We start from the raw sequence: 72,089 nt of genomic DNA on the forward strand, positions 1-72,089 counted from the left end.
TAATTCCAAATTGCCTTCCAGAATATTTGTACCTGTTCACCAGGATGAATGGGCCTGTTTTTCCAAAACCCCTCCAATATATGTCATTTTTCTTTCTCGTCATCTTTGCCACTCTGACAGGTAGAATCTCAAAATTATTTTATTTGCATTTCTTCAGTTATATGACTATAGATAGCCTGGAGAACTATCTTATCCTTATACAATGTGTCACTCAAAGAAGAACTTTTACATAAATTATAAAATTACATTTTATTAAAAAAATTTAACTCCAGGACCAGATACATTCATAAGTGAATATTATCAAACACTCAAAATAATTCATTTCAATATTATATAGATTTGGGGAGGAAGCAAAAGAAGAGATCCCATCCTTCAATGATATAGATATGGTCTCAATGCAAACAGTTGAAAGAATCAAAATAGAAAAAGAAAATTATAGGCCAACATTGCTAATGAATTTATATGCAAAAAATGTGAAATAAAATATTAGCAGAGATTAGAACAATATATCCCAAAAGTTATACATTATGGCCATGTTCGATTTATATCAGAAAATGCAGAGGTAATTTAATATTAGGAAAACCATACATTTCATTAATAAAAAATTAACAAAAATCATATAACTTTATCAATAATGTAGAAAAACTTTTGATAAAATGCAATGTTCATTTCTGTCAAAAACCGGAAGCACAGTAATAAATGAACTTTTCCTTAAGATGATGAATAATATATTTTCAAAATTAAAAGCTACCATTATTTGTAACAGAGATAAACTAGAATCCATTCCTATGAATTCAGGAATGTAATAAGAAGTTCACTGTTACTTTTTGATTTAGTACTGGAAATGCTTGCTTTATGGCAATAAGACACTAAAAATAAATCAAAGGAATAACTGGAGGGAAAGAAGAAACTAAACTATCACTTTTTGCAAATGACATGATAGTATACTTAAAGAATCCTAAACAGTTAAGTTGAAAATTAGTAAAAAATAATTAAAACGGCAGACTTACAAAACATTTAAAAAATTAACAAAAATCCTCAGCATTTCTTTGTGCCCATTTGTAATACTTTACATTCATGTCTATTGAACTCCATCTAATTAGATTCAGCCCAGTGAACTAACCTATCAAGATCTCTCCCAGATTTTTGTCATCTACAAATTAATTGAGCATCTCCTCTATGCCTCAGAGCCACTATCCAAGTCATTGAAAATAGTCCAAAGCAAAACATAAATCTCTGGGGCCCACCTCAGGAGATCCACAAACATGTTGACATGCTACATCTTGAATTTGGACATCAAAGTAGTATCTAATCCATATCTCTCCATATTTTCTGCAAGAGTGGTATGATAAACTTTATCAAAAGCTTTGCTAAAAATATGGACAAATTATATCCAAAGCATTTTCTTCATCCAGTATTTAATATTCCTTTAATGAATGGAAATGAAGTTGATCTGGCATGACCTATTCTTGATGAAATCATGAAATCACCATTTCCCATTCTAGGTGTCTTAACAACCAATACTGAAATGATCAGTTCTAGTTATTGCCACCCCCTACCCCCTGCACCTGATGTCTGAATAGACATCAGATCAACTAGTCTGTGGCTTCCAGACTATGTTTTCTTCCTTTTCTTTTCAATCAGAGTGACATTTGCCATACTCTAAACTTGTGGTACCTCTCTGATTTTCCATGGTCTTTAAATATCACCAAGAAATCGAACCTACCAGTTCTTTGGGAACCAGATGATATAATTCATCTGGGCTGGGTCATTCAATCAACTAGTATTTATTAAATATCTACTATGTTCCAAGCACTGAGCTAAGCTCTAGATGATCACAATTTCCTTATTTATCTTGGTTATCAACTCTGTGTTGGTAAGTTTTATTCTGTTAATTCCAATACAAACATCATTTTTTTTTTGGCAGAGAAAATAAAAGCAATAAAGGAATTAAGGAGCACTGCCTTCTCTCTCTTATCAGTTATCTCCATCCCATCCACTCCAAGAAGAAAAGTCCTGCACCTTCTTCGATACTCCCTTACTCTAAATATAGTTTATAAAAAACATAATAAAACAAAGGAAAATTATTTGTGGTCATTAGCTTCCCTTACCAGTCTCAACTCACTCTGAGCTCCTGACACTTTTTATAGGGTTTTCTGTGCTCTTTTATAAAGACACAAAGAAAAACAAATCCAGTGAAAAAGAAGAGAGCTGTGAAGAAAATTTATGAACTAACTTGGATTTCTAAAAGAAATGTACAAAAAATGAGAGTGAGGGAAACAAAAGATTTTATTTAAGCTGTGTTATGGGGAAAAGTGGAAGATCAAGGAAAGGATAGGATGATAGCATGAGATGAAATGGGATGATGATATTAACTAGCAATAAAAAGAAAGTAGAGCTCCTCTTCTCATTCTGTTTTTTCTACCAGGGAAAATGATCTTTTAACAGAATAAAATGGTCATTTGTTAATTGATACCTAACCTTGCATTTAATAGGAATTTAATAAATATTATTGAATTGAAATTAAAAGTTCCTCTTAGACATAACTTAAGTTGGCCAAGAGAGAGACAACTCTACTACCTCATATCAAAATAGCAGGAAATGTCAAATAAAATAAAATAAGGCCCACAACCCCCCCCAAAAAAAACAACAATTATCATGAGGAAAAGTTCATAGGAAAACCAATTGAGAAAAAGACAAATTTCATAAAAGATAAAAACATAGACCAATTAAAAGTTAATAATAATAGCTAGCTTTTATATAGCACTCTAAGGGTTGCAGAGCACTTCACATATGTAAACACATTTTATCTCTACAACAACCTTGTGAGGTAGACACTATTATTATCCCCATTTTACAGATAAGGAAAATAAAGCAGAAAGTCACTTAATTTCTTCCTGTATCACTCTGAGCAAGTAATTTGCTGAAAAATTAAGAAGCATTTGAGGCAAGATTTGAATTCATATCTTCCTGACTCCTGTCCCAAGACTCTATCCACTATACAATTCAGCTGGATGAATATAGAATAAATATATATATATATATATATATATATATATATATATATATATATATATAAATTACTATGATCATCAAATTACCAAAAGAATGCTTTGGAGAATTAGACAAAGTAATAAAAATCTCTACAATAGATCAATAAAACAAAGATGTCAATGGAAATATTTTAAAAGTATGAATGAAGGGTGGAGTCAAGATGGTGGCTTAAAATCAGCAGCAGTTCAGACGTCTGAAAACCCTTCCTTACCAATCACAAACTAAATGCTCCTAGGGGACTGAAAATCAAACCTAACAACAGGACAGAGCCAAGGAACCCTCCTGCTAGATTCAATCCAAAAGGCACGCCCCCCAAAATCCAGAATCTGAGAACACTTGGGTTTAAGGGGAAGATAGAAGGAAGGTCTCAAAACACCTGCCCTCTCCCACCTAGAGCTATAAGCTTCCAGTGGCAGTGGGAACCTCTGGACAGGCAAAGGCGCTGGTCTGGAGGGAGTACCTTGCAATCAGAGCTGTGCCAGTCTCAGAGTGTCAAACACAGATGGCAGGGAAGGAGCTGGAGAGGGAGCAAAAAGCAGGCAACCTGGTCACAGCGGCTGAGACCCTCCATGTTGCTCCAGCCTTCCAAGAGGTTTTGGCCTCAGGGCACACCCAGCCCAACCCAGTTGAATTTAATCACACCAAAAGTCTTCAGAGGTCAGGGAAGCCCAAACTCCAACACCCCTCCCTCACAGACTGCTGGACTTTAATTTAATCCAATCAAAAGCCTCCAGAGGACAGGGAAGCTCAAACTCTAACACCCCTCCCCCACAGACTGCAGGGAGAGATCTTATGTCAAAGCTCCAAGAGGGGAGACTGACAGAAACCCCCCAAAACCAAAACAATTAGAGGAGTAAGAGCACAGACAAATACGGTAAGCAATGAAGGGGTAAATATGAGAAAACAACAGAAAAATAAGAAAGAAATTATAATAGACAGTTCCTGTACAGGCAACGAGCAAAGATCAAATGGAACAGAGGGGGAGGGATCAGCAAACGATAAATCAGAAATCCCAGCAAATTGGATACAGGCTTTGAAAGAACTCAAAATACAATTCAAAACCCAATTGAGAGAGTCTGAAGACAATTGGGAAAAGAACTTAAAAACTAAGATAAGTCTTCTGGAAACAGAAAATGATGTCTTGAAAGCCAAAATCAACCAGCTGGAAAATGAGGCAAGGAGATGAAAGATGAGGCAAAAAAGATGAAAGATGAGGCAAAGGAGATGAGAGAAGAGGCAAAGAGGATGAAAGATGACCTCCAAAGAAAATCAGACCAGAAGGAGAAGGATGACCAAAAAGTCATAGATGAAATTCAGTCTTTAAAAACCAGAATACAACAACTAGAATTAAGTTACTTCACAAGGCAGCAGGACACTATAAAAGAAAACCAAAAGAATGAAAAAATTGAGGAAACTATGAAGCATCTCATTCACAAAACAGAAGATTTAGAAAATCGTTAGAGGAGAGATAATTTAAGAATCATTAGTCTACCAGAAGACCATGACAAAAGAAAAAGCCTGGACATAATACTACAGGAAATTATTCAAGATAACTGCCCTGATATTCTAGAACAAGAGGAAAAAGTGGAGATTGAAAGAATCCACAGATCACCTCCTGTACTTAATCCCCAACTGAAAACACCCAGGAATGTGATAGCCAAGTTCAAGAACTATCAGACCAAAGAAAAAATATTACAAGCTGCCAAGAAAAAGTCATTCAGATACCATGGAACCACAGTGAGGATAACATATGATCTGGCTGCATCTTCACTGAGTGACAGAAAGGCATAGGATATGATATTCCGGAAAGCAAGGAAACTACGTCTACAATCAAGAATCAACTACCCAGCAAAATCGACTATATTCTTACAGGGGAAAATATGGTCATTCAACAAAATAGAAGAATTCCAAGAATTTGTAAAGAAAAGACCAGACCTGAACAGAAAATTTGATGCCCAAGCACAGAATGCAAGAGACTCATCAAAAGGGGGGAAAAGAAAACAAACAAAAATATATCCCTATAATAAAAGAGGTCATTGGTAACTCTGAAAAATTGTTATCACCTGGGCAGTTAGAAGAATTACATTTAGAGGGAATAGTGACAAATTGTATAGTATGAAATAACAAGACATAAATAGGAATATAGATATATGTATGCATATATACATGTGTATATATATACACAACTAGAGCTAAAAAAAGAGGTGAATACTAAAAGAAATGGGAAAAGAAACAAAAGGGGGTAAATTTATATGTCACAAAGATCATGGCAGGAGGGGGGAGAACATCAGTACACTGGAAGGGTAAAGAGGTTGGAGATAGGAAATACTCAACTCTTACATGCATTGAAATTGACCCAAAGAGGGAAGAACAAGACAATCCATTGGGGCAGAGAATAGACTTGCACCTTATAGAGGAGTAGAAGGGTAAGAAACAGACTGGTGGGGAGGGAAGCAGCACAAGTGAGGGAGAGGGTGAGCAGTAGTTTTAGAAAGACTGCAAGGCAAATAAGGGGGGAATTAAAAGGGAGGGGGTAGAAAGGGAAGTAAAACAAGGGTGGGAATTAGGGGGATTGACTAAAAACAAACATTGTTGTAGAAGGTAATAGTGAAAGAAGAAAAGGTAGGACAAGGAGTAGAAAACAAAATGCTGGGAAATACACAGCTGGTAATCATAACTCTGAATGTGAATGGAATGAACTCACCCATAAAACACAAGCAAATAGCAGAGTAGATTAGAATCCCAAACCCTACCATATCCCATCTACAAGAAACACACATGAGGAAGGTAGACACACATCGGGTGAAAGTAAGAGGATGGAGCCAAATCCATTGGGCATCAACTGATAAAAAGAAGTTGGGAGTCACAGTCATGATAACTGACAAAGCCAAAGTAAAAATAAATCTAGTTAAAAGAGATAGGGAAGGTAATTACGTCCTGATAAAAGGCAGTATAGACAATGAAGAAATATCAGTACTCAACATGTATGCACCAAATGGCATAGCATCCAAATTTCTAAAAGATGAAATAGATAGCAAAACTATACTAGTGGGAGACCTGAACCTTCCTCGATCAGAACTAGATAAATCAAATCAAAAAACAAATAATAAAGAGGTAAGAGAAATGAATGAAATCTTAGAAAAATTAGAGTTAGTAGATATGTAGAGAAAACGAAATAGGGATAAAAAAGGAATACACCTTCTTTTCAGCAGCACATGGTACATTCACAAAAATTTACCATGTATTAGGGCATAAAAACATTGCAAACAAGTGCAAAAGAGCAGAAATAATAAATGCAACTTAGATCACAATGCAATGAAAATGATAATTAGTAAGGATACATGGAGAGGTAAATAAAAAATTAATTGGAAATTAAACAATACAATTCTCCAAAACCAGTTAGTTAAAGAACAAATCATAGAAACAATTAATAACTTCATTGAAGAAAATGACAATGATGAGACATCCTTTCAAAACCTATGGGATGCAGCCAAAGCAGTACTCGGGGGAATTTATATCCTTGAATTCATCTATTAACAAATTAGGGAGAGCACAGGTCAATGAATTGGGCATACAAATTGAAAAAACTAAAAAGTGAACAAATTAAAAATCCTCATATGAAGACTAAATTAGAGATCCTAAAAATCAAAGGAGAAATTAATAAAATTGAAAGCCAAAGAACTATTGATTTAATAAATAAGACTAGAAGCTGGTACTTTGGAAAAAAAACAAATAAAATAGACAAAAAACTGGTCAGTCTAATTTAAAAAAGGAACGAAGAAAACCAAATTGGCAGTATCCAAGATGAAAAGGGAAACCTCATCTCTAATGAAAAGGAAATTAAGGCAATCATTAAAACCTATTATGCCCAATTATATGGCAAAAAATATGGCAGTCTAGGTGATATGGATGAATACTTACAAAAATATAAATTGCCTAGACTAACAGAGGAAGAAATAGATTACCTAAACAATCCCATATCAGAAAAAGAAATTGAATGAGCCATCAAAGAACTCCCTAAGAAAAAATCCCCAGGTCCAGATGGATTCACAAATGAATTCTATCAAACATTCAAAGAACAACTAATTCCAATATTATACAAACTTTTTGACAGAATAAGCAAAGAAGGAGTTCTATCAAATTCATTTTATGATACAAATATGGTACTGATCCCAAAATCAGGCAGGTCAAAAACAGAGAAAGAAAACTATAGACCAATCTCTTCAATGAACATAGATGCAAAAATCTTAAATAGGATACTAGCAAAAAGACTCCAGCAAGAAAGGGCCACAAGGCCAGTTATTCTCTTATCCTCTGAAAAGAGGTAGTGAACCAGAATTATATCCATCTGAGTCTATAAATATTGTTGACTATGGGGCACAATTTCTAGGCTTAAAAGCAACAAGCTGTCCTGTTTGCTATCCTTTAAAGGAGGAAAGCAAGCAATTCTAATACATCCTTAGATTCTGCTTTCCAAATGGTCACAAAAGACCACCACAGATAATATATAGTGACTAAACCCATCATAAAGCAGGTACCAAATAGAAATTGAAGAAATTTTGCAAATTTGAGTTTATGGGACAGTACTTAAGAGTGAATGACATGGGGTGAGGGAGGTGCTGTTAGAAGGGAGTAAGCTAAGATCACTCTAAACCAAAAAATATGCCTTAATCTCTTCCATGAGAAATTCTCTTATAATTTCTAGGTAAACAAAAATGGAAATCATAGACATATTAATGCATTAGTTTTCCCTACATATCTTTCTCAGAGGCAATCTCTTTATATATATGTATATATATACATATATATATTAGCATTCTTTGTAAAAAAGTGGAGTTCCTAATTCACTTTCTCCCACTAGCCCCTTCTACCCCAAGTGAGAAGCCAAGCAATATATAAATTATACATGTGAAGTCATGCGAACTATTTCTGTATTAGTCATTTTGTCAATAAAAAGTAAGAAAAATAAAGAGAGTGAAAAAGCATGCTTCAATATGTACTCAGAGTTCATGAGTTCTTTTTCTGGAAATGGATAGCATTTTCCTAATGAATCCTTTGGAATTTTCTTGCATCATTATGTTGATTACAATAGTTAAATCTTTCACTGTTGATCATCTTTACAATATTTCTGTTATTGTACAAAATGTACTCCTGGTTCTACTCACTTCACTTTGCATCAGTTCATATAAGATTTCCTAGATTTTTCTGAAATTGTACTGCTCATCACTTCTTACAACACTATTGTATCCCATCACAATCACATACCACAACTTGTTCAGTCATTCCCTAATTGATGGTCATCTTCGCAATTTCCAAGTCTTTGCCACTACAAAGAGAACTGTTACAAATATTTTTGTACACAGAAGTCCATTTTCTTTTATCTCTTTAGGATACCGACTTGGTAGAGGTATTGCATGGTCAAAGAGTATGCCATTGGGCATAGTTCCAAGTTGTTCTCCAGAATGGTTGGAGCAGTTCATAACTCCATCAACAATGCATTAATGTCCTTATTTTTTCCATTTGCCCTCCAGCATTTGCCATTCACTTTTTTTCTGTCTTGTTTGCCAATCGGAATAGGTTTGAGTGGTCTCTCAGAATTGTTTTGATTTTTGTTTTTCTAATAAATAGTGATTTTTGGCATTTTTTTCTTATGGCCATTGAAAGCTTTGATTTCTTCTTCTGAAAACTCCCTATTTATATCCTGTGACTCTTATCAGTTAAGGAATGACTTTTCCTATAAATTTGACTCAGTTATCTATATTTGAAAAATGAGGCTTTTATAAGAGAAACTTGTAAAAAACTGTTTTCCAGTTGTTTGGAGTCAATCTCAAAGAGAACCTGGAGTCACATCTGTCACTCACAAAGCGGGAATAAAGAATCCTTCTCATCTTCCAAGCTTTCACACTAATTCTGATCCTTACTCTCACAGTGTTAAGTCATTACTTTGGCCACCAATCTAGAATCATACCTAAGTTTTAACACCCAACATGACTCATGTATGAAAAAATGGGTTACACAACTAAATTTTTAAAAATCATAGCATCAAAAAATTAGAAAAATACAGTTACACATATCAAAACTATTAATAAAATTAGAATTCCTAGCCAGACAAAAGTTAGAGGGCTTTGTAAAAAACAAAATAGGTTCTTTCCAACTCTAATTTTTTTCCTTAAACAATGTTAATTTTGGTTTGAAAAAGTTTTAAAATTTTTTGTCATTCAAATAATTTATTGCTTTAACTAGAGAGCTTTCCTTGATGACTTCAAGTCATAATGAACTACATCCTAGGGTACTACTGAGTGAATGGACAACTGTTCTTTCTGTTCTTCCTGTTATCAATGATCTTTTGGAAGATTATACAGAAAAGAAGAGGTATCATAGGATTGTAGAAAGAAAAATAATGTCCTGATTTTAACAAAAAAGGAAGTGAATAGTCTAACCATTGGCCAGTGATGTTCACCTCAGATCTGCAGGGAAAAATCTAGAATGTATTACTGAGAAAATCACAGAGACCTATCATGACTTCTTCAAGGAAAGGTCATAGCAAATTACCTTTTCTTTTTTTTTTTTGCAAAGTAACTAAAATGTTAAACTGGAGATTGTTATAGGTAGTTTGCCTTGATTTTAACAAGGCTTTTGACAAATTCTCTCATGCTGTTCTTGTGTAAAGGATGAAAGAGATATAGAATAGACAATATGACATACAGATAAATTGGAACTGAAAGACTGGGCCCAATGAATGGTTATCAGTGATTCAATGACAGCTGAAAAACTCTAGTGTAGTTCCCCAAGTACCTTTGCTTAACCTTTTGCATTTAACCCCCTTAATCTGTGAATTAAAAAGGCATAGATAATGCACAAAGGGCTTTAAAAGACTGCCTGCCCTTTGATCCAGCCAAACCACTGCTGGTTTTATACCCTCAAAGAGATAATAAGGAAAAAGATTAGAACAAGAATATTTATAGCTACACTTTTGTGGTAGCAAAAAAAAAATGGAAAATGAGGGGATGCCCCCTGATTGGGGAATGGCTGAACAAGTTGTGGTATCTGTTGATGATGGAATACTATTGCACTAGAAGGAATAATGAACTGGACGAATTCCATGAGAACTGGATCGACCTCCAGGAATTGATGCAGAGTGAAAGGAGAAGAACCAGGAGAACGTTGTACACAGAGACTGATACACTGTGGCACAATTGAATGTAGCAACTAGCAACTATGCAATGATCCAGGACATTTCTGAGGGATTTATATGAAAGAACATTATCTACATCCAAAGAAAGAACTGTGGGAACAGAAACACAGAAGAAAAACAATTGCTTGATCACATGGATTGATGTTGATATGATTGGGGATGTAGACTCTAAAGGATCACCCTAGTGCAAACATCAACAATATGGAAATAGGTTTTGATCAAGGATACATGTAAAACCCAGTGGAATTGTGCGTCGCTACGGGGTGAGGGGAGGGAAAGAACATGAATCATGTAACCATGGGAAAATATTCTAAATTAATTAAATAAAATTTAAAAAATGAAAAGGCATAGATAGAACAATTATGAAGTTTGCCCAGATTACAGAGCTGGGAAATGTCTAATACATTTTCATAAGCATTTCTTTAAAGACCTACTGTGCTGAGTGCTTTATAAATATTATCTCATTTAATCCTCATAACTTCCCTGAGATAGGTGCTATTATTATCTCCATTTTATAGATGAGGAAAATGAAACAGATAGATTAAGTGCATTGCCCAGGATTCTACAGTGAGTAAGTGATTGAGACTAGATTTCAACTCAGGTCTTTCTGACTCTTACATCCAGCATTCTATCCTCTAAACCAATTAGCTGCCTCTTTTTTTTTTAAACAGGAAATAAAAGAAGCAGGAATTTTAAAAAGTTCTTTACAAGTTAGAAGGTTAGGTAGCATTGAATCTGATGAAATTTAATTGAACAATTAAGGGATATGCGCGTTCAAAAATTCAAATACAAAAGTATGATATTAGAAAGATTTGCTGGTTAACTTTTTGTACTTTCTTCCTGATCCATTTCATATGTGCAAAATACCTAAGTATGTAAAGCATTAAAATAAGCTTTGGACAATTTGATCTGTATGGCTTTAAGTTCTCAGTTCTGCAAAGAGCTTGGAGCATAGTTTCAAGTTCACAAACTTAGAACTCAAGGTAATATTAAAGAAAATTATCCATCTCAGTTTAATCTTTTTCATCCAGCTGTAAGTTATTATATCTTCTCTCAATATGACCCTCTCCCCTCACATTCCAGACTGTCTGCTGCTACCTATTACTGTCATCCCTTTTCTTTAAAAGCAATAGTGAAAAGCATATGTTGTGACTTTTCTCTCATATTAAATTTTCAGTTGCTTTCAGTTGTCTAAGAAAGTTATCTGAGGAACTAAAGCTCCTGACCTAAGAAAATCATTCAAGGGAGAACACTTTCAGCTGCCCTTTCTTCTCTTTAAAACATTGGATTGAGACAGAGACAGAGACAAAGAGAGAGACAGAGACACCAAGAGAAAGAGAGAGACACACACACAGAGGGACAGAAAGAGAGAGAGGGTGGAGGGAGAAAGAAAGGGAGAGATAGAGAAAGAGGGAAAACAACAGGGAGAAAGAGAGGGAGGGAAGAAGGGAAGAGAGAGAGAAAGAGACAAAGACAGAGACAGAGAGAATAGCTCATCATTTAGAAGTCTTTAGTAAGGTATAAACTAGAGTATTGTAAGTGATACCAATTATATTTATACACATATATGCATATACATATATATGTGTATATAAATATATAACTACATCGTCCATTCATTATCCTGACTTTTTTGTGTACCTTTTGATCAAATTGTTCTTTTTTTCTCCTACCCTTGCTGATCAATACGAGAACAATTTTCTACCCAGTATAAGATGATTCTCCCTCAGATTTTTACCTAATTATCACTCTGTGTTCTTGTTTTTTGTTGCTGTTAAAAAGATATGCTCTTCAAAAGCCCTTCTTCTCCCCTCAAAATAGCCTCTTCCAAAGCATGGGGAAAATAAATAGGTAAATACTTCTTATGTAGAGACATGATTTACTAGCAGTTACCAAAAGTAAGCAAATACATTTACTGGTAAGTGGCATGCCTATTAATTGATTATATGTTTACTTTATATATATATGTAAACTTTACTAGTTGTATGACTTGAGTTAGTCATTTATTGTAGTATAAGGAAATGTATACATGATCTAATCTTGTTCATCAGTAACCACGACTCTCTAGAGATGATCTTGTCTTCATTTACCATCATACTGAGAGCATAAGCCTTAGCACCCTTAGCTCAGGCACCCATCTAAAAATGCCTCTTTTCCTCCTGGGCTTATAGTGTAATAAGAAAGTCCCTTCATAAACCCAGATCAAAAACTGTGAATACAAAGAATTTCTAGAACTAATCTTTAATTGCATACACTGACTCCATGAATTCCACATGATATGGATCTTGGAAATAGGAAAATCTGATATGAATGTCATAACATTCATGCATAAGGAAGGAAGGAAATAAGTATTTATTAAGTACGCAGGCACTGTGCTAAGCTTTTTACAAATATCATCCTATTTGATTCTTACAAAAATCCTGAAAGGTAGGTACTATTATTATCCCAATTTTGTAAGTGGGGAAATTGAAGTGGACAGAGGTTGAGTGACTTGCTCACAGTAACGTAGCTAATTAAGTGTTTCTGAGGCTGGATGTGAATTCAAATTCTCCTAACCTGAGGCACTGTACCACCTGCTTACCTCTTTAAGAGATCTAGACCCTTGTCTGTATGTAAAGAAGGACCACAAGCACTATATCTTAGATTGCTGTGATCTTCATGGACCTATGATTTAGGTATTAGTAATTTCTTATGATCCTGGGGTAGGCAAATCCCTCCTGAAAAGTCTCAAAGGCCCACAGCATCCATGTTTCTGATCATATCAGACCAAAGTTCAACCAATAATTTTTCAAAATTTTATCCAATGCATTTGTCTTGAGAAACATACATTTTGCATGCAACCTACCTTTCATTTCTCAGCTGTGCTTGCTAACTTATGTGCAAAAGTAGCAGTGGTAGAATAAGAATTATTCAACTATATTTGACACTACCCTATTACTGTCTTATTTTTTCAGTTTGATTTCCTTCTAAAATATATACTTTCGGGGGCAGCTGGGTAGCTCAGTGGATTGAGAACCAGGCCTAGAGACGGGAGGTCCTAGGTTCAAATCTGGCCTCAGACACTTCCCAGTTGTGTGACCCTGGGCAAGTCACTTGACCCCCATTGCCTAGCCCTGACCACTCTTCTGCCTTGGAGTCAATAACACACTGTATTGACTCCAAGACAGAAGAAGGTAAGGGTTTAAAAAAAATTTTTTTAGTAAAAAATATACTTTCTCCTCTCTGGGATATAGTAATAAAGCACTGGTTCTTCACTTGGATTCTATTAAATTTATACACTCATATGTATATATGTATTTCAATAACTGTTTCAATATAATTGGTTTCCTTTATAATTCTAAATATTTATTTTATACTTTTTTGAAATATTCTGAGTAACGGTTCACAAACTTTAGAAGACTTCTGAACAGATACATGACACATACATACAAAATAACAGGGACCCAAGAAGCCAATTCTCTCTCTTCTTTAGCTCTGAGCCCCCCAATCAGAGATGGAGGTCTGACAAAGTTCCATGTGTGTCTCTCTTCTCTGAAGATGCTCTCCTTCATTTGCCTCTTCCCAACTGCATTCTCAATAAGTATTCCCAATCTAGTGAATGAATATCTTTAATTAATATTGCATAAATACAAAGTAAATATTTAAAACAAAGTAAAGACTTCATCAGGGCCAGAAGAAAAAGTCTTCAGACGCCCGTGAGTATGTTCAAGGAAATTAATGATTTCCAACTTAGAATCTGTAATACAGAAGTGGTTCGATGACACAACATCTATCATGAGGATCCTGTTCTCCAGTTGCCTTTCCCTACACAGCTTTCTCTCAGTGTCTTAGCCTCCAGTCCCTTGGAAGGTGCCTCTGATGGACTCTCTCAGGTCCAGGAGGTCTGCCCCATAACTTTTTCTCTATATGCCCATTAGATGGATGCATCACACTGGCTTTGCCATTTGTCCCTTCTTCAGCTACATCATCTCCCCAGAAGCTGGATTCCTTCTCAAGCCTGGCTCCTGTCGGAACCATTCAAACCCAGCTTAACTAGAAGCTATTATCGACCATCTCCAACTTCAAGATTAGTTACAATCCTTGGCTGGGGGCATTGCTACCCCCTTTCAGAAAAAGTGGGATCCCTTAGTATTCTATCCTATTTCCACTTGTTGGACATCTCAAATTGGATGACATCTTGAACTCTGCATGTTCAGAACTGAACTTGGTAGCTTTCTCCCAGGCCTTCCTTTCTTCTTAATTTTCCCATGACTAGAGAGCATGTTCATCTTTGCAAGTCATTCTTTGACTCACAAACTGTGTTATCCTCTCCTCTCACTATATCTCACCTCCTGTGACCTTGTCTTGTCCAAGCCCTCATCACTTCGTGCTTGGATTATTACAATAATCTGCTAGTGGGTCTCCCTACCTTAACTATCTCCCCACTCCTGTCCATTCTCCTCTTGGCTGTCAAATTGATCTGCCTAAAACTTAGGGTCCGATCCTGTTATGTCCATTCAATAAACTCCAGCCACTCCCTAGGAGCTCCATCATCAAATGTAAAAATCTCGATTTAACATTTAAAGCCCTTTGTAACCTGACCCCTTCCCATTTTGCCATTCTTCTTATAATTTGTTTTCTTCCGTGTACTCTATGATTCAATGATTTTGTACTCTTTGCCTCAATACCCCTCAGCATCATGCATTCACTGGCTATCTCCCATGTCAGGAATTCCATCCTTCCTCCTGCATTACCTGATGGCACAGAGTAGAGAACACTGGGCCTGCAATTAGAAAGACCTGAGTTCAAATCACTTACCAGATATGTGACTGTGGGCAAGTCACAACTTCTGTTTCTCTCAGTTTCCTCAACTATAAAATGGGGCTAATAGTACTTACTTTGCAGTGTTATAGTAAAGTGAGAATGAAAGAATATTTCTAAAAGTGTTTGGCTCATAATAGGTGCTTTGTTAGGGTTTATTCCCTTCCCCTTCCTTTCCTCCTTAGTTTCCTTTCCTAGTTTCTCTGGCCAAAATCCCATTTTCTAAATGATGTCTTTTCTAATACCTTTAATTTCCTATTTATCCTATCTACCTTGTTTGCGCATAATTGTTTGCATACTGTCCCCAGTCCCAATGGACTGTGAGCTCCTCAATAGTATTGATTATCCCCCCCCTTCTTTTTAACCCCAAGCACTTAGCCCAAAGCCTGACACAGTAAGTACTTAAGAAATGTCCAATGACTGTATGATTATTGATTGATTTAGGAAAAGGGATGTTCTCTGTTCTTCCTTAGTAGCTCTGCTTGGATTCCATTCCAAGGAATAACATAATCTCCCCATCCTGAAAAGATGACAAACTGAAAACTCATCACCATGAAAAATACCCAGATTTGAATACTCTACACCTTCTCGAGGGCAGTGGCTCAAGTGTCAGGCCTGGAATCAGGAAGACTCATCTTCCTGAGTGTCTGCATGAACCTAGGCTAGTCACCTAGAATTTGTTAACCTCAGTTTCTTCATCTGTTAAATGGGACAGCACCTACTTCCAAGATTTATTGTGATGTCAAAAATGAGGCAACAGTCAAGTTCTTTGCAAACCTTAAAATAGTATATAAATTCTAGTTTAATAATAACTAATGAGTGAGACTGAGTGGGCACCATTGCAAGTGCCTTCTCACTGGGATTTTATGATTCCATATGTCCCAGCTCGGACTTCCATGGACTCATTCCTGAAATCTTCGTCTCCACTTCTTGGAACCCCTAACCTCCTCTGGCCTCCCAAGGGTCAGCTTAAGTGTCATCTGCCATGAAAAGCCTTCATTCCATCTCCTTCCCCAATTGCTCATTCCTCCTCTCATCCCAGCAAATACTGTGTACCAGTTTAATTGCCTACGTGTTGTTTGTTCTCAAGAGAGTCCCCGGGTACAAGAAAGGTTTTGCTTTTGTCTTTGTTTCTCCAGGAACTAATACTGGACCTTTCCCAGAGGTGCTTGTTGAATTAATTAAGGAATGGTTGAATGAATGGAATAGTATATGATCAGACTGGCAGCTAGGTGGTTCAGAGAATACTGAACTCAGAAAGACCTGAATTCAAATCCTTCTGCAAATACTGTTGTTAATAATTATTACTAGGTTTAAAACGGAAGGGGCAAAGTGGGGTGGGCATTGCAATTAGGTGGCCCAGTGGATAGAGAACCAGTCCTGGAGAAAGGAGCTCCTGGGTTCAAATTCGGCCTCAGACATTTCCTAGCTGATTGAACCTGGGCTAGCCAGTACTACTCTTCTGCCTTGGAACCAATCCTTAGTATTGATTCACAGACAGAGAGTAAAGGTTTGTTTGTTTGTTGTTGTTGTTAATGTTGCTCCTTTGTTCCACCCAGGATAGAGTTACTAGATATAATAGGTTACAAGATAACATACTTAAAGAGATTTGCAAAACTGAGGGAGGGGACAGAGGAGAAGCTAGGACTTAAAGCCAAAAGGCTTCAATGTTACTTAGTAAATGTGTTTAAAGTTAAAGCAGAAAATGCACAGTATAGGGGCAGCTGGGTAGCTCAATGGATTGAGAGCCAGCCCTAGAGATGGGAGGTCCTGGGTACAAATCTGGCCTCAGACACTTCCCAGCTGTGTGACCCTGGGCAAGTCACTTAACCCCCATTGCCTAGCCCTTACCACTCTTCTGCCTTGGAGCCAATACTCTGTATTGGCTTCAAGATGGAAGTCAAGATGGAAGATAAGGGTTTAAAGGGGGGAAAAAAAAAGAAACTGCATAGTGTGACTTGACTGTCCACAGAGTGCTAGGGAATAGGTCTGTGATGATCTCAGCCCACTAGTCCCAGGTCTTGGAGCCAATACAGAGTATTGACTTCAAGATGGAAGAGAAGGGTTTAAGGGGGGGGGGGGGGGAAGAAACCGCATAGTGTGACTTGTTTCAAGACTTTCCACAGAGTGCTAGGGAATAGGTCCGTGATGATCTCAGCCCACTAGTCCCAGGTCCTTCGTAGGAACTCAAAATGAGTCAAGATGATTTGTCTTCGGGTTAGTTTCCATGGAATTCAGGTTCTAATGGGGGCAGGGGAAACAAGCCTGGGAGATCAGGGGAGAGCCTGCTTCTTTTCTCCCTTTGGCACCTAACAAAAGCATCCGCCACAGCATTTTCGGAATGTTTGGGGATCAGGGAAAGCCTCGACACGAGTGTCAGGTCGTTGCCCTCTGAGATGAAAAATTGGAGTTGGGAAATGGCCCTTCCACGGCATCGGGTTTCAGTCTTGCAAAACAATCAACAGCATCCCACTGACGCCACTGACTTTTTTTTCAGCAGTCCAAGAACGTATAGTAAGGTTTCATGCGGAGTTTCTACAGCTCTCCAAAAAGCCCCAATCCCAGTGGGCTTCGGTGGCCAACGTCAAAGATGGAGGACGCTGCTCCATTTTCAGCCTCTGTCCTGGGGCTCTGAGCGAGCACAAACTCGGCTGCTCTTTGGCCTAGAAGGAGTTATTGATTTACAAGGATGCTGTGATGGATTACCTGAAAGCTCACCCTTCAGGCAAACGGTGATTAACTTGACCAAAGACATCTGGGAGAACCATCTATGGCCTAAAATTATGACCTTAGCATTCTGGGCTGAAACTAGACACCGCTGAAATTGCCTCTCGGCACTACTCAAGCACTGGGGCCATTGTTTAGTATTCCAACAGGTTTGGGAGTTGGAACAGTTTAGCAGAAACACCTCTTGGGAAGTTGGGAGGCAGGAGGGGGGGAAGGGGGGCTTCGGTGGGGGATGGGAACAAGGCTACTTCCCAGTTTTGAAAATGTTGCTTTTCTAAAAACAAACTGAACTCTGCTCATCGCGTCCCCATTGAGGGAGGGGGTGAAAGAAACCAATGAATGCCTTCATCATTAGCAACCGCTGCAGAAATAGGCTTGAATCCTACCGGGTCACATACTTGGAGCTAAATGGAAAAGTTGCACTCCTAAAAGCCATGTGCTTGCAATTAACTCTGGCTTTACCCCTGTCTACTGTAAAATCACAACATGCTGTCAAAGCCCATTTTCTGGTCCTGTTATCAACCCTGAGTGAAGGGTTAAATGAAATGCAAAACAGATTTACAGGTGCTAAAACAACTCATTTATCAGTGGGAAACAGACTACCTTTTGTCTTCTGGAACTTGGGACTTGCTTGTCACCGAAATTTTACCAATCCCAGCAACAACAAAGCCAGATTTGGAAAGAACCTGAAAAAAGCAGGAACATATTTAAAATTAAAATATATTTAAAAACACACATGTATTCTATAACAATAACAAAATGCCTCGGTGGAGAGGTTAAGAAAATAAGGATTGTGCTCTTGTCAATTATTTGCTTCATTCCCTTTTATTTCTATTTAATGTGCAAAAAGGGCGGATGAAATGCCACGTTGATTTTTTTTTTAATTTCCACAAAGGACAAAATTAATAAGAATGAAAGTTGTAGTGGAAATTGTTAGGGAATGAGTGCTAACAAATACATTTATTACCACCTTGGCACCTCAGATTTCCCCTAACGCTGAAATGGGTCACCTTTCATACATTTTTATAAACCTGATACCTTTTCCAAGTCAAAATCAAGCAAGGAGCTAAAGAAATGGAGAAGTCATCATATGAGAGGAAAGAACACTTGAGTTTTTCAACTGGAAGACCTAGGTTCAAATCCCAACTTTGCCACTTCACAGTAACTTCATTTCCCTTTTTGTTGGAGGAAAGGGAAATTGATTAGTAAAGATAAGTTATACTTAGAATATTGTGGGATTGGGGATAGCTAAGTGGTTCAGGAGATTGAGGACCAGGTCTGGAGATGGCAGGTCCTGAGTTCAAATAAAGCCTCAGACACTTGCTAATTATATAACACTGAGAAAGTAACTTCACCCCCCTTGCCTAGACCCATGTTGGAAGATGTGGCATGTATGCCCCAGTGGCAAGGAGGGAGCTGCTCCGTTTCCCCTCTCCACTGCCCCTGATGATATTTTTTGTATGCCCCACCCCTCTGTCCAACAGACCAATGCATTCAGGGTCATGCAGGTAGGGGGCAGCTTGAAGGTGCAGTTTGAGCACCAGAACTCTAAAAGGTTTGCCAACACTGTCTTAGACCTTACAATTCTTCTGCCTTGGAACAAAGACAGTATTAATTCTAAGACAGAAAGTAAGAGTCAAAAAAAAAGATTTGTGAGGCAGGGGAAATGCCTTTCGTCTCAGACTGCACAGACTAAAACAGCTGGGCAGAGCAGACTGTGAAATGTTCAGTGTTAAGTAGTTACGTCTTAAAAACTGGCAAATGGTACAAGTCACCACTTTTCTTTTTTGTCTAGATTTAAGAGAACGATGAAGAAAATATCAATAATGCACATTAAATTTGAGGGCCTCATTTTCCTCTACTGTAAAAAGAGGATGTTGGCAGAGATTTTTAAAGGCTTCCTTCAGCTCTGAAATCCTGTGATCCTAAATGAAACAAAATGTCATCTGGATTCGCAAATCTTTATAGCAAATCTTCAAGGTATCCATGGTATTCAGAGATTCAACCTTCCACCAAAGGTCCAGCTTCTTTGGAAATTAGCAAATATTAATGAATTCATAAAACTAACTTTAATTCGCTCTGAAACCCTTTCTTTTAATGATTATGTATGACTTCTGAAATACATTACAATGAATAATAGCATCCCCTCTCAAAAACTTTCATTAGCATTTAATTTATCCTCTTTTGAAAAATTAAAGTTTTTGTATTTTTAATGAGGGTCCACAAATGAAGATAATTATTAGTTGACTCTTTGGGAAGAAAATCGTTGCCATGTGAGCCCTTGCCCAGACTCCTTAAGACACACAGCCTTTAGCACACTTAAGCCTTGCCCCAAGCAATTGAGTTCTAAACAGTTCTTTCCTACCCATCAAGCACTAGCATTACCAAGTAGCATCTGTTGTTTTCAAACTTCAATTTTTCAAAATACGCTTATTTTCCCATGACGTTCGGAAGATTTTTGTACAGGCTACAAAGGAATTGTTTTAGTGAATTTGTTTCGGATCCCTAAAGGAGTTAACAATTTACATGGTCTGACCATTAGAGATAGGCCGTAACAACAATCAAAAGCTTGGATTCTTTTTCTCCTAGTTTAGGGTTGCCTGGCCCTAAGAAGCTTTGAAGCAGGGAAAATGCTCAAGAAATGTTGGCTTTGTCATGAAGCCTCTCACTGGCTTTAGAGAATTTTGAAAAAATGTGTGTGCCTAATCTTTATTTCCTGTGGGTTGCTTTAGGAGCCAAGAGTCATTTCATTATTGAATTATTCTGAGCTCCTCTTAGAATTGCATGTGTCAAAAATCCATTGCTTTTCCCCAACATTCATATTTTTATTTTTTTAAAAAACTTCTTAAAGAGCACGCCAATATGAAAACGTTCTATTTTTCTTTGCATTGGGAAGGAGAAGGAAAAAAGCAAAAATATAACATGGAGAGAAAAAAAGCCCATAAGAAGGCAATCGAAAAACAACTAGGTTTAGGTTCTTTTAATGGAAGGGAAACAGACTCTATCCAAAGGGAAATAGCTTCTATAGGCTAGCAATTTTGGGATTTGTTATACACTAGCATTTCCCTGATAGATAGAAAATTAGAGCTCATTCAGGCCAATCTATTCATTTTAGAGATAAGGAAACTAGACCCATACAGATTAAATGACTTGCCCAAGGTCATATTGGTTGTTCCAATAGCAGAACCAAGGATTAGAACTCAAGTAAGCTAGTCCTATTTGCATACCGATAAATGTTTAATATCCAGCTATCCTAGGGGAAAAATACAACTCAAAACACACTTTCAAGATTAATTTGCATTATAGACAAAGGAAGGAAGGAAGGAAGGAAGGAAGGAAGGAAGGAAGGAAGGAAGGAAGGAAGGAAGGAAGGAAGGAAGGAAGGAAGGAAGGAAGGAAGGAAGGAAGGAACAAAGAAAAGTCATCACTGGCAATTTGGAATTATGCCCAGAGAGTGAGAAGACCATGGATACCCTGAGACCCAGCAAAAGCATTAGCGGAGCTATTTCTCAGGGAGATCAGGCAAAGGAAAAGAAGCCATATGTTCCAAAATATAGTGGTTTTCTTTGTGGTGGCAAAGAATGAGAAATTGAGGGGATGCCCATCCGACTGGTGAATGACTAAACAAATTGTGGAATAAGATTGTGATAGACCACTACTGCACCATAAAAAATGATGAGCAGGCTAATTTAAAAAAAAACACCTTGGAAAGAACTACCTGGGATAATAAACAGCAAAAGGAGCAGAACCAAAAAAAGCAATATATGCAGCCACAGATTTAATACTTGAAGAATAATTTGTGAATGTCACTTTCAGAGAATGAACTAAAAACTGGAAGACATAATCCCTCTACACAGATCTGTTTGCCAGATGATACCTTCTATGATAAGGGGAAGGAAGGAAGGCCTGAAATACTTAAAAATAAATTCTATTTTTTTTTTTTTTTAAGAAAATGCAGGGGGCAGCTAGGCAGCTCAGTGAATTGAGAGTCAGGCTCAGAAATGGGACATCCTAGGTTCAAGTCTGGCCTCAGACACTTCTATGTGACCCAGGGAGTCACTTAACCCCCATTGCCTAGCCCTTACCACTCTTCTGCCTTAGAACCTATACAGAGTATTGATTCTAAGATGGAAGGTAAGTGTTTAAAAAAAAAAAACTTAAAAAGAAATAAAAAGAAAATGCAGGGAGAAGGGAATATATATTTAAATAGCTCCTACTGTGTCCTAGGCCCTGTACTAAATATTTTTATAAATATCTTATTTGATCCTCACAACAACCCTAGAAGGTAGGTTCTGTATTATCCCCATTATACAATTGAAGAAACTGAGGCAAACGGATTAAGTGACTTGTCCAAGGTCCTGCAGCTAGTATCTAAGACTGATTTTGAATCTTCTAAATCATCTTGATTCTAATATCAGCACTCGATCCACTGTGCCACATTAATTTTACTAAGGAGATAGCATCAACTCCTACCTTCACTGGCTGACCACTCCCCTGTCATTTTCCTGTTTTTTACATTAGACTGTAGGTCCACCTATGTTCTAGGAAAGATTCCTACTCCAACCAGAAGTTTATGAGCGCTATCTAGTCAACTAGGAGCCTTGTCATAGAATTAGATTCATCTCAAGATATCTTGACTATAGGTATCTTTTTTTAATGTTTTTGATGAATTTCTGGCCTAGGATCTATTCTACCCTTTTCAGAACTTTGTTCTCTTTAACTTATGTCATGCTTGCTTGTATCCATGTCCCTTTACTGATGCTAAGTGATCCTTGATCTGCTAGCCCCTGTGATCCTGATGTGCAAAAAATATCCAGAAAAAATGCTTCACTTCCTCAATAATCAGCAATATAAACTGCATGAGCATAGTGCCTGATAGCAGTCATGCCTCCTATACATTTTAGTAGCTGGTTGTTGCTGTTCATCCTTCATTTTGGAAGAGGACCAATGATGTCAGAGAGTGATGTCTTTACTTGCCCATAAATTGGATTGAAGTGAAGCAGTTACACAAAGTCATCCGTGTCATTCTCTCTTCCAGAGTCATCAAAGACCAATGGCAAAGCAAAGTCCACGTGACTGGCACTGGCCTGGGATGCAATGAATGACTTTGTCATCTTCAGTGTCTGACCAGGCTCTAACCACTCTACAAGACCTGCTTCAGTTGCTTTCATGCCTGTTGAAATTGTTAATTGCCCATTCCACTTCACATACTTCGAATGTCTATCCCCCTAACTCACTGACAGGTCTAAGTCCTATCAATTACCCTCAACCTGGTCCAGTCCATCTGCTGAGGACTAGGGAGGGAATCATTCAGCAGAGATGTTGCTAAGTGATGAACCTAATTCTCTCTTACTTCCCCTCTTCGTTTGACTGAAATGATTATGGAGGAGGGGGTGACCATGTCTCTGAGGTGTTGGAGAAAATATTTGTGTGCTTATTCTTGCTATATTTTTGAAGTGAATGTACATTAATAAAAGCCACTCAATTTTAAGTGAATAAATGGCTTGATGCTAATCATTGGCTCCCTAACAAATGACAATGGAGGGATCTGAACCAACAGCAGCAAAAGAGGCAACCCCAGACCCTTTAGGGAACATGATCATTCTGACAGGTGTAACAAGCCTGTATTAGTATTAATAACTATTAATAGTAGTAATATCCACTGAGAAAGTAACCAAAACATACTTGTTGCATATATAGTATTTTATTGATCCTTGAAACAACTTTATAAGGCAGCTGCTATTTTAATCCCCATTTTAGAAATAAGGAAATTGAGGTTGAGAGGTGTTAAATGACTTGGCTTCAGTCACACAGCTAGTAAGGGTCTGAGGCAAGATTTGAACTCTTGTCTTTCTGACTCTAAGGGCTGTATTCTATCCACCAAGTTGTCAAGGGAAGGAAATAATTATTTCCTTTTTTTCTTTATTTTTTTTTTCAGTTACAGGTAGAAACAACTTTTAATAATTGTATTCTGACATTTTAGAATTCAGATGTTCTCCCTTTCCTCTCACCACTGTAGTAAATAGCTATGCTCATACTTTCATGCAATGTATATTTATATATTGCTCAGGTTGTGATAGAAAACACATATCACACAAAAAAATTTCACAAAGGGAATAAAGTTATTCTCTTCTTGAATTGACATAAGGAGAGAGATTGAACTTCTGATGTCTTTAGTCCTAAAAACCCCAAGATGAGGAAATTCCCTCAAGTTCTCCACTCCATCACCTTTGCTGAAACTTTCTGACAGTCTTAAAACATTTTTGAGAGCCCTGAAAAGCTAACTGACTTGCCTAGATTCACCCAGTCAGAAGCAAATGTGTGAGATGCAAATCTTGAACCAAGATCTTCTTAGCTTTGAGGCCAACTTTTTGTGTACTGTGCATACCATACTGCCTCTCACAAATAGAAATGTTCCCAAGTTGGGCTCTGGTGCCTTTGCAACAGATTGAGACCTGAACATTCTTTTGGTGAAGCCTCACCCAGTGGGTACTCTGAATGACAATCCATTGGTAATTGGCCATTTCCCCCCAGGAACCGACCCACAGAAATCTTCATTCTTCCTTAACCATGATTCCCCAAGAACATCTCTCCCACAACAGTATATACTTTATTCTCTTTCCCCATATTCCATCTTGATGTTGAAACCATATTCTTGGTTATCTCGAATCTTTATGACATCTTTTGGTGTACTTTATGGCCCAAGACAATAAGAAACACAACCGTAAGTGATACTTGGTCATCACATCTTGCCCTGCATGTTATGAACAAAAAAAGGGATATCTCTATGAAGATATTTATAGATTGATACCAATATTATGCACAGAGGGTGAAGAAACAGACCAATTCAATGAGGATCTTGACAAGACTCTCTAAACCAAGTCAATATTTATATTCCATTAATATCTGATGTCCAGGCAGAGTGGTCACAGAGGAAAATGACAAAAGCCCTGTTTGAACACATGGCTCAAGTTTGAGAAACAGGAAAGGCCTAAGGCTTGCGGTCCACTTTGAAACCACATGCCTATAAATCAAGAAAACTGCCTTCCATTATATAATTAGAAGACCGTGAACATGGTGAGCAGTAAACAGCATCATTTCCTCCCCCCAAGGAATTCTATTAGATAGATTATATATTGGTATATAGCAAGTAGCTACTTAATGGTGTGAAATTCATTATCAAAATCAACTAGGTGTAGTCAGACCCCTTAATAGTTGAGGTCAAAATCAATATCCTATGTTTGAAAAGATAAAAGAAAAGATTACAATTACTATAACTTCAACTGAACCTCTTAAAATGATCTCTTGAAGACCCCCCAAAAATGGCAAATGAAAAAGGCAAAGATATTTACTTTATCACTTTTTTAAAGAATAAAAAATGTATATCCTGACTGGGTCTGACTATGATTAGAGTTTTTTATTCAATTTTGAGAGACATATTTTTCAAAAGGTATAAACTGGACAAATAAAGGACAATGACCAGGATTTGAAGGATTCTAAATAACCTTGGGGCAGCTTGGGGGTACAGTGAATAGAAGCACCAGGCCTGGAGTTAGGAAGGCTCATTTTCCTGAGTTCAAATCTGACATCAGACACTAATTAGCTGTGTGACCCTGGGCAGGTCATTTAGCCCTGTTTGCCTCAATTTTCTCATCTGTAAAATGAGCTGGAGAAGGAAATGCCAAACCACTCCAGTATCTTTGCCAAGAAAATCCCAAATGGAGTCATGAAGATTCAGACATGACTGAATAATAACCGTAACAGATCACCTTGACAGATCAAATAAAGAAATTGAGGTAGAGAAGACTTAAGGGAGAAATTATAACATTCTTCAAGTATTTGAATAACTTTCATAAGGAAGAAGGATTAAACTTGTTCTGCTTGAAGCATCCTGATTCAACTTATGTAGTTGTGTGTCCTGTCATGGCCAAACATACACATTAGATGGGTTCCTGTCCTTTAAGAGCTTACAACCTATATAGAGACACAAGATATAAATATATAAAAAGATCATTAAAACAATTGAATGTTAGAGTTTAAAAAGAACCTAAGATATTGTGTGATCCACTCACTTGATTTCACTTTTGAGCTACTAAGAGGCCAAGTGATTTACCTGAGACCACACAACTAGTAAGCAATAAATTCAGACCTGGAACCCGTGTCCCTGCAGTTCCAGTTCTGTGTTATTTCTCCTTCATAGCCATTAGAACTATAAGAACAGATAGAACAGTTCAAAGCCAGCACCAAAATTTCCCATCTTTCCTTTGCACCTCTAGCATTTGTGCCAAGAAACTTGCTTCACTCCTTATGATTATTTATCTTCAAATGAACTTCATTTGATCCTTTCTTCGCTATTTTTCATTTCAGTGGTGATTATTTAAGCAAGTGAAAATTAAATACAAGCAAAAAAGGTAAACACAGAATATAGATTGTTTAAAGTGGATTCAAGAGCAGACATATCTAAAGCCTTCAGTCACAAACTCTCTAGCTATTTAAATCTCTAGGAAGCACTAAATTCTTCCCATAGGACTCACTATTTTGTTCCAACAGAGGAGTTAGGTAATGTTCACTTTGAAAACACAAGTAGATGGCAACTTGATTTATCTCTACTTTTCTGCATCCAAGAAAGGTCATTTTCCTTATTACAAAATAAGGCCATATCACAGGAAAATAGAGAGCATAAAATATATAATTCCAAATACAGTTATCTCTGAGGACACTTTATCTTTCAAATTCTGGGATTCTGTGACTTCTCTGATTTACTGATGGTTCACAAATCTCAGTCTTGGAAGGGATTGCAGAGTCCCAGCATAACCTTTCAACTACATGACTATGATCTTTGACCAGAGCAGGACCTTCCAGCTTTGTAGGCTGGAGAGGAGATTAGACTGCCCATCTTGCCCATCTTCCCATCAATGAATTTAGTTCATGCAAACCCAGGAGATGCTTTCCCCATTCGTACTTTCATAGGTGAGTGAGAGAGACAGAAATAGAGACAGAAATAAAAAAACAAACAAGAAAAGAAATGGAGAATCTCCATAAACATTTGAAATGGAAATGATTAATAAAATCTTTTTGGTTTGAAAATCAATTGAACATAGTAGGAAAGATGAGTATTTCAATGAATACAATACAGATGTGTGATATAAGAAGCTCTGAAGTGCTCTAGGGGTATATGGAAGGAAAGAATATATGTTGGTTGAAGGCATCAAGCAAGAGTCTTTTAATTTGACTTTGAAGAATGAATAGCATTTTGATAAACATAAAATGAATATTACTCTAGATAAAGAGCATTTCAAACAATGAAGCAGAAAAACCCAAGATATCTTTGAGGAATTCAGAGGAAATATTGGGGAGTCATAGAAGGTAAGGCTGAAAGAGAAGTTTGATCCAGATTGTAGAATACCTTATATTTTTTAATTTTATTTAATTAGATGATTTAGAATAATTTTCCATGGTTACAAGACTCATGTTCCTTCCCTCCCCTTCCCCCACTCCCCTCCCATATATGACACACAATTCTGCTGGGTTTAACATGTGCCATCGCTATCGATCAAGACCCATTTCCTTATTATTAGTATTTGCACTAGGGTGATCTTTTAAGAGTCCACTTTCCCAGTTATAGCCCCACCAACCCATGCGATCAAGTGGTTGTTTTTCTTCTGTGTTTCTACTCCCACAGTTCTTCCTCTGAATGTGGATAGTGTTCTTTCTCATGAGTCCCCCCAAATAGTTCTGGATTATTGCATTGCTACTAGTAGAGAAGTCCATTACATTCGATTGTGCCACAATGTATCAGTCTCTGTGTACAATGAGATTGTAGAACACTTTAAACAAGCTTGGATTTTATTCTGATGACGAGAATCATTGACAATCTTGGACAAGTTTTTGTTGTTTTCAGTTAGTTCGGTCATATCCAACATTTTTATCTCATTTGGGGTTTTCTTGGCAAAAATCTGGAGTGGTTTGCCATTTCCTTCTCCAGCTCAATTTATAGATAAGGAAACTGAAGCAGAGTTAAGTGACTTTCCCAAGGACATATAGCTAATATTTGTCTGAGGTTGGATTTGAAGTCAGATCTTCCTGACTCCAGGCCTGGCATTCTATCCACTGTACCACCAACTGCCTTTTTGAGCAAGTAGAGTTGTATAATCACAATTGTGAAATAAGGAGATGAATAGGAGTTAATAAAATGCATTAGAAGCAAAGAGACCTGGTATGAGACAAAAGGAATATATATATATATATATATATATATATATATATATATATATATATATATGAGAGAGAGAGAGAGAGAGAGAGAGAGAGAGAGAGAGAGAGAGAGAGAGAGAGAGAGAGAGAGAGAGAGAGAGTTCAGGTGGGAAGTCATTCAGGTCTGAACTATGATTTGTTGGGTTTTGTTTGTTTTGTTTTTCTCAGTGAGAATAGGAAGGAGGAAATAGCCTGGAGAGAGATTTGGATGATAGAACCAACAGTTATTAGTAATCAGTTAGGGATGAAGAAGAGACTGAAGTCATTCAGCCCCAAGGTTTTGTGCCTGAGGGACTGGGAGAATGTTAGGGGTATTGACAGTCACAAGAAAGTAAGGAGGAAGAAAACTATTGATAGGAAGATGATGGTTATGGGCTGGGATCTATTCTGATTCTTTGACAAAATCTGAAATACTCCAAGCCAATGTGCTTGTTGAATGCAAATAGATTAACTTGGGGTGAATTCCATACAAAAATATAGAAATGCTTCCTTGAAACAAGGACTAACCAACCTTCCACTGCCCCGTTTTAGCTTTGTCTGACATTTTTGCTAAGTTTTAGCAATAATAGTGGAGGCCTTAAGCCAAAAACTGTGCTAGACCAAGGGTTTTATACCCAATTTGTGCGTAATTATATGTATTGAATTCTTGTGCTTGGCATTTGTTTCTCTTACAAAAGTGAAGTGGAAAATATACCCCCAAATTTATTCATTTGAATTCGTACATTTATTATATTTGTGTTTTAATAAAAATTAACAAGCATTTATTAAATACCTGCTAAATGCCAGGAACTGTGCTATGTGCCGGTGAACAGAAAGTGAAGCTCTTTTCTCAAGTAGCATTCTAAGTTAGAAAAAAAATTTCAGTAAAGAATGAATAACTAAAAGAAAAGCATTTTTTCTGCCAACTCCTTAAAAGCTGGTGTTATACTTTTAGCCAAATGGGTGCTATAAATATTCTTGTACAAGTAGGTAGAGGAGACCAGGGTGTCACTGAAAACTTCATAAAAGTAACCTCTGAGTTGGACTTTGAAGGAAAAAGAAAAACGTCATTAAAGAGAAAAGACTAAAATCCCTTTGGGGAAATATTTGGGTTAGAAAAAAGGGAGAGAAAAAAGGTGGTGATGAGAAAATATTCGGAAGATTTCTCAGGAGACAATCTGCATAGAAATCTCCTGACTGTGTAACTGTAGGCAAATCATTTAGCCTTTTTGGGGTTCCAAATGACTTCCTAAGATTAGAAAGCAGAGAACTATTATTCATCTACTTTGGTAGTTTTGTACCTTGGGGGAAGTTTTCTTACTTCACCAACAAATCACATGAATAGGCAAAAAATAGATGCATAAATTTGGGTGTTTTGTATTATACACACATACACATGTATGTGCACACATGTGTTTAAAGACATATGTGTGTTTCATACAGATCAAATGTGTAGACATTAATGTGTGCATTATGTATATATCATATAATATATACATATGTGGATTTATTAAATAATCTACTTTTAGCTAAATGAAATTTTCAACAGATATTTGGGAAATTAAAGTCTTCTACCTCCATTACTATCAAAATTTGTTCATATTCCAGTTTAGTGATTGATTTCAATGGTTTATAATTCATACCTGGATTAAGGTCTGCATATATTTATATATATATATATATATATATATATATATATATATATTGTGTGTGTGTGTGTTTATGTGTGTGTGAACAATGATCATTTCTTTCAATGGACATCACAAAACTTGAACAGGAACAGTTTATGACAAGTGAAGAGGATCAAGTTTCCAGATAGTTGCTCAAAATATAATCTGATAGTTGTCAGTCAATAGTAAAAAAAGTTTAGTAAGTACTTCTTGCCAGGTACTGGGCTAAGTGCTAAGACTATGCATTTTAGCAGAAAGACAGTGTCTACCCTTGACGAACTTATAGTCTAACTGGGGAAAGATTTTGTAAAATGAAGCTGAAAGTGTGGAGCAGTTAGAAGAAACCAAGGAAGCATGGCAGAGAATGTCTTGGGTGTAGCCTGAAGAGGAATGAGCCCTGGCTGGCCTGGGACACTTCCTTAAATGGAAGTTCTGAGAGGAGTCCTCCAATCAGAGGAAGAGGCTGCTGGAACAGAGGCTACTTCCAATGTGAGAATGCCAGGGCCAGAGTGAGCTTCCAGGATGAAAAGGGTGCTGGGACATAATGAAGAACGTCCAGAGTACATCCCGGAAAGGAAAGGTTCATCTTGCCAAAAAGTCTTTGTCATGAATATCCCATCTTGCCCAGTCATATGTCATCCCTCTCTTTGAAGTCACAGTCCAGAAATCCAAATTCCATTCTCAGATAACCTTTCACAGTCAGCTGCTCACTTTTCAAATCAATTTTCCTGGACTGTGTCCCTTGGCTTCAAAGGACGGTAGCAAGGAAAACAGAGCCCATTGACCTCATTGTCTTCAGTTTCTTGCCCACACAATTCGATAACCTTTGGCAGTACAGGTATCCCTTCCACATCATGGAGGTCAGGGGTGTTGTGACCCCTTAAGCCTGAAAATTTTTTGTAAAATTTATTGGCTCTCCCTTCATATCAGAAAAGAATTCTGAATTTTTCTTTTTCTTTTATGGAGTATTTACAGTGCTTTTGGTTAAGTATTTCATCCTAGGCTATATAGTTTCTAAAATTTTTCTGTATCTTCCACTAGACTTCATATGGCATCCATGGCTTCTGCAACACACCCCATCCAAATTCCTGTTTAATTTCTTATGCTAACCTGCAATAGATCAAAACTGAATTGGGGAAAGTTGCCATGTGGAAGTGTTACCCATACTTCTTCGAATCCTCCTGGCAATATCATTCCAATTGACATGAACTACTCAAGAAAAATAGATGTCATTCTTTCATAAATCTTGGGAGATATTCTGCTCCAACAAATGACCCAAGGAGGCAATGGACCTTATTATTACTGTTATAAGGTCCCAAATAGTAGCCTCAGCACTCCTGAGCAAGAAATAATCAGCCTCCACTACTCTTTACTTTTTCCTCTGATCTTCATTCAATCTGATAACTTCTGTGGCTCTAAGCTATTCTTTGGTGGACAAGCATCTTCTTCCTCCTCAGAGAATCCAGTTCCCTCCTCTTCAGGAGGAGCCTCAAATATGTGAGGGATTAGGAGAGAGTGGAGGTGCTCTAAATGTACATTCATCCTTTTTCTTCCTTTTCTTCTCCTTATGGCACTCTTCTATTCACTAACCTCTCGACAAGAGTCATCCTCCCACTTTCCTACTTCAGACATTTTTATCTTCTCCTCCAATCCCTGCTTCATTTTTTAAAAGGAGCAATTCATTGTTTCTGATAACCTTAAAAAAAAAAGAGACTCACTGAGATCTTTTCAACATATCATCACCTCTTAGTGACCTGACAATCACACTCAACTTCTTTTCCTTCCTCTCAACAACTTCCTAGTCATATACACTTCCTCTTTCTCATTAAACCACCTTCCTGTCTATTTCACCAATTTTCCCTACCCACCACTTCCCTCCACCCAAGTATTTTACTGTCAATTTGTTCCTCTTAACTTTTCTGACTTATCTTGACTTCTCAACTACCTTCTCCTTTTCCTTCTTCTTAAATACTTCTCTTTGAGATCTTCCTCTAAGGTCTCTTCTCAATAATTGTTCTTCAGTCTTCTCTCACAAAAGCCAGAAGTAGAATCAACAAACTGATAGAATTCTACTTCAAATCTTCTTCATTTTTCTACAACATTTCTCGCAGCATGAATGGCTCTGATGAGAAAGGAGAGACTGGTCTGTATAAAGGAGAAGTTCTCTGATACACGTAGATTTTTAAAGGAATGAAGATGGAGGAAAAATACCTCTTTCCAAAATTCTAGAAAGGCCAGATGAAGGATAGCTAGATCTCAAGCATATCAGCCTTACAAAGTTAGACTAATAATATGGGGAGTTCCAACTAGTAGAGAAAGTCTAAGCTAAAGCTGAAGAACCAAAGGGATATAATTGCAGGCAAAGTACAAAGAGAACAAAATACAAAAATTAAAAAAAAAAAGTACCGAGAGATCTTGGCAAGCAGGTGATTTGAATCAGGGCAAGTTACAAGATTGTCTTCAAAGAAGGATCCTGAGAAGAAGACAGAGAATACATAATCAAGTCATACAGAAGATAATGAAGAAATAGCCATTAGATCTGGGATGAAGAGTAGGATTCCAGTCCCTGGGATGACTGACAAAGAAGCAATATTCCAATCTCAAAGATACTGGAGAGAAATTCAGGGTAGTTGTAGATAGGGGTTGGAGCTGAGAATTAGACCTAAAGAAATAATACAGTACCTTAGTTCAGTGACTAAGAAACAAGGAGTATCTTGTGGGAAATGGAGTGAGTGCTGAGAAAGAGCCCAATTAATAGAAACAACCTTTAAGGTCAAAGTGAGCCCTTGAAATAAGAACTTTCAGAGAGATTCAATGCAAGAAAATACTTCCTAATATGTAAAGCTACTTCAAAGTTGAATGTGTTATCTCTGGTAATGGAAAGTTCGCCATCACTGGAGGTGTTTAATTGGAGGCTACATGACCATTTGTCATGATGCTAATAGCAGATTTCTTTTTAGGCAAAGGTTAGATTAGATGATTTTCTGAGGTCCCTTTAAACTCTGGGATTCTGGCCTAGAAGTCAAAATTTTCCCAGGACCTGAGATGGAGGTAACCCTTAGATGAACTTTAAAGCAGCTTCCAACTTTAAAATTCTATGAGATTATTCAAACTCATCCAAAGTCAACTTGTTCTGGTTTCAAGTTGTCTAGCCGTTCAATGGCAGGAAGCCTGGAAGAGAAAAGACCACCCTAGTGAATCACTAGACACAAAGAAGAACCAGAATGAGAAAAGCTTCAAGTGAAGATGGGGAACACAATAAAAGGCAGACAAATCGTGTTTGAAAAAGGTAGGGAATTAATAAAATAAAGGAAACAGGTTTTCTTAAACAATGTCAAAAGGACTTTGGGGCAATCTCAAAAGATATCTATGTTTTATAAGCATAAATGTGACCATGCAACCTGAATTATTTTTTCTAGGATGCTTTAGCAGTGTCTACCCCCCACAAACCATTCTGTCCTTTTGGATTTGATTTTAAAAAAGGTATATTAAATGTAAGACATTAGAGTTTTACAAGTTTTTTTTAAAAATATATAAATCTTTTGACTGAATAGCTCCTTTTGTAAAAGAGTTCACTTTAAAATTTTTTAAACAATTTGTCTATAAGAAAACATTTGTTAGCATCGTGCATGATTTTCCATATGATTCTAGAAAGACCCATACTGTGGGGACAATTTTGGATGAGTTGTTCAGATCCATCCATGAATATCTAGCCACTTAACAAGCACGTCCATATATCACTCAGAGCAAAAGAGAATTTACTCATATGCTTTTCTCCTAATTCAAATTGATATATGTTCACAAGGCCACTGGAATTTGAACTCTTCTCTTTTGTTCTTTTATTTTTTCCCTTCACTCAAAAGACAAAGAGCAGGGATTTCTAAAGGGGATGGGTGTTACTGAGCTCTTGTCAAAGAACATTTTATATGAGAACATCATCAGATTCATTATCTCATCATCAAGTAATACTAGGACATTGGAAGGCATGTGGTACACTATGAAGTGCTCAGGAAAAAATTAAGGACACAATAGAAATCACCCTTTAGAAGCTTACAATTAAAAAACCATAACACTGTATAAATAATTAAGATATAGATAAAATCAAAAGCTCAATTCCCAATACATAAGCGATCAAAGGCTATGAACAAACAGTTCTCAAAGGAAGAATTAATTGCACATAAATATCAATCATATGCAAGAAGATTCCAACTTGCTAATAATAAGAAAAATGCAACTCACAACAATCAAGAGACTTCACCTCACACCTTGTAAATTGGCAAAGATGACCAAAGATGGGAATAGTCAATGTAAGAAGGCTTGTGGAAAGATACACATATTAGTACATTGTTGGTGGAGCTATGAATCAGTAGAATCATTTTGGAAAGTAATTTAGAATTATTCAAATAAAGTCAGTCAGTCAATAAAATATTATTATACATGAATGACTATATAGATATAAGAAATAGATTCTATAGTATTTAGTTTCTGACACTGTGCTAAGTTCTAGGCATAAAAAGAAGAGAGAAAAGATCATTTCTGTTCCCAAAAGGAAATTGAGTTTGAAAGAGATGAAATGGCTTGTTCTGGGTCACATTGCCAAAGTTTCTAAGACAGAATTCAAACTCAAGTTTCCTATCTAAGTTCCCATCTCTCTTCTGACCTCCAATCCTGCATCACCAGCTACCTGCTAGTGATCTCCACCCAGATATCCCACAAGCATCTCAAATTAAGTGCCTTGAAAAGAATCAGTATCCCCCACACCCCTAAACCCATCCATTCTGCTAAATTCTCTATTTCAATCAAAATACCATCATTCTTCCAGGCATTGAGTTTGACCCTTCAAGACTTCATTATGTGACCACCAACCTATCTTTGACACCTTTATTTTACATTATTTTCTTTCGTGCCTTTGTCACTCTACTTAAACTGGATTCTTGTTGTTCCCCATAAACATTGTTTCCCATTGTTCTGCCTTTGGAGAAACTTCAGAGAAGGTAGAACATCTCTGGGCCTTAGTTTCTTCCTAGAGAGTGAATGTGAAGGCTGCTAAAGCCTCCTCCACCTTTAAACCCATGATCCTGTATTAAAATCATACCATATCATATATCAAATACCATGTCGTAACCTATATTAATTCCATGCTATATCACGCCCCTAACATCTCTTCGGCAAGTGAAGTCTTTAAAAAAACTTTTGGCTTAATGACTTTTTCCTTATATCTTTATTTTCTTCTCAGTCATATACCTGGAATATACTTTCCCATCACTTCTGCCTTGCAGAATCCCTTTGGAGCTCAGTTCATCTACCACTTAGTAAGCAAGAGTTTCCTTGATTCTCTAGGTTCCTCCCCCGATCAAATGTCCTCAGTTGTATTTTGTACAAACTTGCTTTGTATATTGTTATATGTGTACATGTGGTCTCCATCAATAAAATGTAAGACACATGAGAACAGGGACTGCTTCATTTTTGTCTTAGTGTCTCTAATGCCTGACCCAGAGTAGGCTCTTAAAAGACATTTGTTGGTTGATTAATTTAGTGATCAAATGACCACACATTGATTGTGTTGGAGAAGAGTTTCTTGTTTCAATTCCAAGATAGACTAGATCACTCTTAGGTCTCTTCCAGCTCTGAGAATCCGTGATTCTTGGAAATCTTCCAGATTTCTGGATGATTTTCAAAATTTCCTCACTCTTTCAAACGTTCCAATCTTTTTGTTTTAAATGTAAATTGATTTGTTTGTTCATTACGTTTCCCATGTATCTCCCTTCCTCCTCTCCCTACGATAAAAAAGGCTTTGCTTGACTATATCTATATATATGAGAAAGAGAGAGAGAGAGAGAGAGAGAGAGACATAGAGACAGAGAGACAGAGAGAGAGACAGAGAGACAGAGAGAGAAAGAGAGAGAGAGAGAGAGAGAGAGAGAGAGAGAGAGAGAGAGAGAGAGAGAGAGAAGAGAGAGAGAGAGAGAGATGGGTATATATGTAGATATATACATGAACTATATTGTGCTTGCTTCTATTTTATCAGTTCTTTTTCAGGAAGTGGACATCCACAGTTCTGCAAACAATATTTCTGTTGTTATATATAATGTTCTCTTATTTCTGCTTCTATCATACTTCATAATTTCATAAAGATCTTTCCATGGTTTTTAAACAAAATTATCTACTCATCATTTCCTCCCAGGCAGTAGTATTCCATCATAATTATATGCCTTAATTTGTTTAGCCATTCCTCAATTGATGGGCATTCCCTCAATTTCTAGTTCTTTGCTACCACTTAGAGAGCTGCTGTGTATATTTAACTAGAAATATCTTCTCCTATCCCATCACACACCTTTTTTGAGGGGGGGTTTTCATGAAAGTCATAAAGAGATTGGAACAGTGATGACCTTCAATTCTTACCAAAATGGAAAGGCTTTGGATATATATTTTCTGTCATAGAGACAATTAGGTGGCACATAATAGAGACTGAGCCTGGAGTCAGGACAAGCTGAGTTCAAATATGTCCCCAGATACTTACTAGCTGTGTGACCTTAGACAGGTCAGTTAACCCTGTTTGCCTCAGTTTCCTCATCTGTAAAATAAGCTGGAGAAGAAAATGGCAAACTACTCCAATATCTTTACCAAGAAAACTCCAAAATGAGTAATTGAGAATATAATTAAAAATGACCCCAAAAGCCCAAAACACTAGCTGTGTGACTTTGAGCAAGTCACTTAATCTCTCCCTGCCTCAGTTTTCTCATCTGTATAATGAGGATAATAATAGCATCTAACTCCCAGGGTTATTGTGAGGATAAAATAGGTAGGATAGTATTTGAATAGCACTTAGCATAGTGCTTGACACATAATGGACACCATAAAAATGACTTGTTCCCTTCACTTAACAAAGGATTTTAAGGATCATCCTCTGTACAAATGTAAAATTGGGCTAAAATTATGATAAACTGCTTTCTCCCTCATGAAGAGCAGAACCACCATGTGTGGCCCCTACAGTAGCAGTTTTTGACAGAGAAAGTATAAATGGCACTTGTGAAATGGGAAAAGCAAACCAAATTTGATCAATTAGAGGAGATACAAACTGGAAGCAAGACAAAGGATTGATTTACACAGTATCTTAAGGAAGGGAAGATGCCAAAAGATTTGGGAAAAAATCTATGGTGATATAATGATGAAGATAGCATTTATACAGTTCTTTAAATAGACCATTTTATGTATGTTAACTCATTGAATTCTTACAACAACCCTATGGATAAGTGCTATTATTATACCCATTTTACAGATAGGAAAATTATAGACAGGAAAGTTAAATGACTTCCCCATGATCACATAGCTAGCAAGTAATTGAAGCAAAATTTTAACCTAGAGCTTCTTAAATTATAAGTCCTTTCCAATACATCACCTAGAAGCCTTTATTTATTTTTAAAAAGTAACAGAAAAAATATCAACAACTGTCACCCTAATATACCTATTCTCCCATCCATACAAAATCTTAGAGTCAATTACACACAAATTGAAGACATTTTCAGTGAGGCTATCACTAGGGAATAGACAGACTTTCCCAAGCCATACTCAATTATGGACTACCTCTTTACCATCTCAAAATAGCCTGAAAGATATAGGGAATACAAGACTCCACTATTGTTGGTTGTTGAATACAAAAAAAAAATGACTTGCCACAACAAAATATGCTTTATAGGTTCTTTTGTAGCAAGATGTCTTACATCAATCAATGATGGATTTCAGGATTCCTCAAAAGATACAATAATAGAAATCACACAGAGAAGCACAAAACAGAGAGATGCATACTCACCAAAGTGTATGCCATTGTGATGGAGAGTGAGCATAGAGTCCAGAAGGGATAAAGGTTCCCTGAGGAACCACATGCTCTTTTTTGCAGATGACATTGTGCTGATTGCTGAAAGTTCCAAAACATGTCAGAGTCTCCCTGAAGAGATAAACTATCACTCAAAAGAATCTGGACCAACCATGCACACAAGAAAGACCAAATTGATAATGTCTATTGCCTAGAATGCAACAATGAGAGAACAGTAGAGTTTATCCAATAACATGCAAATTTGAGGTAGGAATAGATGTGGACAAGAGGTGAAAAAGAAGGACAGGCTATTTTGCTTTCAGGAAATTCTATTTTTACTGACCCCAAGCTTCCTGTTGCATCAAAGGCCTATCTTTCCAATGCAAACATTTTACTAATGTTGTTGTATGGCAGTTAGGCCTGGCATACCATGGCAATGAGCATCAAGAAGAGGGCAATGGAAAGGCTCATGGTATGTATAAATGGGCTGCAACATGCAACCAATGGAAAAACCAAAAACAAAACCATGTAAGCAATGAGGAACTCTGAAGAGCCAAAGGAGAGGATGTCATCAAAATACTATATAGCAGAAAAGGAAGATGGACTGGTCCTTGGTGAGAATAACTAATGACAAGTAGACAGTCAGAGTGCTCCACAGATACCTTCTTAAGGAGGGAGAAGGGAGGGAAGGGAGGTAGCTCAGTGGATTAAGAGCCAGGCCCAGAGATGAGAGGTCCTGGTTTCAAATCTGACCTCAGATATTTCCTAGCTATGTGACCCTGAGCAAGTCACTTAATCCCCTTTGCCTAGCCCCTACCTCTCTTTTGCCTTAGAATCGATACACAATATTGATTCTAAGACAGAAGATAAACATTTTAAAAGATATTGAAAACCCATTGGGATGCTGTGGCAAATTTGAAAGGACATGGAGGCAACTTTCACAGGATAGGCAGCCACAGTCAGGATACAATCTGCTTCACTAGAGGGATCTCAGATATATTTGAGAAGTTACTGGTAGGATTACAAAAATTGTGAAACTAGAGTAAATGGCAAGTAGAAAATATACCTCTATTGCTCAACCAGGATAAAAATAATATTGATACTATAAGTCATCATGCCACAGAAAGAAAGAATAATTAGCTCAGCATGGGGGAAACATGAGCCATTACAGTAAGTACTGTATTAATTATCCTACAGATCTTGGGATTCCCAAATTTATCATAATAGAAAATTCCAAGAAGTACCTTGGGCCGGCTTAGAATGAGACTGAGAATGACAAGTTGAAGGTTGACTTCCATAAGCATTTTAGTAGAATTTGTCCTGTATTCAAATCCTGCCTCTACCACTTACTATCTAAGTGACCCTAGACAATACACTTAGCACCTCTAGGCTGCAGTGTCCTTATCATGAGAGAGTTGGCTCAGTTGGCCTTTAAGGTTCCTTCCACCTCTGAATCTATAATCCCATGAACCATGATTCCTAATGCCATCTCTTTCATAAATAGAGGCTAATAAAAGAAAAAATCTTTGGTTTTCTAACTGTTTCTTTAAGATTTTTATTTTCTTTGCAGCCTTATTCCCCCCCCCCAAAAAAAAAACTCTCCAAGGGTCCCGATCCAGGTAAAAAAAGACTTGATAAACTAGGTCTTAGCATAAGGGCTTCACTTTCCCACTTCTTTCCTTTTCTAGCTCCTTCTTGTTAGCTTTCTATATTGCAAGTTATGTATCTATCAGCCCATCAGTGGAATGGTGGAGAAAGGTTAAAATGAAAAACAGAGCATCAAGAACATACTCAGTGCTTTAAAAAAAATGCTTGAGTCTTCATTTTAAATGTTTACACAGCAGTTAGCCAGATCTCACTGGCTCCTTTCACTTCTGGCTGGAGAACAACTGTGTCTTCCTCACTTCCTGTTTGTCTGCCTCTGCTGGTGGGAAGTTGGTCCAAGTTCAAGATGAATGCATTCCGCATCATGGAAACACTGCATGTATTCCTCAGACTTTGAACTATAGAATGATGCTATCTCATTGATCGCTTTCTGTTGGCCATGATCTCCATTCTATCCAAAATATTTTTCGTGTCTCTGTCACCTTACATGATATCAGTTTAGAATTATATGCTTGTGTCTTCTCATAGTAAGAAACATGTATTTACTATATTAGACCTTGTTAACACCTCTCCCAGTATGGGGAAAGAGACTTAGATGTCTGCATGATCAGGATCTTTCGTATCTCATAATGAAATCCTGTTTAGGTGTAGACAGATACATCTTTGGGTCAACTTTTCTGGACTCCATCAAATACCCCATATTTGGTCCTTCGCACTACAGCTTTGTTTACTCAGATCACATTTCTGCTAAGAATTAGCTGAAATGGTGGCAGTAGGAGAACAGAAGTTGTGATGCTAGAGGAGGAAGGTAAGATTATTTGGGAGCATGGGGCAGGCAAAGAGAGATGTAGTGAGAGGACCTGGACCATAGACAAGGCGGGTGGTGTCTAAGAGCAATGGAGGTCTAAAGGGATACAGAAAAGGAAAAGCAAGAGTCAGGAGGGAATGGAAACCAAACTTTGTCCTACTTTATGCCTTTTTTTTCTGAAGTGATCTTTTTCAGGTCAAGCAGTGACCCAGACTGTTAACGGATACACTCGACTGTGACAAACACTCAGTTAATTATGGATAAGAGACGCAAGAGAAATTCACTTCCCTGTATCCTGAGTCTCCTTCTCTAGAGAGTTTCTGGATAAAGAATGATAATCTTATTTGAAGTTTCTTGTACTTTATGAACCTCCTGGAAAACAGCAGCAGCAACAACAACAATAATCATAACCAGCATTTATATAATTTATATAATACTCTGAGGTTTGACATAACAAATAAATAAATAAAAACAAAGAGTAATGCAAGAAGTCAACTAACGAGCTATTGGGAGAGAAACAGAAATAATATCCATTAAACCAAGTCTGGCTTCCGGTGCTTTTTCAAAAACACTTTTTTTTGTTTGCTTGCTTAATAAAGTTGAAAACATAGAACTATTTTACAAGGTTTTTTTTTTTTTTTTTAATCATGCCATTTATTGCTTTGCTTAGGAAAAAAAATCCTTTTATACTCTTGCCAAAAAGAGCAAGAGGGGGAGGAGAGGAGCACTCTGGAATCTTTTCTTTGTATGTCGAAATGGAGGTATTGGCAAGAAGATATTGAAATAACAAGTAATAGCCTTTTCAAGATAGAGTTGAAGGCTTCCAGAGAAGGCTGTTTATTAGATTATACAGAGCTCTTCAAAATTCAAAGCACTCTTACTTTGACAAAACATTTTTCCCTCATCTGGTTAGAATTTTTGTGCCAGTTAAGTTCTCAGTGCTACCATTTCCTCCACATGTGTTCTGCAAACCATGGCAGGATACGTTCATTATTTGGTAGGAGTCAGGAATGAGAGGCAATTATGGGGGCCTAAGCACGACAGAGATAACATCTCCTTCACAGTTCCACAGGCAGTATAGAGAGCGGTCTGTCTGGGCTCAGGGACCATTGATCAAATCTCAATGGGTGTATTTAAAAAGAACCTTAACTGTTTATTTAGAAGAAAAAACCCATTGTGCCATCCAGCAAGATGGATCCATCTAACAAGATCTACAAAGCAAGTGCCGGATTCATTAAAATAAATTTAAAAAACATATACATGGCTCTGTCAAAGTGGGTTTGGGCTTTTTGATATCGGGGACACTTTGAAAGCCAGTGGAATTGATATCAAGAAATATTTTTTAAGTATCCAATATCTAGAAGACATTATTCTAAAGGCTAAGGATACCAGGATGAAGAATGACATTCTCTGCCCTCCAAAAGCTTAGAATCAGTCATAATCACTGTGTCCGAGGCAACTCTTAAAATTGATGAACTAAGTCATATGTGGACTATTATATGCATTGGTGATTGGAGTTCCCATATCAGGGGTTCCCTGAGCTGCTGAAACCCCAGATCCTTCATAGATTTGCCTCTTGACGAGCTGACACGTTTACAGAGAAAGGTATATGAGGGGACTAGAAAAATGTCATTAAAATGTTGGGGAAAGACTCAAAAATGAAGGATATATACAGAAATATTATAGAGGGAGGACATGATAACTGCAAAGGAAATGTCCAAAGTGATGCAATAAACTTAAAGAGGGAGGGATGACTTTTAACTATGATTATTGAAGGCTTCTTGAAAGAGAAGGCATCAGAGCTAGGCTTTCAAGGAAGAAGAGTGGGGCAAAGAAAGTAAAGGATTCCAACAAGCAGTGGATAAGTTATTTGTCCAGAGAAGGGTAAGGGGAAAAGAAAGGGAGAAGATCAAGGAATAAGTTCATAGTTAATTTTGGATGGAATGTGGAGTTAATGAAAAGACAAAGAATGAGATGAGGCTAAAAAGGCAAGATGGATCCCCATTACAGAGTCCCTTAAATATCAAGATGAAAAGTTTATATTTCATTCAATAAGCAACAGTCAATGGTAGGTTTTGTTATGCTTGAGCCATTTTTGAAAGTTCATACTTGGGAAGTCAGTGTGTTAGAAGGCTAGAATAACAACAATTTTTGGTAATTTGCCTGAGTTCTGAATTTGTGCTTTCTTTGGCCTAATCTGTTTAATTGAGATCTGGACTCTGGCAGGCGGCCAGTGTGAACAGAGCACATGAGCAACAGATTGATTTGCCTATAGCTCTATGGAATGGAAAGTGGGGGTTCCTCTTCCACCACACTTAATTCACTTGCTATGGTGAAGCATTATGTTCAAAACTTCCTAAAAAAAGAAATTGTAGTTTTCAGTAGAGTGAGTGTATTCTTCATTCGTCTCTCAGCATGATCAATGAGGACTTCTCCCACCCATGCGATTGCATCTTAGAACCTCCACTTTTTTTTAAGATTAGATTTCCCCCCCCGCCCCCAATTCAGGCTGGAAGTACTGGAACTACTTATGGAACTGATCCCAATACTCTTTATACATAGTCGTTTATATATTGTCTCCCTCATTAGACTATGAACTCCTTGAGAGCAAGGCTTCTCCTTTTGCCCTTCCTTGTATCCCTAGCACTTGACTGGTATATGGTAAGCAATGAATAAATGCTATATAATTGGTTGATTGATTGAATGAATGGCTGGAAGCTTTAACCTGCTATATACCTAACTTGAGTCAATCACCTCTCTTTAGGCAGTCTGGAGGACCCCTGAACTTGGAGGTTCACCATATTGATATCAGACTAAATGGTGACACCTAATCTACATAACTCACTGTAGCACCGACCACCCAAGCTCAAAGACCCCGAAGCCTTAGCCTCTCTAGCAGCTGAGATTATAAGCTTAGGTGCTATGGATTCTTGTCCATATCCTTATATAAATATTCCACTGCCCAGTCAAGCAAGCATAGGTTTAGGTCCTAATTTTGATATTTAATGACTCTTTGAATTGCAGCAAGTGACTTAACTTCTTAATGCCTCAGGAAATTATCTAAGACTATTGTATATGCATGTCTCTTCCTCCTTCTCTCTCTCCCCATATACATAGATAGGGAGAGATATATGGGGAATATATATATATATATATATATATATATATACACCCTCTCTATCTGCTTGACTGACATTTCTTTAGCAATTCAAGATTCAAAAAGTACTTTACTTCCGTTATTTCATTTCAGACTCATCCTATTCCTAACTCAAATCCATCTATTTCACTCCATCTACTGCCCCAAAAACATTATACATATTGGTATTTTTTTCATTTTATTTTTTTTTAATAATTGTTTTCTGGCATTTTATGATCCATGTTCTCTCCCTCCTTCTTCTTCTCTCCTCCCTCCCCAAGATGGAAACGAATGTATTATCATACAATTCACATTTCCATGTTCATCATATTGTAAAAGAAGGCATATTACTTATATTAGAGGAAATTCATGGAAAAAATAAAGTCATAATGCAATCTGCATTCAGATGCTGTCAGTTTCTTCTTTGGTAGTGGATTTCATCATGAGTCCCTTGGAGTTGTCTTGGATCTCTGCATTGCTGAAACTAGTTAAGACCTTCATAACTGATTAGCATAATTTATAGATAATATAGTGTTCTCCGGGTTCTGCTCACTTCACTTTGCATCACTTCATATAAATTTTTCCAGGTTTTTTTGTGATCATCATGCTCATCATTTCTCATGGCACCACAATATCCCATTACAACCATATACCACAACTTGTTCAACCATTCCACAATTGGTGGTCCTCCCTTCATTTTCTAGTTCTTTGACACCCCAAAAAGAGTTGTTTTAAATAATTTTGTACAAGTAGGTTTTTTTCCCCTTTCTTTGGTCTCTTTGAGATACAGACCTAGTAATGGTATTGCTGGGCCAAAGGGTATGCACAGTTTTATGGCCCTTTGGACATGGTTCCAAATTGCTCTCCAAAATAGTTCCACCAGCATTGTAATAACATACCAATTTTTTCACATGCCTTACAACATTTATCATTTTCCTTTTTTATCATATTAGCCAGTCTAATAGGTGTGAGATGGTATTTATATATGTTTTAATTTGCAGCTCTCTAATTTATAGTGATTTGGGGCATCTTTATATGACTAAAGATCGTTTTAGTTTCTTCATTGAGAATTGCCTGCTTATATCCTTTGACTATTTGTCAATTGGAGGATGATTTGTGTTCTTATACATCTGAATCAGATACTTGCTATAAATTTTTTCCCAGTTTGTTTCTTTGTTGGTTTTGTTTGTGCAAAAAAAAATTAATTTAACATAGTCAAAATTGCCTATATTGCATCTCATAATGTTCTCTATGTCTTATTTGGACCTAAATTCTTCCCTTCTCCATAGATCTGACAGGTAAACTATTCTATGCTCCTCCAATTTGTTTATGGTATCATTCTTTATTTTTAAATCATGTATCCATTTTGATTTTAACTTAGTATATGGCATGAGGTATTGGTCTATGCCTAGTGTCTGCCATACTGTTTTCCAGCTTCCCCAGCAGTTCTTGTTGAATAGTGAGTTCTTCTAAAATCATGGATTAGGGAGTTTGTCAGACATTAGGTTACTGTGGTCATTTGCTACATTGTGTTGAAGCAGGTGCTTAATAAACGTTTGTTGACTAGATTGCATGTATATTGTATTCACATCTCTTTATCCCTGTTACATGCCTTAAGGACAGAGGCTTTTTCCATTTTTCTGGTTGTCTTACTTGTATTCTTCATCATCAGCTCAGGGGCTAGAAAGCCAGTCTCAGAGTCAAGAAAACATGGATTTAAGTTCCAAAACTGCCACATTTTAGCTGTCTGACCCTGATCAATTCACTTTACCTTTCCATATCCTAGTCAACTGCTTAGTTTCTAAGCTGCAGCCAAGGGTGTATGAGGTGTTTCAGGAGGACCAGCACCTCTGGTGTAAGGGCTTACTGAGCCCTTTACAGGGTTCATGATCCATTGCCATCCACCAAACTCTCGCTGGTGGCTCCAAAAAACTGTAGCATGCACAGTGGCCACATCCCGATAAAACCATCTCAGCAGACTGGCTAAACCAGGTTGAGGGCAATAGAAAGGCTTCAAACCTGTCAGTTGGTTAGGTAGGGTGTATACCTCAAGCAATTAACCCAAAAGAATGGACAGATGAGAACAATTTTTTCCCATTAACCATGGAGGTGCCTAAAGTAGACCCTGTGGAATGCTTGGTAAAATATAGAAGATGATCCCAAATCCAGGGCCATTGCCAATTGTCTAAAATGTTTTGCTTCTGGACTTTGATGATTCTGGAAGAGAGATATAAAATGAGGGCTTTGTGCAACTCTGACTCATTTAAATCCAATTCTCAGGCAAGTCAAGACATTAACCTCATGATATCATTGGTCCTCTTTAAAAAATGAAAGATAAACAGCAACAATTAGTTACAAGGAAAATGCAGAAGGAGTTTCTCCATTCTGGAGTTCCTTAAAGAATGGTGCCAAACTCATATAGAAATAGCAAGCAGCATATCAACTTAGAAAACTACAAGTTCACATTATTTTTGTTGCATTGTATTCTATTTACTTTGTTAATGTTTCCTAATTACATAGTAGACTAGATAGGGAGTTTTACTGGCCACTAGTTTGACACTAATACCCCTTACCCATAATTCACAAATCCAGTTCCAGTTCCTATCCCTATCCCTAACTTTTTATAGTAGACATTTAAGAAATGGTTGTCGAATGGGTTTTTGACACGTGAATATATTTGATAAGTAGCACTTTGTGGATCGAGTTTTGTACTTGGTATTAGGAAGACGAGTCTAAATCATATCTTTTATACTTAGTGATACAGGGCTGGATCCATTATTTACCCTCTCGTTGCCTCTAGCAACTTCTTAAGATTTATGTACAGTGTTCTAGTGAATAAAGGAAGTGCCTTCCACAACTTTATGCACCATGAAAGACTTTGTTATGGATTTCCATCGCTTTTGTAGAATTAGTTGTGAGGCATTTGGAAAGAAGGCCTATACTTCCCAAATGACTCTGCTTATGGAGTCAACATTATAATGAAAATGATGATTGTGAAAATAATCTTTAAGCATTCATTTATCTTTTACCATAAGGTAGTTTAAAGTTTTTCCTGTCCTTGGATTCCTAGCAGAGATTAAAACCTTGTCTTTGGTATATCAGCAACCACCACCAGATGACTAGCATTCCATTAGCAAAACCTGGGTGCCATATGTTTGTAATAGAGGATTGGGTTTTTTGGTCTCTTTCATGCTCCCCTTCTTTCCCCTTTTCCTTCTTCCTGCTTTTTGATTTGTTAGAGAGTTATAGAATGCTTTAGTAGAATAGTAGGGCTATTGGAAAATGCCATAAACTGAATCTATCCTCAGAAGGGATGTTGAATAGTTGACATTTGGAGAGATTTTAATCTCTGTTCCCAAACATGAAGATATATATGACTGAGATTTTAATTAGATGCTGTGTATTCTTCAAAGAGAAGGAAAAGGACTTTGTAGTTAGAAAAGTGAGCCTAGATCTCAGGAAGCTGAGCTGAATCTAAGAAGACCTCACTTCAAGTTCTACCTCCGATTGGCAGAATGACCTTGGATAAATCACCTCATGATTCTCCATGTAACTCTCCAAGACATTAACTTGACAGTAAAGGTGCCTATCTGTTTTAGCGCAGAGAGGTTTCTTAGAGTGAGCTCCTCATAACAACCAAATCAGGGGAGCTGGTCAAAAGATGGAAAAAATTCCATCAAAAGTTTCATTAAAGTTCCTTCCAAAAGCTCAACAGACCTAAGGCTCTTACAAACACCTTAATATGTCATTTAAATCCCTTTATCACCTGGTGAGTCCTCTTCCTATATACCCTTATTTCATATTATCCTTCTCAACATACTCTATAGTAAATATCACTATTCTTTGGGTCTCCAAAATGCCTTCTTACTCTCTAACCTCTCCACATTTGTTTACACTTTTACTAGTGCCTAAAATGCCCTCCTTCTACCATTTTAACTGTTGAATTCTAGCCAGCCTCAAATTCCACATCCTCCATGAAACTGTTCCCATTTTCCCAGTTGGTAGTGGCCTTTTCCTTGGGGTCTCTGATCTTACTATGGTTTTTGCACTTCTCTGATGTGCTTATCATGTGATATTTCATATTAAATGTACCTATATTTGTGTTTCACCTCCTTATTCAATTGTAAGTTCCATGAGGACTGGAACTATTGTTTTACCTAAACGTTGAATAGCTCCCAGTGCCAATCCTAGCAATCTAAACATATTAAGCTCATAACAAATTTTTCTTCCATTTATGTTGAATTCTAATGAGTAATCAAAACAAATATCAAAATATTAATCAATGTATTTGATAGGACTAGAGGTATACCAGGAAAGTCACCCTATCCCATTCCCCCCAATATCTTCCCTATTATCCAATCAAATAGGACTTAAAATGCAAGGCCCTCAGAGTGAAGGAACACATAAAATTCATACTAAGTTATGAATGACTTAGATTAGGTCCTTGATATAAGTATTTGGAAGGGGAGGAGTAAGGAAGTAGCTTTTCCTATTGGATCACCTTTTGAGGCATGAAAGAGATGTAAAATGCAAAGAAAGGGCAAGTTGAAAGGACATCGATCAGAGAGCATACCTAGGTCAAAAAGAAAGGGGGGAAACTATAGTAGAGTCTTTAAGAAATTTGGACCACATATAGGAAAAGTACAGTAGAACCTTGTTTTACTTAGCCAATACTTTCCAGGACCTTCACATCAGCTGAAAATCCCATATAACCCCGTTAGTTAATAAGCATTCCATATACAGACACAGCTGGGCACTTTATGATGTTTCTTTGGCTTATCAGAGCTAAGTGTCACTATTCTTGTACTTTGGAACCATAATTGATATCTAAATAGCATTAATGAAATAAAGAGAAGCATTGCCTTGACACGGACACAACGCATTACAAGAGAGAAATCTAGATAAAGACCACTGCAGGAGCTAATGTTCCACACGACATGATGTGATGACTCAACTCTAACAATTCTCAAGCGTGAGGATTAGTGTGACTGGGTGAACTGTTGTGTTGTGTTGTTTTGTGTTGTGTTGTGTTGTGTTGTGTTATGTTGTGTTGTGAAATGGTGTGGATTCGGCAAATAAAAAAGGTTATTTTACTTATTTTTTCTGCCTTCATTTATTTTATTGTCAATTGCATATACATGAATTCATGGGTGTTAAGTTCTTTCTAGTAAATGAAGTCTTACCATATGTAAGGCATCATTTATTAATATTCCCTTCTTCAAAACTGTCCATGGCTTCCACCACTTACGCAATCAATCCTAAACTCCTCCCTGTGTTAGGCTAGGCACAGAATAGTCTTCCCTAAGACAAACTCCCAGTCTTCTCTCCCATTATTCCTCATTGTGTGTCCTTCACTCCAGCTGGACTGATCTATTCGATGTTCCTCAAATGTGCCTAATACATTCCCATTTCCATGCTCTTGTCATTCAGTTGTATCCTATTCCTCAGGATGGCAGTGGTTCGTATCATCCATGGGGTTTTCTTGGCAAACATATTGAAGCAGTTAGCCATTTCCTTCTCCAGTGGATTACAAACAAACAGGGTTAAGTGTCTTGCCTAGCTAGGATCACATAGCTAGTAAGTGCCTGAGACCAGATTTGAACTCAAGTCTTCTTGACTCTAAGCCCTTACCTAAAATGCTGCCTCCCTATTTCTCCAATTTTTAAAGTAATGTCCATGCTTAAATCCTATCTTCTCCAGCTAGAAATATCAACCTTCTATAAGCTTCTACAGTACCCAATATTTATTTGACATAAATATTTGTGTTGTTATTTTATGTTTCCCATAACTCTCCAACTGGATTGTTCTTTAGGACAAGGATTGCTTAACTCTTTGAAAATCCAGTATCTTGGGGGCAGCTGGGTGGCTCAGTGGATTGAGACCCAAGCCTAGAGATGAGAAGTCCTGGGTTCAAATCTGGCCTCAGACACTTCCTACCTGTGTGACCCTGGGAAAGTCACTTGACCCAGGGCAAGTCATTTGACCCCCATTGCCTAGCCCTTACCACTCTTCTGCCTTAGAACCAATACACAATATTAATTCTAAGATGGAAGCTAAGCGAGAAAGAAAGAAAGAAAGAAAGAAAGAAAGAAAGAAAGAAAGAAAGAAAGAAAGAAAGAAAGAAAGAAAGAAAGAAAGAAAGAAAGAAAGAAAGAAAGAAAGAAAGAAAGAAAGAAAGAAAGAAAGAAAGAAAGAAAGAAAGAAAGAAAGAAAGAAAGAAAGAAAGGAGGAAAGGAGGAAAGGAGGAAAGGAGGAAAGGAGGAAAGGAGGAAAGGAGGAAAGGAGGAAAGGAGGAAAGGAAGGAAGGAAGGAAGGAAGGAAGGAAGGAGGAAAGGAAGGAAAGAAGGAAGGAAGGAAGAAGGAAGGAAGGAAGGAAGGAAGGAAGGAAGGAAGGAAGGAAGGAAGGAAGGAAGGAAGGAAGGAAGGAAGGAAGGAAGGAAGGAAGGAAGGAAGGAAGGAAGGAAATTTCTTGTAACAAACATATAGTGAAGCAAAAGAAATTCCATCAATGGCTATATACAAATAAAGATATTCAATCAGCCTCACTTACTTTCTAGTTGTATTACCCTGGGAAAATTACTTAACCTCTGATTATCTGTCAAAAGTGGAAAAAGAAATGGCAAACCACTCCAATATCCTTCCCAAGAAAACCCCCAAGGTCCACGGGATCACAAAGAGTTGGACCAACTGAACAATAATAACAACAGATATGTATGTGTGTGTGTGTGTGTATGTGTGTGTACACACACATACACACATATGTCTCAACTTGCACCCTAAATTTGTCATGTCTTTATAATGGATAAAAGGGTTCATCAGTGGTCCTCTAGAATCATGAATATCAAAATTAACAGAGCAAAAAGTAGAAAATTTAAGCCACTCATGTTGAGAGGAGGAAATTAAATAAGCCCTATAAGAACTTCTGGAGTTGGAGGGGAGAAACCCTAGACCAAATGGCATTCAAATGCATTCTACCAAAAACGTCAAAAAACAATCCATTCCAAAACCATATATACTGTTGACAAAATAGCAAAAGAAGGGCTCCTATTGAATGCCTTCTACGACAGAGATGATTTCGTATTCCATTTTTCCCCAAGTAGACTGAAGGATACTTGAAGGTAGGAACTAGAAACTACATTTTCTTATTCATTGAATAATGCTTATAGCACTGAAATGAACCATCCTGACGTGTGACTCCTTATGTCACCATTTTTATTCGTCACATACTTTCATTAGCATCATTATACTGTGTCCTATTTGTCTGCGAGCAAGCCTTCAGGCCTAGATAAATACTTACTTGCCCTGTGTACGGAAACAGAGCTATGTGTTATAACAGCTGGTATTCCACCAGTTAGTGAGTAAACATTATGTCCAGGGGTTAAAGTGGCTTGGAAGAACTCCAGCTCATCTGCTCTTTCTATAAAGTTACAGGCTATCTTTTTTTACAGTTTACAACATACACTTTAATATATCTTAGGTTTAACAGCATTAAAATGTGCCTTTTGTTATCTTAGGCCAGCACCATCTCCTTATAAAGACTCTTGGCTTGTGGAGCAAATGCTTTTTTTTCAGACAGTCCGTCTTCTTGAAGCATAGCCCACCTGGCAGAAGAATGCTTACTCTCCACTTCGAGTCTAAAAATGGTGACTGTAATAGAGGTGCCTCAGAAGTCTCAGTGGAATTGTAGGTGTGAATAGTTTAAAACTAAACGGGGACTTTTGAGGTGCCCTCTACAACACCTTAAACATATTAGTAAGAATAATACAGGCAGATCCCATCTCGTATTTTTAATTGGCACCGCAAAGTATGATGTAAGGTGGAAAAACATTATAGGGGACAGTTAATTCCACCAAAGCAATCCATAGGAAATGTGTCTCAGGCAAGTGGCCAAATGGCATTACAATTTGCTTTGTGGTATGTTTATAATGAATTGATGATGTCATTATAAAATGGTGGGCAAGTTTATGTTGCATTGGAGTATGCCAAGATCATCTAGTTTGATGCCCTCGTTTTACAAATGGAGAAACTGAGGTCCAAGAGACTTGTCCAAAATTCAACAGGTAGTAAGATGCAGAGAGAAGCCTTGAACATAAGTCTTCCAGCTCAAAGGGTGGTAGCAAGGGTGTGGGAACTGGTTGTCCTCCCAGAGTCAAGGACCAACTCCCAGGCTGTTCATTGGAAATCCCATCATCCCCTCTCCTTCCAAGATTCTAACAGGGCTAACCCCTGTCAATCTTGCTTCACAGCATTCTATCGTACTCTCCTTGTAATCCTGCTGCCTTCCTAAAATCTCCTATTACAGTAACAGGGTAGGTCTGACTGGATACACCTTTATGCCTACTATTCTTACAGTGCTCAAGAGCATGAAGGAAAGAAGCTGAGCCTTTATGCAGCCTACTTTGCAGAGCATTTTTTGGCATGGCACTTGAACTCAGCTATCTATTCACTATGGTTACACGTCATATAGTGATCAGAAATCCAGCTAGGTAAATCCAGATAAGGAACTTTGCAGTGGAACTTTTATCTCAGGAATACTCATACCTATACCTCAGCATAGCCAAGCAGCATATATTACTGCTGCCATTTTTTCCTGATGGAAGGACTATAGTGAAAGATGTGGATGTGATCTTTCTATCCTAAAAAGAAAACTAGCATAGTCAAAACCATATTTCCTATTGATTCAATACAACATAAAATAATTAGTCACTAATAGAGCTGAAGAAAGATGGTTAGGCTAATCCTTCTATAAACAAAACACTATAGTTACTTTTACAAGTTTAGGAAGAATAGAAAACCTGAATTCCAGAGATTTTGTTGGAGAATAGGGCTCCCCCATTCAGGAGAGAGACCCCCCAAATGTAGGGAGGGCTCAAAGGGAGACAGAAAAGGTATCTCCAGCCTCTTCTTCCTGCAGCCTTCTTCAACAGAGACTTTAATTCCTACCAGAACAGGAATTAGGAAGTGTAGGACTTAAAATTAAAGTTGAATACTTCAAGTAGTGTTTTTATAAAGTTTATTATCTGGCAAAATAGAATCATGTGACTAAGTTTTCTACCTGCTCAAAATTCCTGCTCCACAAAGCTGCCACAGGAAGGAAAGAGCTCCAGACACGGAACTCCACCAAATTTATCTCCTGTCTACATCAGCATGTAAGGACAGGAAGAGAGTAGGGTGCTGGGAACTGTATCTTTGCTGGGGATCATAGTTTTTAGGGTAACAGATTCAAATTACACAGAAGTTAGAGACAAATCTGCTTTCCTCAGATGGGGGCAGGTGCCAGTACAGAAGTACACAAACACACATACACATGCACATATGTAATACTCAGTTGAAATCTGACTTCAGACATTTACTAGTCATGTAAGCCTAGTAAGTCACATAACCCTGTTTGCCTTACTCTACTGAAGAAAATGGCAAACCATACCAGTATCTTTACCAAGAAAACCCCAGATGGGGTCAAAAAGAGTCAGATACTACTGAAACAACTTAACAACGACATATATATATATATATATATATATATATATATATATATATATATATGTATATGTATATGTATATATATACATACATATGTGTATGTATATATATATTTATTTATAACCTCATATACATACTTATATATGACATATATACTTATATGCATGTGTATCTGTATCTATTCCCATGAGTATTATTAGTCTTGGAGATATAGCTGGGTTCAATCTAATTTCTGATCATTTTGTCATTTTGGGAGGGGGAAGGGAACTCCAAGCTCTATATTCAAGTCTTGATCCCTTTCCCACCAAATATTCACATGAACACATAGCAAATAGCAAAGAAAACCCATTTATCCAATTTATCAATAAAACAGAAATCAGAGAAAAGAGGATATAGATATAGATATAGATATAGATATAGATATAGATATAGATATAGATATAGATATAGATATAGATATAGATATAGATATAGATATGGATATGGATATGGATATGGATATGGATATAGATATAGATATAGATATAGATATGGATATGGATATGGATATGGATATGGATATAGATATGGATATAGATATAGATATGGATATAGATATAGATATAGATATAGATATAGATATAGATATAGATATAGATATAGATATAGATATAGATATAGATATAGATATAGATATAGATATAGACCAGACAATACAGACTGTAGGAGCTCTCCCTATGGGAATGAATGACTCAAGTAAAATTGTCCCAGATTTCACCTAAGAAGAGAATCTCTGCAATCTCAAGAATTATTACTTTTGAGATAGGGATAGGGATGTGTTGGAGGTTGCCCACTCCTCTCATGTTTTCTCAGTCTTTTTCAACAACCTGAAATGGGGTTGACTGTCTACTTTCCTTCTTAAAGCTAAAAACCAGAAGTATTCAAAGTGTCTCAAAGTTCAAGGGAAAACCCAAAGTTAAACTTGAAGAGTCTGGAAGAAGACTAGTAAAATCCGGAACTCTCCTATTCTAGTCAACTCTATCTGGCCTCTCATACTGGGCAAAGCATTCATCTCTACCAATAAGGAGAAAGACCCATCCCAATGAATTCTGGGACAAGGATTATTTCCCTCAAATTGTGTGCATGATAAATCAATTGGTTAATTCATTCAATTAATTTGCACAGTGTGTGCTAATGAAAATATTAGCCCTCTGTTGATTATCTCCACTTTATATTGTAGAGATCTTGATTGTACAGAGTTGTATTGTTTTGTCTCCCCAATTAGACTGTGAACTCTTTGAGAGCAGATTATCTTGCCGTTCTTTGTATTTCTAGCACTTAACATACTGCCTGTGTGAGGGTTAAAAATGGTGTGACTAGATTTATGAGTTTAAAAAAGGTTGTGGTCGCCATTTATAAAAACTGAAAATTAAACTATGAGTGTGTTAGTAGCTTTAGTAGCTTTATTACAGCAGGATAGAGATAGTAAAGAGGGAAATGTAGGAAGAAGGTAGAAAATATTGCCTAGTTAAATACCCTATAATTGACAACCTGAAAAAATCCAGCTCAACATGGACAAAGGCTCCCTCAGGTCCTGATCTCCAGCCAGGAGTCACAGTAGTCTCTTCAGCAAGTGTCTTACCAGTGCAGAATCAATCTCCAATGCAGACATCCAAGGCAGAAGAATCCCTGCAATGTAGAAGATCCTCCACCACAGAAGTAGTCCAATACAGAGACACCAACACAGAAATCCTCCCTCAGCAAGAGCCACCAAGGCAGCAGCAGAAAAATCAGAATGCCCTTGGCTGGCTTTTATAAGTAGTTTTCTCCACATCACTTCCTCTCTCTCTAATTTCTCCTTCCTTTCACTGTGGACTGGTCTATCACATCTCAGGAACCAATGAAAGTCTCTCAATTTGCCTAGCACTGGGGGAGGAGGGGGAGAAGAGGGGTACAATTCTTGTGGTCTTTTAGGACTGTTAATGACTAAGTAAGTGTGAACTCTCTTGGTTAGTGATTTCCTAAGTGTTAAGTAGGGGTACTTCAAATTCCTGATTAACTTAAAATAGATAAAAGGAATTTTAAAAATCCCCTTTCACCTGGCACATAGTAGGTGCTTAAAACATAAATACTTGTTGATTGACTAACCAAACCAATTATTGAAGGACTCATTCTGAGTAGTAGATTTGTTAGCCCTTTATTGAAATAGTTGTAGGGAAGAGAGAGGAAAGAGGGAATGGAGTAGGCACTGTATTAAGGCTGATTGGATCTACATGGTCCTAAAAACACATGGTTAATTTAATCAAACCAGTGGAAAAAATGATTACATCCAGTTGTTTGCCTCAAAAAGAAATCAAAACAACTCACTGGTAGACTGTTTTCGTTTTTCAAACTGGTTGTTGAAATGCTGTGTAGATACAGCCACAAGGAGGCCCATCGCCTGATGGTAGGAGTATGTGTAGGCAAAGAGATTTTTGAGTGGAAAAAAAATCACATGAGCTGTCTTACACAATCTGTTATTGAATACTTAGCTGCATATTTTTTAAGTCACTGAATGTTAAGAAAACAGAAGCAAAGAACATGCATGAAGAGGAGAAGGGGGGGAGATCCTTTTTAAAAGAAAAAAGATTCAGCAAAATTTATTCTAATATAATGCAGACCAAAGGAAAAGAATTGCAGTCATCATTTGGAAATCAATACATTTCAGGGAAACTTGTTAACAAAATGAATTAATCTTGGTATAATAATTCAATGTGTTAAAAAAAAATTCTACCCTTTCTTCCAGCCCCTACTGCTGCATCACCTCCTTCATGAAGTCTTCCCTTATTTGCTGAGCTAAAAGTGATCTTTCCCTCTTCAAATTTCACATGGACTTCTTTTCTGATCTTTACTCATCCTTGCCTCAAGGTTATACGTGAACCCACCTTCCTGCCTCCATTGGATTGTAATCTCCCCAAGGGATTTCACCTAATTGTATCTTTCTGTACACCTACTAAGGTTTATTGAATAGAACTGTAAGGATGGGAATTAAAAACAGAAAATTTACTGGGGGGTCAAAAGATAATGCTGGAGTTCTTCTTGCTAAAAAAAAAAAGCAATAATGACTTCCTCGACACCCAGGGGGCATGAGATGTCTCGGATTTGGGTTTTTGACAATGCTTCCCAGCAGATCCCAAAAGCCCATCCTACATTTGGTTTTTAATAGCATTTTAGCGTCAGCACAAGAAGAATAGACCTTGACCTGGAGAGTCTCTGCTTAGCAACACTCCCCTGTAATTATTCTGACAGTAGGTTTATCTGTACGGGCTATACTTGAAAGGGCAATCACATGTACTCTGGAGGCTTCTCTCTATCCCCGAAAACACAAAGCAAAACAATGGTCTGTTGGGGGCTTCCAAGGATTTACTAAGACATCATCGATTATCCATCTGATTAGAAAAAGGGCCTCTTCTAGCAAGAACGATGACTACCTGGACAGCCAGATATGTCCAGGCAGAGGAAGACTCAGAGAAGGAATTTGTCAAGTGTTTATTAAGTACCTTCTATGTGCCAGGCACTGTATCTCATTTGTTCCTCACAACAACCTAGGGCGAAGAATCTAGTTTTATCCCCATTGGAAACAAGCAAGAAGGGGTTAAGTGACTGCCCTCAAGTGACACAGCTAGTAAATATCTGAGGCTTGATTTGAACTCAGATTTTACTGACACCAGGCTCAGCACTCCATTCACCATACCATCTCTGGCTAGCTCGAAACAAGGATCACACAGGATGAGAGCCTATGGACGCATTGTAATTTGTAGTAGTAGAAGGAATAATCATGAGAAGGCCATGAAATGGGGGGGGGGGGGAGTCTCAGTATTTTTATTTGTTTTATTCCAAAACTATTTAGAAGTCTAGTAGAGATACCTCACTCCTCTTCCAAGTACTCATGTGTATAAACTGCTATTCCTTTTTCTAAAAATGCTTCATGCTCTTACTATCATCCACAGTTCTATGGTAAACATCATAAAGTTATTGGGACCAAAAGCAAAATACTTCCATCTTAGTTTCATTCAAAAACTGAAAATCCATTTTATATTCATAGATACTCTCTTGGCAGAGAGAAAGCTAAAGTCTTGTATTTATAAAATACGTTGAGGTTTACAAAGAATGTTGCAAACGTCCTTATATGAGCCTCCATGATCCTGAGAGGTATGTGTTATTTTAATACCCATTTTACAGATGAGGAAACTGATTTTTAGGTAGGAAAAATCGCTTCAAACCTAGGGTATCCCAATTCCAAGTCCATCACCCTTTCTACAATGCTACACTGTGCCTAAATATGGGCAAAACCACTAAGCAAGCTAGATAAAGTTTCATGTTAGTGGGCTACTGGGCATAATTGTTCATGGTGATGGAGCCATTTTAATACTTGTCAGGATCCTTTCACTTCAGTTCTCTCTGTTTCCCCCTCTACTGCACAAGTCTAATTTAGCCATATGGAAAACTTAGCCAACCATTGGAAATAAGCTCCTCATTGACCACAGAAATATTACCGATACCTCAATCAAGTCTATCAGCACCTACCCACTGCTTGCATTTTGTAAAGATTCGCTGCCTAATTCAATTCACTCATTCCATTTTGATTCAATGAGCATTTAGTAAGTTCTTACCTTGAAAAGGAATTCAATTATGAAGAAGACTATGGATTAGATGCTTATTCACTTCAGTTCAGCTCTAGAAAGTTTCCTGAAGCTTTGCTTTTTTTCCTCCCTTCCCCCCCCTTTTATTGTTCAAATGAAGCATGATAAAAATCACCCACATCTGTTATTTATCTCTCTGTTCTGGTGCAAGGCAAATGTGTACATTTCCCTTGAGATAACATGAACCATATGGAACCCGTAGAGTTATATGTATCACTAGTTTACGTTTAATAGTGTCTGTAAATTCAGACTTCTCTAAGAATTGTTCAAAGCTGCACAGGATTCTGGGGCACAACAGTTTGCATTAGGCTGTTTACATTTAGCAAATATATTGGTGCAAAATTTGCCAGCAGCTGGCGCCACATCTGAGGAAGGGAAGGGGGGGGGGGTTATACATGGTTTAAGCCACTCCAAAGATGGCTTAGTTGTAACACCTTCCATGGACTTAAGTCCAAGAATTGTTTTGGACAGAAGAGAATGTATTCCTTGGCCATTGTAATGAAAACACTTTAGAGCCAAACCACACCCCTTCTCAAAATTCCACCTTCCAAAGTGTAGAAGCCTAGGGTACTACGGGTTTAGTACCCAGGAAATCCCAGTTGGCAAACCTGGAGTGAGTGCACTAACTTGATTAGATGATTTCACATCTCTCTCTCTCTCTTAAACTCAATCCACCTGTCTAATTTTCAAGTCAATTGCTCTTCATTCAACAAACATCCTGGGCTTAACACAAGCTCTGTGTCTCTAACTCTTAATCTCATGAGTTTGTCATCAAAATTGGGGCCACGAGGTACATTCCAGTTACCAGGTGGCTTTAATTCCAGAAAGACTCATAATGACTAGTGGGTCAATTTCCAGGGGATGGATCCAGTAGAAATTGTACTGAAGGTAACAATCTGCTCTGATTGTCTTCCTCGCAATATCCTCTGCCATGAAAATTCCCAGGTCTCATTGCCAGCTACGATGGACTCCATGTTTATTGAATTCTCTCTCTGGTTGTCTTCTGGTGCAGACAAACAGTGAGGTGTTTGAATTATGATTCTTGGATTCTGGAGTTCTGTTACCAACAAGCAATCAAATAAAAAAATTAATGAAAAGTTATAGCAGCTGTTAAGCAATACAGTCGATAGAGTGCTTGGCTTGGAATTAGGAAGAACTGAATTGACATCCTACCTCAAACATTTAATGATTAGCAATATGACCCTGGGAAAGCCACTAAATCTCTTTAAACCTCAGTTTCCTCATCTTTAAAATGAGGGGGGGGGGTTCTCTTGGCGCCCTTCTGGCTCTAAATTAATGATCATGAAAATAAAATTTTGAAATACAAAGCCTTTCTGGAACTTCCATATGAAGGCAAATTTAATATTTAATTAATTAATATTGGGATGTGGCCATGGTCTTAAGTGACTCTTTTCTCTTTCAGCTTCCTCATGCTTGAAAGGCAAGGGTTGGACTGAATGATAATCCTTTTCACTCTTACATTCTGTGACTCTAAATCATCCAATAAGATCATTAATCATTCAAAACCTGTGAAAGCCATCTGGGCTTGGGAGAGGAGAGCATGACAACTGAGAAGGAATGTAATAAGATGCAGGCAAGAGGTGAGAGAATCCACAGTAAAAATGTTATAGATGGAATAAGAGAGGTGAGGGACTATGGGACAATATCACCAGCGGAAGGAAACGTCACTGAACGGGAACAGAAGGTCACAGAAGACAAATGTGAAATGGATAGAATGCTAGATTTGAAGTCAGAAAAACCTTGATTCAAATCCCAGAGTGGTGTAGTGGAAAGAGCCTTAACTTTGGTCAGAGGACCTATTTCCCATCCTGCTTCTGATTCAGACTGCCTGTATCACATCAGGCAAGATGCTAAACCTTCCTGAACCTCCTCTATCTCATCTATAAACAAACAAAAAAGTATAGTCAACAAGATGAACAGGAGATCCTAATGCTCGGAATCAACTTTAACCTCATAAATATCACCAAAATTTTGTGGAAAAAGACCAATAGTTAGAAAATGGCCATGGATGTGTATACACCTGAAAAAGAAAGAGGTTATATAAAAAAGGATGGAGATTGGGTTAGCATTACTTGACTTGAACTAACCTTGGATCCAGATGGGGAGAGCCCCAGAATCTGAGCTCACACATCCTAGGAATAGCAGAGACCTCTCTAACCCACCACCCCTGTTACCAGCCTGGCACCTGAAACAATCCTTGAAGAAAAGAGCCTTTCATCTCCAATATCAATTACCAACTATCTGCTACCAATGGGTGGGTAACCTCAAGAGCCCTTGAAATTGTAAGGACCCAAGACCCATGTTTTCATCCCAGCCCTTGCAATGAGGGGAAGGCTGATCAGGCAACTGCCACTGTGGGTACTACAGCCCCTCCCTCCTCGCTAACAATAGTTTCTCACCAACAAAGTCCTTGGCACTGCCACAATCCTGAACTTAAAAAAGCATATGGTTCTACCAATGAAAACAACATTGAAGAAAATGCATTACCATGTTCTTTGACTAGATCCTTTCCATTTGACCCACAGCTAAAACATCCTCCATGTGATGTGGATCCTACTAGAATGTGAATTTCATAAAAGCAAGGACTGTGTCATTTTTCTATTTGTATCCTCAATGCTTGGCACAGTGCTTTGTACACTTTTTCCATCCACTCATTCTTTGATTTCACTTTTAATAATGTGAAATACATATATGTAAATCTATGAATATAGGTATTGATGTGTATTGTAAATTAATATATACAATCAATATATGTATATTTGTTTATATACATATGTATTGCATATACATGTGTAATTCATGTGTTGATATATTAACATATGCATATATGTACATATGTGAATATATATTCATGCAGTATAAGCATTTAGGTTCTGTCATTTGATTTTTATATGAATTAAAAATCAGGATAAGAAAAAGTTTTAGATGAACAGACACAAAAAAATATAGGTTTATTTTGGCTATTATAAAAGAGGCATATGAAGAAAAACTTTGGGGGAAAGGAAAAAAACTTTTAAAGACCCTTCCTCCATTCTTAAAGGAGCAGATGCAACTATCCCTTTCTGTCTGACTTCTTTGTTTCATAAAACAGTTGTTGCATGCTGAAGCTTAGACCTCATTTCTGGAGCACATTCAACACAATACCTGAAGAGCACCTGGAACACTTCATTCCATCATCTGTTCTCTGTTCTGCTGTAGTTGTCATCTTCCCATTTGGGGACTTTATGTCCTTCTCTCCAAAATTCCCAGAAGTGATTTAAGTTCTCTTTCCCACTGAAAGATCAGAATAGCCCAATCTCTCTCAGGATTGGAAGGAAATATACATATTTCTGAAGTGCAAATCACAGAATGATAATCATGTCTTCTATTGCATTCCTCCCTGGAGGTTGGAGTTTTGCAGTCCCTTGAAATGTTATCTATTGGCATCTTAAGTTATACAGCATAGTATCAAAATGCATCAACCCTTAACAGAACAAGAATAATTAACCGAAAAGTCACCTTAGTATCGTTTACCACAAATATATATCAACAATACATAGCATAATTCAAAATATCATTTCATACACCAACTCTTTGAATTTCTCAGGCAATAGAGGCATTTTGAGCTTTTGGCATAGTCTACTGGTTTATTTTGATTATTTATTCAAAGTCTTCATTCCTACATACTAACAGAGATACAAAAACAGATAAATAGTGCCTGATGGTTATATACAAGTCAGCAACCAAATCAACTAACCAACAAACAACAAGTACAAAATGGGGGAATGGGAGCAACTAGGTGGCATAATGATTAGAGCACTAAGCCTGGAGTCAAAAAGACCTGAATTTAAATATGGCCTCAGACATTTACTAGCTCTATGACTCTGGAAAAGTCACTTTACATTGCCTCAGTTTCCTCATGTGTAAAATAAGTTAGAGAAGGAAATGTCAAACTTCCAAGATCTTTGCCAAGAAAATTCCAGGAGACTTCTGGGTAAACATGGCTGTAGTCTAGACACAGGAGTCTTCCTCTCCTCACCACCTACCAATATAGACTACCTCAAAAAGCCAAAAATACCCAAATTCATATGAATGAAGGGAATCTATTGTAGGACACAGCATTAAAGGTATGTGGGATTGGGGCATTTCCACAACATAAGGGGGTGAAAAAACTTCAACCAAAATGCAAGCTGATCCACCCTCCCCCACACCAGCTACAGAGCCAGAGTCAGAGCCAGCACACACTAGAATCAGTGAGTGAGCAAGGGGCACCTCTGGAGTGAGTGAGGGGCACCTCAGGGTCCTTGGCAGATGACTGAGACCACCGAGGACCTACCCCTGAGAGCAGCTAGACCTGAGGCTAGGCAGGCTGAAGAGTGCAGACCATGAGTGATGGCAGGGAGACAGAACAGAGAGGGGCAGCAAACAGTGGAAGCTACAGAGACTCAAGAGCTGGCCTGAGCCAAAATGCTTGCTCCTTAGCTCCATACACAGAGAGCCTGCTCATCTCACTCAGATTTCTAACTGGAAAGGGAAGAAAAAACCACCACAGTGATGGCAAACAGTGACCAGGAACAAAAACTTCCCAACACCAAGAAAATCAAGAAAAAGAGGTTGACTGCGGATAATTTTTACAGATGAAAAACCCAGGCTACAGAGGAAATACAAATAAATGCACCAAAACCTTTCAAAAATGGAAATTTTCCACAAGCTCTTGAAGAATTTAAATTGGAGCTTATCAAAAAGATGGAAGCCTTCTGGCAAGAAAAGTGGGAAATAGTTCAAAAGAAAATAACATTTTAAAGGACAAGAACTTGCAGCTGGAAAAACAGCTGGAACTCACAAAAAGCAGAGTAGACCAAACTGAAAAGGAAAAAAACAGTCTTTAAAGACCAGAATTAGGCAACTGGAAGACAATGATCTTGCAGAACAGAAAGAATTAATAAAGCAAAGTCAAAAGATTGACAAATTTGAAGAAAATATAAAATATTTCACTGACAAGGTGACAGATCAGGAAAACAGAGGAAGGAGAGACAATTTGAGAATCATTGGTCTACCCAAAACACCAGAAGTAAACAGAAATCTTGACATCATAATACAAGAAATCATCCAAGAAAACTGCCCCGATATTCTTCAACAAGGGGCAAAATCAAAAATCCTACCATATATTGTCTATAAGAAACACACCTGAGGCAGGTAGATATTCACAAGGTAAGAATTAAAGGTTGGAGCAAGACCTATTGGGCCTCAACTGATAGAAAGAAGGCAGGAGTTGCAATTGTAATATCTGAAAAGTCAAAGTAAAAATAGACCTGATTAAAAGGGATAGGAAAGGTTTTCTGATAAAAGGGAGTATAGACAATGAGGAAATATCACTAATCAACATGTATGCACCAAATTGTATAGCACCCAAATTTCTAATGGAGAAACTAGGAGAATTGAAGGAGGAAATATATAGTAAAACTATACTAGTGGAGGACCTGAACCTACCACTATCAAATTTAGATAAATCAAATAAAAAAATAAATAGTAAAGAGGTAAAAGAGGTGAAAGAAATCTTAGAAAAATTAGAGTTAATAGATATATGGAGAAAAATAAATATGGTCAAAAAGGAATACACCTTCTTTTCAGCAGCACATGATACATTCACAAAGATTGACCATATACTAGGTCATAAAAACATGGCATACAACTGCATAAAATCAGAAATAATAAATGCAATCTTTTCAGATCATAAGGCAATAAAAATGATGATCAGTAAGTGTACATGGAGGGCCAAATCAAAAATTAATTGGAAATTAAATAATATAATTCTCCAAATTCAGTTAGCTAGAGAACAAATCATACAAACAATTAATAATTTAATTGAAGAAAATGACAATGATGAGACATCCTTTCAAACCTTATGGGATGCAACCAAAGTAGTACTCAGGGGAAAATTTATATCCTTGAGTTCATATATTAACAAATTAGGGAGGGCAGAGGTCAATGAATTAGAAATGCAAATCAAAAGACTTGAAAGTGAACACATTAAAAAAAAAAAAAACCCAGAAGAAAACCAAAATAGAGATCCTAAAAATTAAGGGGGAAATTAATAAAATCAAAACTGATAGAACTATTGAACTAATAAATAAGACTAGAAGCTGGTATTTTGAGAAAAAAAATAGACAAAGTTCTGGTCAATCTAATTAAAAAAAGGAAAGAAGAAAACCAAATTTAAAAAAAGTAGGGGGGCAGTTGGGTAATTCAATGGACTGAGAACCAGGCCTAGAAATGGAAGGTCCTAAGTTCAAATCTGGTCTCAGACACTTCCTTGCTGTATGACCCTGGGCAAGTCTCCCATTGCCTAACCCTTACCACTCTTCTGCCTTGGAACCAATACACAGTACTGATTCCAAGACAGAAGATAAGGGTTTAAAAAAATTAATTTTTTTAATTAAATTAAATTAAATTAGCAATTAACAATTAAAAACAAATTAACACTATCATAGATGAAAAGGGGGACCTCACCTCCAATGAAGAGAAAATTAAAACAATCATTAAAAACTATTTTGCCCAATTATATGGCAATAAATATGCCAATCTAGGTAATATGGATGAATATTTACAAAAATATAAATTGCCTAGATTGCCAGAAGAAGAAGAAATAGAATTCGTAAAAAATCCCATATCAGAAAAAGAAATCGAACAGGCCATCAAAGTACTCCCTAAGAAAAATCCCCAGGGCCTGATGAATTCACAAATGAATTCTATCAAGCATTCAAAGAACAGCTAATCCCAAATACTGTACAAACTATTTGACATAATGAGAAAAGAGGGAGTTCTACCAAATTCCATTTATGACACAAATATGGTACTGATTCCAAAGCCAGGCAGATCAAAAACAGAGATCAGGAGGGTTATTCAACATGATCAGGTAGGATTTATACCAGGAATGCAAGGATGGTTCAATATTAGGAAAACCATCCACATAATTGACCATATCAACAAGCAAACCAACAAAAATCACATGATTATCTCAATAGATGCAGAAAAAGCCTTTGACAAAATACAACATCCATTAAACACTAGAAAGTATAGGAATATAAAGGTGTTTCCTAAAAAGAATAAACATTATCTATCTAAAACCATCAGCCAACATCATCTGCAATGGAGATAAACTAGATGCATTCCAAATAAGATCAGGTGTGAAACAAGGATGCCCATTATCATCTGTATTGCTTAACATTGTACTAGAAACACTAGCAGTAGCAATTAGAGAAGAAAAAGAAATTGAAAGTATTAAAATAGGCAATGAGGAGACCAAGTTATTGCTCTTTGCGGATGATATGATGGTCTACTTAAAGAATCCTAGAGAATCAACTAAAAAGCTAGTGGAAATAATCAACAACTTTAGAAAAGTTGCAGGATACAAAATAAACCTGTATAAGTCATCAGCATTTCTATATATCTCCAACATATTTCAGCAGCAAGAATTAGAAAGAGAAATTCCATTTAAAATCAACCTAGACAATATAAAATATTTGGGAATCTATCTGCCAAGACAAATGCAGAAACTATATGAACACAACTGGAAAACACTTTCCACACAATTAAAACTAGATCTAAACAATAGGAAAAACATTAACTGCTCATGGATAGGATGAGCTAACATAATAAAAATGACCATCCTACCCAAACATATTTACTTATTTAGTGCCATACCCATTGAACTACCAAAAAACTTTTTTTACTGAATTAGAAAAAAAACATAACAAAATTCATTTGGAAGAACAAAAGATCAAGGATATCCAGGGAAATCATGAAAAAAAAAATGCAAAGGAAGGTGGCCTTGCAGTACCAGATCTCAAACTATACTATAAAGCAGTGGTCATCAAAACAATATGGTACTGGCTAAGAGACAGAAAGGAGGATCAGTGGAATAGACTTGAGGTAAATGACCTCAGCAAGACAGTCTATGATAATCCCAAAGATCCCAGCTTCTGGGACCAAAATCCACTATTTCATAAATCTGCTGGGAAAATTGGAACACAATGTGGGAGAGATTAGATTTGGATCAACATCTCATACCCTACACCAAGATAAACTCAGAATGGGTGAATGACTTGAACATAAAGAGAGAAACTATAAGTAAATTAGGTAAATACAGAATAGTATACATGCCAGACCTTTGGGAAAGGAAAGATTCTAAAACCAACCAAGAGTTAGAAAAAAATCACAAGATGTAAAATAAATAATTTTGATTACATAAAGTTAAAAAGTTTTTGTACAAACAAAACAAGTACAACCAAAATTAGAAGAGAAGTAACAAATTGGGGAACAATCTTCATAACAAAAACCTCTGACAAAGGTCTAATTACTCAAATTCATAAAAAGCTAAATCAATTGTACAAAAAATCAAGCCGTTCTCCAATTGATAAATGGGCAAGGGACATGAATAGGTAATTTTCAGTTAAATAAATCAAAACTATTAATAAGCACATGAAAAAGTGTTCTAAATCTCTTATAATCAGAGAGATGCAAATCAAAACAACTCTGAGGTATCACCTCATCCCTAGCAGATAGTCTAACATGACAGCAAAGGAAAGTAATGAATATTGGAGGGGATGTGGCAAAATAGGGACACTAATTCATTGCTGGTGGAGTTGTGAATTGATCCAACCATTCTGGAGGGAAATGTGGAACTATGCCCAAAGGCCACTAAAGACTGTCTGCCCTTTGATCCAGTCATAGCACTGCTGGGTTTGTACCCCAAAGAGATAATTAGGAAAAAGACTTGTACAAGAATATTCATGACCACGCTCTTTGTGGTGGCCAAAAATTGGAAAATAAGGGGATGCCCTTCAATTGGGGAATGGCTGAACAAATTGTGGTATTTGTTGGTGATGGAATACTATTGTGCTAAAAGGAATAATAAAGTGGAGGAATTCCATGGGTACTGGAACAACTTCCAAGAATTGATGCAGAGTGAGAGAAGCAGAACCAGGAGAACATTGTATAGAGACTGATACACTGTGGTACAATCAAATGTAATGGACTTCTCCACTAGTGGCAATGCAGTGATCCTGAACAACTCAGAGGGATCTATGAGAAAAAACACTATCCACATTCAGAGGAAGAACTGTGGGAGCAGAAACACAGAAGAAAAACAACTGCTTGAATACATGGGTCGAGGGGATATGGCTGGGGATGTAGACTCTAAATGAACATCCTAATGCAAACACCAACAACATGGAAATGGGTTTTGTTCAAGGGCACATGTAATACCCAGTGAAATTGCATGTTAGCTGTGGGAAGGGTGTGAGGAGGGGATGGAGGGAAATAATATAATTCTTTTAACCAAGGAATAATGTTCTAAATTGACTAAACAAATTAACTTAAATTTTAAAAATTAAATAAGTAATTTAATACTAAAAAAATAAAAATATTGAAAAAATATTCATAGCTGCACTCCTTATGGTGGCAATAAATTGGAAAATGAGGGGATGCCCTTTAATTGGGGAATGACTGAACAAATTGTAGTATATGTTGGTGATGGCATACTATTGTGCTAAAAGGAATAATAAAGTGGAGGAATTCCATGGAGACTGGAACAACCTCCAGGAAGTGATGCAGAGTGAGAGGAGCAGAACCAGGAGAACATTGTACACAGAGATTGATGATACACAGTGGTGCGATCGAATGTAATGGACTTCTCCATTAGTGGCAATGCAGTGATCCTTAACACCCAGGAGGGATCTATGAGAAAGAACATTATCCACATCCAGAGGAAAAACTGGGGGAGTAAAAACACTGAAGAAAAATCAACTGCTTGAATACATGGGTCGAGGGGGATATGGTTGGGGATGTAGACTCTAAATGAACATCCTAATGCAAACATCAACAACATGGAAATAGGTTCTGATCAAGGACACATGTAATACCCAGTGTAATTATGTGTGGGCTATGGGAAGGGCAGAGGTAGGGGAGAGAGGGATAGAATATGATTCTTGTAACCAAGAAATAATGTTCTAAATTGACTAAATTTTAAAAATAAGAAAATTCCAAATGGCATCACAAAGAGAAGGATGAGATTGAGTGATTAAACAACAAAGCACAAATATTTTAGAAATTGTTTTAGAAATTTAGAATATATTAGAATAGAAAATATATTTAGAAGTTTAGGAAATATGTTAAATATATAAAATTTAGAAATTTAGAATATATTAGAATAGAAAATATATTTAGAAATTTAGGAAATATGTTAAATATATAAAATTTAGAAATTTAGAATATATTAGAATAGAAAATATATTTAGAAATTTAGGAAATATGTTAAATATATAAAATTTAGAAATTTAGAATATATTAGAATAGAAAATATATTTAGAAGTTTAGGAAATATGTTAAATATATAAAATTTAGAATTTTAGAATATATTAGAATAGAAAATATATTTAGAAATTTAGGAAATATGTTAAATATATAAAATTTAGAAATTTAGAATATATTAGAATAGAAAATATATTTAGAAGTTTAGGAAATATGTTAAATATATAAAATTTAGAATTTTAGAATATATTAGAATAGAAAATATATTTAGAAATTTAGGAAATATGTTAAATATATAAAATTTAGAAATTTAGAATATATTAGAATAGAAAATATATTTAGAAGTTTAGAAAATATGTTAAATATATAAAATTTAGAATTTTAGAATATATTAGAATAGAAAATATATTTAGAAATTTAGGAAATATGTTAAATATATAAAATAAATTTGATAAAATATATTAAATATATTTTAAAAGGTAAAAAAAGAGTAAATACAAAATAATAGGTGGTGGGGAGGGTAGGATGTACAACAAGCAGATAGATCATGAACACTATAGAAATGAGGAAAGGCCTTTTGTAAGAAAGTGGCAACTAAGCTGCACCTTTAAGGCAGCTAGAGATTCCAAGGCCCAGAGGAGAGGGGTGGAATGTCATTTACAAGGAACTAGAAGTAGCTCCTTTTGGCTAGAAGGTCAAGGATATAAGTGACAGTAATGCAAAATCTATTTGCAAAGATAAACTGGAGTCGAGTTATAAAGGACTTTCAATGCTAAACATGAGTTTGCATTTTATTCCAGAAAATTCATGAGTAACTTGATCAGCTCTGTAATAATCATATTTCTTTTGAAATGCTAACTAAAATGTAATCAGTAGTAATTCAATGTAAAATGTTAATTCCTACAATTTTACCCCTGAAGACACTAACAATTTGGCCTATTTCCATCCATCCTCCCAAACACACATAAAATATTACCCTTAACTGATTCAAAATAATGATGTTAACACATTGGAACCAAATCTAATTATAAAATGGAGAAGCCTCGCTGTGCCATTACAATATTTATTATGCTGATCTTACAGGACGCCCTGTTCACTGAAGTATTGTTTTTGCCTCAAATCGTGTTTCTATAGAAGCAGCCAATGAGTTTATGTAGGACGTGCCTAAAACAACTCAACATCCTGGGAAACAGAACTCCACATTGCCCCTCCCACAGCACAGCTTTGCCCAAATTTGGCATGTCGGCTTCCAGTTCTCCAGGGCTCTTCCTAGCAGAGACAATTCACAAATAGGTCTACGTGCCGGTTGGCGGAGGGCTTCCAAAGAACAGACAACAGACACACCTTGACGGTGTTGTCATTGCTAACAACCTCATCCCACCGCCACTGTAACCCCATTATAAATAGCTTCAAAGGGTGCTTCCTAGGAGCATATTTTCCCGTGATTTGGTCAGATATAAAATCTGATTTTCCCTGAAGTTAGAGCACCTGATGCCAAGCCAGAGCTGGATAAAATAAATAATACTGAAGGGTTTCTTTGAACATTTAGTCATCATCAGGTACAAAACCCTGCGCTCACAGGTCTGGTTCAGACATCACAAGTTGCCCAGAAGTGGAAGAATTGTCTGACCATAAGGAAAACCTATATATAAAAACATACAATATGTGAATGAATTGTATGTTATATAAAATTCAAATATATATTATACAAAGTTTATATGTAGCATGTAAAATGTTTATATTATATACTTATAGGTAAGATTATATTCTATATTTTATTATTATATTGTACATGATATAATTTAGATAGAGTATGTAAGCTATATATATTTTTACATATTATATATCATACATACTATCACTAAATATTTTATATAACATGCTACATATATCATCTTACATGTAAATTATATATAACATTTATATGTAAAATTATAGTATATGTAATATATGCATATACAATGTATTATAAGATAATATATAATTGTATGTGTATAGTATATACTGTTCTATAAAAACCTATAACATGTTACATGCATGATCTTACATGTAAATTATATAGTTATATGTAAATTTCTAGTATGTGTAATATATGCATATACAATGCATGATAAGATAATATATAATTGTACATGTAGATTATATACTGTTCTATAAAGCCTGTGGCATGTTACATATATGATCTTACATGTAAAATTATGTATGCTTGTATATAAAGTTATAGTATATGTAATATATGCATATACAATGTATTATAAGATAATATATAATTGTACATGTTGTATATTGTATACTGTTCTATAAAACCTATGGCGTGTTACATATATGATATTACATGTAAATTGTATATACTTACACATAAATGATATTATATGTGATATATTATGTGTGTGTATATACACAATGTATGTTTACGTATGCATGCTTATTTTCAACTTCTTGGGGCCTGGGAGGGGAGGACGGAAACACATTTTATGGAAAGCTTAAAAAGGATTCTTATGAATTAATCTGCACTTTTTTTTAAAACCACGGAAACAAGGACAGATTTTGGCTTCATGCTCCTTTGAATCTCCTCCCTTACAAAAGGAGCAATCTCTGCGAGTCTGTTTCGTATCTTTCTCTGTTCAAACTCAGCCCTGGGATCATAGAATGACATCACAAACAAGCGCTGGATTCACTTCTGTGGAGCCCGACCCGTTAAAGAAAGGTTGGACGGTCTTTTCTTTTTCCCATATTTGGATGTGTCTTGGTTTCTAATTCAGAAAGCAGATGGTTTGGGGCATTGCCTGGGAAGAAAATGACTTGGTGTGTGCTGTATGTTGGTGTGTGCAGACACATGCATGTATCCATGTTTTGTTTTGTTTTTTACAGAAAAGTTTTGCATGATCTAAGTATGAGCTATCCAGGGGAAATTCCTATGAGGAAGAGGGTTAACCTTTGTTACTCCTTTAAAAAAACAACGTTTTCTCTTCTCTGCCAAGAGTTTGCTCTTAATATGGACCAGCTGGATACTGTAACATTCTCTCACAAATAGAACAAAATGGAAAGTTCTTTTCCAGGACAAAATTGTTTGCACTCTTTGTCTTGACGTGCCACCTGACTCCCCTTGGAGGGATTAGATTTCTCCACATCCATCATAGGCTACAGGCCAGTGTCAAAAGACTAGCCATGACTCTAACTTGCCCATCTCTGCCTGACACGGCACGTTGTACCTTAAGGAGGTCGAATGGCTCAGAGACACAAGCCCTTTTGTAAGGGGAATTTCTTTCTCTGCCTCTTCTCTATCTTTTGACCCTCTATAGTCATTCCTTCAAGTGCAAGCTTGTACGGTATCACTTTTCCACAAATGCTGTCCTATAACTGTAGGTATTCAGTTATGAGTAAAAAGATACGACTGTAATAAAGCCAAGCATAACAATGAATGTGTCAAGATTCAAAAGCAAATTTTGCAATACCAGATCCTATCCCTGCTGATGTCAAAGCTTACACATTGTTAATCTAATAAAAGTGCCCTGTAAATTATCAACGTCTGCCCAGCATGCATGAATGTGCCATTTGATCATTTGAAATTCTTTTCCAAGAGCAAGAATCACCACTAGCCAAGGACTCGGAATTAATTGGTGAATTTCCAAAAAAGACAAAGTTAATGGTGGGGGTGGATCAACTTCATAAAGGGAAAAGATGTAGATGATTTTTGTTATTGAGTCATGTCCAACTCTTCATGACCCCATTGGGGGTTTTCTTGGCAAAGACATTGGAGTGTCCTTCTCTATTCCTTCTCTAGCTCATTTTACAGATGAGAAAACTGAGGCCAACAGGGTGAAGTGACTTGCTCAGGGTCACAGAGCAAAGGCACTGGAGCAGTTTATCATTTCCTTCTCCAGTTTATTTTTCAGAGGAGGAAACTGAGGCAAACAGGATGAACTGACTTGTCTTGAGTCACATAGCTAGGAAGCACCTGAAGCCAAATTTGAACTCCTAACTCCAGACCTGGCTCCGCTGCCCTTAGATAAGTTTTTCAAGTCATTTAACTTGGTGTAGAAATACTCTATCTGTCAAATATTCTGAGGTCTCCTCATCTTGTAAAATGAACTAATGGGGAATAATAGGAACAGTTGTCCCAGAAGCAGAGACTTGAGGGTGGAAGCTCTCTGGAAGAGGAAAGGGAATAAGGATTTAGTAAATACTTGCTATGTGCCGCTTGATCTTCACAATTTTAGACAGTAGGTGTTATTATTATTCCCATTTTATAGTTGAAAAATTGAGGTAAATGGAGGTTAAATGACTAACCCCACTGTCATATAAAAAGTAGATGAGGTTGTATTTGAACTCAGGTCTCTGTGACTCTAGGACTACCTGCCTTAGACTCCAGAAACAGTTAGTTACAGTTTAGGGTGATTCTCTTTGTTATGAAACTTATCCAGATATCAAAGCTCAATTAACCTGTCCCTTTTACTCATTGCTCCTAACTCTGTCCTCTGGTGCCAAACAAAACAAGATGAGTATAAACTGAAGAGGAAATCCAAGATGAGGAGGAGCCACGGATTCACGTACCAGGAGGATCCATTGAAGAACCCAGGGACATTCAACCTGGAG

The 72,089-nt window shown here is 36.9% G+C and overlaps 1 long non-coding RNA gene across 1 annotated transcript; it reads right to left on the reverse strand.

Annotated features, from left to right (window-relative positions):
• Window positions 1-13,630: 13,630 nt before the first annotated feature.
• LOC103105185 (uncharacterized) lies at window positions 13,631-57,234 on the reverse strand. Its single transcript, XR_001623286.2, has 3 exons — window positions 57,153-57,234; window positions 18,380-18,462; window positions 13,631-13,840 (listed from the first exon to the last, which is right to left on the reverse strand). It is a non-coding gene; the product is annotated as an uncharacterized LOC103105185 (long non-coding RNA).
• Between the last annotated feature and the right edge of the window lie 14,855 nt (window positions 57,235-72,089).

The sequence above is a fragment of the Monodelphis domestica genome, chromosome 7 (genome assembly GCF_027887165.1).
Source record: "Monodelphis domestica isolate mMonDom1 chromosome 7, mMonDom1.pri, whole genome shotgun sequence".
NCBI classification, from domain to species: domain Eukaryota; kingdom Metazoa; phylum Chordata; class Mammalia; order Didelphimorphia; family Didelphidae; genus Monodelphis; species Monodelphis domestica.